We start from the raw sequence: 72,089 nt of genomic DNA, 5'->3' as shown, positions 1-72,089 counted from the left end.
CAGGACCACCTTATGCAGGTACCTGTCATTGGTCCCGGTATATTTGTGTATTTACCTAATTGTAGTATACAGGAAAGGAGCAATGCTCGTTTGGTCCTGTCTCCTATTCTCTAATTTTCTAGCATACTTAGACTCAAATGTGTATGTGTGTGTATATATACATATACATATATATATGTATATATATATATGTGATATATGTGTATATTTGAACATGTCACCTAGCTTTTATCTTGTACGGAGCAATAAAGTATTTGCAAATTACAGGTAGTTTATGCCTCAATCCATTATCATTAATAGATTAGTGTAATCAAGTAATTGTTCATGTATATAGAAATTAAATAAATTTAAAGTTTATTATTGTTTCACAGTATCATGCTATCGCAAACAGTACAAACTAATATTTTTTTGTATGAGAAATTATTGAAACCAAAACTAGAAATATGGGTCATTCTTTCATAAAATGTATCTGCAGTGAAGCTGTGTTTTGAAATAGATTTTTTTTTTTTTTTTTAAAGAAGTATGGAAAATAAAACACTTTTCATACTAAACTACATGAATCCCATCACCCAGCTTCTTCATGACTCACTGTATGGAGACAGAGTATAAAAACATTTGTTTTGGCATGGGATTTAAAATTTTAGATAATCATTCACTAAATGTTATAGCTCATACCTGTATTTATGAATAAATAAATCACAGTTAAGAAAAAAAAATTGAGCAACATTATTTAGTGTCGGTGTTGTCATACAGTTAGAACTGAATACTGCTTCATATAATCATTGGCTTGTACTTGTATCCTCAGTCTTTCAGTAAATAGTGCTTTAAGTAAAAAATAATCTATTGTACTATATAATATCCTGTCATCTATACAAGGTACAACTCCTGTCTTCATGTCTCATGGATAACAATGGTTTTCAACCATAGTATCAATACATTTTGTGAAATCTAATTAATGATAAATGGTTGATTTCTATAACAATGGACAACTTCAAGATGAATTGAAAATATACTGCCATGAGATCCATGTGATATACAGTAGGTGAAATTGTCCATAGCTGAGGCAAGTATCTAAACAAATTTATTCAGTTCAGTAAGAAATTACAGTTTTCAACTACAGACATTTTAGAATAAGTTCTTTTATCTTAGATTTTGTGGGGGGAATTTTCTATCCTTTTTTGTGTAATGAAAAAATACAAGGAAAAATTTTACTTATTTTCTTAGTGGTGGGGAAAGTGCAAAAATTAGTTTTGAACCTAATTCATGTCTTTTTATTGCAGGTTTTGGTGGAGAGTATTCTGTTACAAAAGAATGGCATCACTGTCACACATGAGTGAAATCTTGAGAACTGGAAGTATGGAGGACAACTTCAAACAAAGCATCAGCACAACCAGGGAGGCTAGTGAGCAAACTGAAACTATAACTCAGATTGGAGAACAATTTGGATGTCGTCCTTCTGAGTCTCCTTTTCTTGACCACAATCAACATGTGCTGCACTTATTGACTCATGAGGCAACAAATTATTTCAAATGTTTAATTTGTAATATTGTATGTTCCTCAAAAACAAACCTGAGTCAGCACCTCTTAACACACTCAAGGGACAAACCTTACAAGTGTACATACTGCGAGAGTGCATTTACAAAGAATGATCACCTGAAACGACATATTCGGACACACACAGGAGAAAGGCCCTATGGATGTACATACTGTAAGTCGGCATTTAACAACAGTGACCACTTGAAGCGGCACATTCGAACACACACAGGAGAAAGGCCATACAAGTGCACATATTGTGAGTCTGCTTTTAACAACAGTGACCATTTAAGGCGACACATAAGATCACACACAGGGGAAAAGCCCTACAGGTGTATGTACTGTGAGTCTGCATTTTCAAAGAGTGATCGATTAAAGGAGCATACCAGGAAACACACAGGGGAGAAGCCGTACAAGTGTACATTCTGTGAAAGTGCATTTTCTAGGAATGATTACCTCAAACGACATATATTAAGACATGCAATCAAAGAAGCCAGCAAATGAACTCACAGTGTAATGTACTTGCACACATTATATGACGTAAAACTGTTGACATGATAGAAAGTACTGGTACACAAGTACAGTTTACTTAATTAAATGCTGCAGATACAGATAATTATTACTGATACATAACAATAACTATTCTCACAAATTTTACTGATTGGAAAAATGGACTGAAAATCTGTAGCACCACAATTGCTGGCAATAGTACTTGGGTCCTCCCATAGGTCGCTTGAGGAAGAAAGTTTGGACTGCTGTCTGTATTCTGTAGGTGTGGGACAGTTTCGGTGTCAACAGCTTAGAGAGGAGCAGTCACTACTCATCAGCTCTCCTTATCTGAAAAAGTGGAGGAAATACTGGTCTCATTTATCAATCAAGGGTTCTTGGGCCTAGTCCAAAGACTATGTGTCAGCCCCATAGGGTTGAGCCTCCAGATTGAGGTGAAGGTGTTGACAGGTTTTGAAAAAGGACAGCAAGATCATTCTTTCTGGCATCCATCTTACAGACACTTGTGCATAATTAGTTCTGAGTTATGCATAATTAAGTACAATGTGAAAATAAGGATGTAATATGAGTTCTTAACATTGATTCTTAGGAAAACTGTTCACTGTATGAGTAAACATTCTAACCCTGACCTGCAGAAACATTGATAAAAGAAACTTATAGGATAAAATATTAAAATTGAAATGATAGTACTAAACAATATTACACTGTTTTTCTATGTTTCTACTGCAGGAGGTTCAATTTTCATATATTCTAAAGGAAAAGTTCTTTAATAACTGGGAAGAATCATGTGTAATGCTTCATAAGCAATGTAAAATATACTACAAGTGGTTTAGAGTGTATGAACATAGGCATATGATTCAGAATTGTCTTTATATACAAGTATGTTGGAATGTTGTTCTGTATATTATTCTGAAAATTCTAAAAATATGAACTGTGGTGACAAGGAGTTGAAATTAGATCAGTTTTAGTAAATGTTAAGTTTTCATAATTTCAATGAAACCTTACTAGAATTTAGCACAATATTAGAAAATCATGTATATTTACATATTATAAGAAATTTGTCAGATGACTGCTGTCATATTTTGAGTACTGTAGAATGTAAATATATTGTATTTCATAGGACTCCCTTCTGATAAGTCAGTAATTAAAATTTGTTCCTTACTGAAAACCTGAGTTTTCATTTATGGAGGTAAAGTGAGACCACAAAAACCAATCTCACAAAAGCAGGTACCGGTAGTCTGACCTAGCTGATCCATGATCCATTTGGTGAAGTAACACTTAGATTATGAAAGTATGGATACATATACATACATACATACATACATACATATATATATACATATGCACATAAGCTGGAACAATACATAAATTAAAATCTAAATATGATAATTGAAAAACAAGGATATAGATTAAGTTGGAACTATACATGAATTCGAGACTAGGTATAATAGGACCCAACGAGTGTTGCCTCTTTTCAGTATACTACAATTAGTTCTATCTATATACTGTACCAAGGGAGATAGCCAAAGTCAAAAGGCATATACCACCACCCATTCCACTCCCATCTACCACCATTTCCTCCCTCTCCTCTTAGCTCTTCATGGATGAAGGGTCATCCCTTTATTCAGCCCACTGTCCTGGGTCAAAAGCAATGCAGTGAGACACACCACATCCACAGCAAGGCTGCTTCACTTAATCAGTGGCACCCTCCCTTAGGATGAAAAATAACAGACAGGGAGAAATCTCTTTGGGTCCGTGTCAAAATATCATTTACACCCAACCACTCCCTAACTCAGAGTTGAACTAGGTTAGTTATGAATAAAAAATTATAAAACAAACCAGTTTAAAATATGTCAAAAAGTATAGCTTTCCATATACAAGTGCAGACTTATAGAATAAGTTATATGAAAATATAACACATGCTAATACTATAAAAGAATCTAAGGCAAAGTTTGATAAAAGTATAAAAAAAGATGAGGCCCCATCAGCATTGCTCCAATCCCATACACAACTAGGTAAATAGATACAAACACACCTATAATGAACTCATTACAAAAGCAAAGGAGGAGAAAGATTTAGGAGTGTTGATAAAAAAAACAATCAGTCACCTAACAGACACATCTGCAGGATTCAAGGAGAGATGTACTGACTGCTGCAAAAGAGTATAGTGGTTTATATGGATGAAGAGATGATGAAAAAACTCATCAAAATCCTGATCTATTTGAGAGTGCAATATACATCAGTAGTATGATCCCCACACAGTGTGAGGGATATATGCAAGATTGAGAGAATACAAAGGACAGCAACCAAACTGGTCCCCAGCCAGCCTGGCAGATAAAACATATGAGGAGAGACTAAAAGCAGTGGGTCTACCAACCTTGAAAGATCAAAGAGAAAGAGGTGATATGATTACAGTATTCAGGTCCCTTAAGGGGATGGGTTGCATGGACTAAAAATATATCATGATTAAGGATTGGAGGGCTTCAAGAGGTCATGGGAACAAATTAAGAAAGAGCATATTTCCAAAGGATGTGTAGAAATACAATTTTCCATATAGATGCTTGGCCACTTGGAATAGCTTACAAGCTCAAACAATACATGAATTCAAATCTAAATATGATAACTGAATATCAAGGATATAGATTAAGCTGGAACTGTACATAAATTTGAGGCTAATTATGACAAAATTGGAGTAGGTGAGTGTTGCTGCTTTCCTGTAAACTAGTTAGGTAAATACACACACATACACATGTATATATGTATACATATATATATTCATATGTCCATTTTTACTCTAAATCTCGTACAAATTCCTTAATGGATCTATGATCTACTAGTATGGATTATAAGATGACTATGCATTTTTTTCTTTTTTAATTTAAGTGAATTTGACATCCATGCATATAATGCTTAAACTTATTGTATATAAGCATTTCTGATGATGCCTGGTATCAGGGCATTGAAGATGTAAATATATTTTACTCTCACCTAGTATTTTGGTATGCTTTTGAATTCAATATCCCAAAATGTTTCATGAAACTTTATCATCATGTCATCATTGTTATTGTCATTCTCTATTCTGACATTATATACCTTTCAGTCATAGCTTCTCATGGTCAATTGCGATAAACTTGTTTGTTGTAAAGGGTGGATCCTACCCAAATTCGTCCTTTTAAGTATACATAATAGCAACTTGAGATATTTTATGATGATGATGATAATAATTTGGTTTAACTTCGCAAAATTACCCCCTAACAGAGGGCTAGGATGCCCCTTCCAGAGGACTTTGTAGCATGACAAGGTTCGAACTGCTGTCACCTCGACCTCTGTTGCAAGTAGCAATGCCCTAACCTGCTCAGCCAACGACATGGTACACATGGATTCTAATTTACACTTTTATATTTGTCAAACAGACAAAGCAATCGTAAGTGCAACATTTTAGTTCACTTCTAGCTATAAGAATGGCAATAGGCATACAGCATGAACCTGTTTCCCATGCCGCAAGAAGCGGTGACGTGAAAAATATGGGAACATAACTTTTATCCTGATCTACCAATTTACAACAGCAGTGAATCAAATCCCTTGCAGAAGACCTGCCGCTTCAAGCTAGGGCCATTGGTTTGGGCAAGTCACTCAGAGAAGATATTTTGTATTGTTTAACTAGGGTAGCGTGAGTGGGGCACTGGGGCAGTATAGAATGATGAGTTTGTAGTGACGCAGCCACAGGCGGTCACACACTTCCCATAGTTGGCAAGAGGTGAATATGAGGTAGCCAATCAGGAGCCAGCAAATGGTTCTCGAGCGGCTAGCGACCTCTCTTGCCAACTACGCTGAGCCGCGAGCGACCCTTAAATAGGGCAGCGGCGGCCAGTCAGGGCAGAATAGTAATAGCCACGGCAGCAGCAACAACATCTCGTCCAGTCTTGTAGCAGTCCCATCGAGCCTCGCCGTCATCAGCCGCCACCGCCTCTGACGTTAGGCTCACCGTCCAGCTACGACTGATCAGATCCACTAACCAGTGGCTATTACTTGTGGTTTTACCAAAGAGATTAGAATAAGAGACCAAAGTGAATTTCATTTTTCCTGGCTTGTTCGAACCAAACCACTACAAATTGGTGACCCCGGTGAAAGACAACCAGGATTATGGAAAATTCACAAGTGAAACTTCCCAGTTTCTCCCGTGACTTGGAGAGCTGGCTACTTCACACAGAAGCCTATTTAGCCACTCAAGGTGACGTTCCGGACCACCAAGCCTTCGGCGCGTACATCGCCGCTCTACCAACGGACGTCATCGCCCTTGTCCGTAACGCCGTCTCTTCTCCTCCGGAAGAAGGCAAGTGTGCCGCCCTCAAGACTGCCTTACGGAAGCTATGCGCCAGGCCTGACGACCAGCTCTACCGAGATATCCAGCAGAGCGAACTCGGCGACACCACCCCCTCACAGCTATACACCCGTATGGCCAACCTCAACACCCGGGCAAAGGTGTCATTGCCCAAGGAACTCCTCCGCTCCATTCACCTCTCCAAGATGCCGGACGCCCTCCACTTACACCTGGAAGCTTTAGCCGGCGATAAGGACGACGAACAATACTGCGAAATAGCAGATAGGTTGTTCCAGCGACATACCTCGGTACACAAACCAGTGCATAGTGTTCGCGCAAAGTGTAGTGACAACCCAGGTGTTACCGACCATAGTGCTGTGAGTGAAAACATTCCCATGTCATATAGTGCCAGTGACCAAAGTATGCAGCAACTACGGCAGGAAGTCGCCGACATGAAGACCTTGCTCAACCAGTTGCTTGCCGAGAGGGGAACCCCCCCTCAACCACCACCTAGCCCCGCTCCACGACAGGATACTGCCTCCTGTTGGTACCATACCCGCTTCGGAGCCAAGGCGCTCAGATGCACACAACCATGCAGCTGGTCGCAGGGAAACGCCAAACGCGGGGGTCGGTAAGCACTCCTACCCCCGCTAACCATACTCACACCCTCCTCTCAGTGCGTGATCGCCACTCTGGCCTCTCTTTCCTGGTAGACACGGGCTCAGCCGTCAGCATCATACCCCCGACGGAAGAACCCAACCACGGTACACGGTGGCCATCCTACGACCTGCTTGCAGCCAACGGTACGCCCATTGCAACGTACGGCAGCCACCACAGCGTCCTGGACCTCCACGATGTCAAGTTCCCTTGGACATTCGTCATAGCAGCGGTCCAGCACCCCATTCTTGGCTACGACTTCCTCCAGCATTACAATATGGTAGTAAACGCCAAGGATAACTGCTTGTACCACGGCACGACAAGCATACCGGGAACCACCACTAACGCCAAATCCCACCAGATATCGTCCCTCCAGTCCGCTGGCGATTATGTACGCATCCTGCAGGAGTTTCCCCAGCTAACATCGCCAGACAAGACCAACACCACCACCACCCCTCACAACATCATGCACCACAATCAGACATCTGGACCGCCAGTACACAGCAAGCCTCGACGACTTTCCCCACAGAAGTTGGCCGCTGCCAAACAGGAGTTCCAAGAACTCCTAGACCAGGACATCATCCAACCATCGGAGAGTGCTTGGGCATCACCACTCCACATGGTTCCCAAGCCACCCCCACCGCCCAACCAATGGCGGGCTTGCGGTGACTACCGTCAACTTAACCGCATCACGAAGCCCGACCGCTACCCCATCCCTCACGCTCAAGACTTCCACTTCAAGCTTCACGGGAAGCAGGTCTTCTCCAAAATTGACCTGGTCAGGGCGTTTCATCAAATCCCTGTAGCGCCGGAAGACGTCCAGAAGACAGCCATAGCCACTCCGTTCGGCCTCTTCGAGTGGAAGATGATGGCCTTTGGCCTCCGGAATGCCGCCCAGACGTTCCAGAGGTTCATAGACCATGCCCTCAGAGACTTCGACTTCATCACCGTTTACATCGACGACATCCTCGTAGCCTCCGATACCCACGACCAACACCGCCAACACCTCCGCCTCCTCTTCCGCCGCCTCCAAGATTATGGCCTCCGGGTACATCCGTCCAAGTGTCTCCTCGGAGTTTCATCTCTCGACTTCCTCGGACACCGCATCTCAACAGCAGGTCTGTATCCTCTCCCTCAGAAAGTAGACACAATCCAAGATTTCCCACAGCCAACAACCATCAAGATGCTCCGACGATTCCTAGGAATCGTCAATTATTACCACAGATTCATCCCCAACGCAGCTGCAAAACTCGCTCCCTTGAACGACCTCACCAAGAACCATTCCAAGCGGTCGGTCAAACCTGTGAGATGGTCTTCCGAAGCGACCCAGGCATTCGGGCAAGCCAAGGCGGCAATCGCTGAAGCCGCCCGCTTGTCCTACCCAGTAGCTCACGCACCCACATTCCTTACCACTGATGCCTCCTCCACAGCAATTGGCGCCGTCCTCCAACAGAAGATCAACGGCCAGCTCCAGCCTATCGCCTTTTTCTCCAAACGTCTGGACCCTCCTCAAATTCGCTACAGCGCCTTTGACAGGGAACTGCTAGCCATAGTCTCGGCTGTCAAGCACTTCCTTTACTTCCTGGAAGGCCGGCCTTTCGTTATCCTTACAGACCACAAGCCACTCGCCCATGCCCTAGACAGAGTCTCCGACCATCACTCCCCAAGAGTCTCCCGGCAGCTGTCCTTCCTCTCCCAATTTGATACTCGCATTGAATACATCAAGGGAGAGGATAACCAGGTAGCCGACGCCTTGTCTAGAATCACCTCCAGCATCCTCCCTAACCACAACATAGACTACGCACGCATCGCCGCATCTCAGAACAACGACGGTGAACTCCGCCTCCTACGTATGCACGACACCTCGTCCCTACAGCTAAGACAGCTTCCCAACAACCCCGTACCATTGTGGTGTGACATCTCCACAGGCAAACCCCGTCCGTACATCCCCGCCTGTCACCGTAAGGACGTCTTCTCCTCCTTCCATGACCACAGTCATCCGGGCATCCGCGCGACACAACGCCTTATCACGGATCGAGTCGTCTGGCCAGGCATCAACAAGGATGTCAGACAATGGACCCGGACCTGCCTCCCCTGCCAGACGGCCAAGGTTACGCGCCACGTCCACGCACCACTCCAGCGTTTTCCTGCACCAACGGCACGTTTCCAGTCAGTTCATGTGGACATTGTGGGCCCCCTTCCGCCTTCTCGCGGCATGCGTTACCTCCTTACGTGTATCGACAGGTACACCAGGTGGCCAGAAGCGATCCCCCTTCCGGATATATCCGCCGAGACGACCGCCCGTGCTTTCCTCTCTGGATGGGTATCCAGATTCGGCGCACCTCACATCATTGTCACCGATAGGGGCCCCCAGTTCGAATCTGACCTATGGTCCAGCCTCCTCAAGTTCCTTGGCACCAAACGTAACCGGACCACCGCTTACCACCCCCAAGCCAATGGACTCGTGGAACGGTTCCACCGCCAACTGAAGGAGTCGCTGAAGGCACAACCCTCATGCGACTGGGTCGACGCCCTTTCCCCTGGTGCTTCTCACGATCCGCGTCACACCTAAGGTCGACAATGACATTTCCCCATCGCAGCTACTTTACGCTGAGAACCTTCGCCTCCCTGGGGAAATTGCCACGCCTGCCGTCGGCGATCCGGGTCGTCACGCCCTCCTCCAACTCATCAAGGACACATTCTCCAACACCCGTCCAACACCCCCTCGTCCACCACAACAACAGCCGGAGCACCTTCCCCCGGCCCTGTCTACAAGTGACTACGTCTTCGTCAGGAAAGACTCCACACGAGCTCCTCTTCAGCGCCCATACGACGGCCCCTTCCGAGTCCTCAGCAGATCACCAAAGTACTTCGTGATCAACCGAGGTGCCAAACCGGATAGCGTCTCCATCGACAGGCTCAAGCCGGCCCATCTCCCCATCAATCCCCCTACCAAACCTCCAGAGCCACTACAATACCTCTTACAACATGGTCCTAACCCCATCCTCACCACCGAACCAAGTCATTCCTCACCCCCCGAAACACTCTCCCTTCCAAACCAACACTCCCCTCCTGCCCCTGACTCTTCACCATACACAGATCACACGCACACGACAGCGAACCCTTCTCCTTCTCCCACCCCGCAACCACATCCTTCTACAACTGTTCCCGGCACCCCGCAAGATCCTCCCCACCCTACGCCCCCACTCTACCATGCAATGCAACAATTCTCACCCAACCTTATGTCTCCACAGCTCCATACTCAACCGACCCCACCTCGCCAGGCATCTGACTTCGACCACACCACCCTGCATTCGAGCCCCCCTCCATCAAGGCCCTCCTCGCCAGACATGCCCCCTGATGGAATGACCACACGTTTTGGGCGAGTGATACGAAGGCCACACCGATTCAACCACGTCGCGCGCGTCGCTCCCTATCTTCCTCGACGCCCGCTCTCGAAGAGAGGGGGAGTGGTGTAGTGACGCAGCCACAGGCGGTCACACACTTCCCATAGTTGGCAAGAGGTGAATATGAGCTAGCCAATCAGGAGCCAGCAAATGGTTCTCGAGCGGCTAGCGACCTCTCTTGCCAACTACGCTGAGCCGCGAGCGACCCTTAAATAGGGCAGCGGCGGCCAGTCAGGGCAGAATAGTAATAGCCACGGCAGCAGCAACAACATCTCGTCCAGTCTTGTAGCAGTCCCATCGAGCCTCGCCGTCATCAGCCGCCACCGCCTCTGACGTTAGGCTCACCGTCCAGCTACGACTGATCAGATCCACTAACCAGTGGCTATTACTTGTGGTTTTACCAAAGAGATTAGAATAAGAGACCAAAGTGAATTTCATTTTCCCTGGCTTGTTCGAACCAAACCACTACAACGTCACGGCGCATGCGCAAAAAACAACAAACTCGAAGACGACAAACGATTCATTCTTTCAAAATTAATTCTTTTTTTTCTTTTCTCTCTTATTTTTCTTTGTTATTTAATTTTATCAATCAATTTTATCAATCTATTCGTTATTTAATTTTCTTGGTTATCTTTTTTTATCTACCAGCCTCTGCCTATGACGTCACGACGCATGCGCAAAAGACAACATATCTGAAATCGACTAATGATCCTAAAATTCAAAATTAATTCTTTCTGCTTCTTTTCTTTCTCTCTCTCTCTTTTTCTCTCTCTATTTTTTTTTTATTTAATTTTATGTTTTATAATTTTTTATCTATCAATCGCCGTCCATGACGTCACGTCGCATGCACAAAGGAAAACAACAACAAACCCGAAGACGGACGACAAACGATTAACCTAAAAATAAAAATTAACTCATTCTATCTCCTTTTTCTCGTTCTCTCTTTTCTTCGTTTTTTCTTTTTTTCTTTTTTCTTTCTTTTGTTATCTACCGGTCTCTGTCCATGACGTCACGGCGCATGCGCAAAAAACAACAAACTCGAAGACGACAAACGATTCATTCTTTCAAAATTCTTTTGTTTTCTTTTCTCTCTCTCTTTTCTTTGTTATTTAATTCTATCAATCAATTTTATCGATCTATTCTTTATTTAATTTTCTTGTTTATCTATTTTTATCTACCAGCCTCTGCCTATGACGTCACGACGCATGCGCAAAAGACAGCAAATCTGAAATCGACTAATGATCCTAAAATTCAAAATTAATTGTTTCTACTTCTTTTCTTTCTCTCTCTCTCTCTCTCTTTCTCTCTCTCTCTCTTTCCCTCTCTATTTTTTTTTTTAAATTTATGTTTTATAATTTTTTTATCTATCAATCGCTGTCCATGACGTCATATTGCATGCGCTAAAGAAAACAACAAACCCGAAGACGGACGACAAACGATTAACCCAAAAATCAAAATTAACTCATTCTTTCTCATTCTTTTTCTCTTTCTCTTTTTTCTTCATTTTCTCTTCTTTTCTTTTCTTTTCTTTTGTTATCTACCAGTCTCTGCCCATGACATCACGACGCATGCGCAAAAAACAACAAACTCGAAGACGACAAACGATTCATTCTTTCAAAATTAATTCTTTGTTTTCTTTTCTCGCTCTCTTTTCTTTGTTGTTTAATTTTATCAATCAATTTTATCAATCTATTCGTTATTTAATTTTCTTGTTTATCTTTTTTATCTACCAGCCTCTGCCTATGACGTCACGACGCATGCACAAAAGACAACAAATCTGAAGATGACTAATGATCCTAAAATATAAAACTAATTCTTTCTGCTTCTTTTCTTTCTCTCTCTCTCTCTTTTTCTCTGTCTCTATTTTTTCTTATTTAATTTTATGTTTTATAAAAAAAATTATCTATCAATCGCCGTCCATGACGTCACGTCGCATGTGCAAAAGAAAACAACAACAAACCCGAAGACGGACGACAAACGATTAACCTAAAAATCAAAATTAACTCATTCTTTCTCATTCTTTTTCTCCTTCTCTCTTTTCTTCGTTTTTTCTTCTTTTCTTTTTTTCTTTCTTTTGTTATCTACCAGTCTCTGCCCATGACGTCACGGCGCATGCGCAAAAAACAACAAACTCGAAGACGACAAACGATTCATTCTTTCAAAATTATTTCTTTATTTTCTTTTCTCTCTCTCTTTTCTTTGTTATTTAATTTTATCAATCAATTTTATCGACCTATTCGTTATTTAATGTTCTTGTTTATCTTTTTTATCTACCAGCCTCTGCCTATGACGTCACGAGGCATGCACAAAAGACAACAAATCTGAAATCGACTAATGATCCTAAAATTCAAAATTAATTCTTTCTGCTTCTTTTCTTTCTATCTCTCTCTTTTTCTCTCTCTCTCTATTTTTTCTTATTTAATTTTATGTTTTATATATTTTTTATCTATCAATCGCCGTCCATGACGTCACGTCGCATGCGCAAAAAAGAAAGAAAAAAAAAAAAAAAAAACCGAAGACGGACGACAAACGATTAACCTAAAATTCAAAATTAACTTATTCCTTCTCATTCTTTTTCTCCTCTCTTTTCTTCATTTTTTTCTTTTCTTTTCTCTTTCTTTTGTTATCTACCAGTCTCTGTCCATGACGTCACGGCGCATGCGCAAAAAACAACAAACTCGAAGACGACAAACGATTCATTCTTTCAAAATTAATTCTTTGTTTTCTTTTCTCTCTCTCTTTTCTTTATTATTTAATTTAATCAATTTTATCAACCTATTCGTTATTTAATTTTCTTGGTTATTTTTTTTTTATCTACCAGCCTCTGCCTATGACGTCACGACGCATGCACAAAAGACAACAAATCTGAAGTCGACTAATGATCCTAAAATTCAAAATTAATTCTTTCTGCTTTTTTTCCTTCTCTCTCTCTCTCTTTCTCTCCCGCTCTATTTTTTTTTTATTTAATTTTATGTTTTATATATTTTTTATCTATCAATCGCCGTCCATGACGTCACGTCGCATGCGCAAAAGAAAACAACAACAAACCCGAAGACGGACGACAAACGATTAACCTAAAAATCAAAATTAACTCATTCTTTCTCCTTCTTTTTCTCTTTCTCTATTTTCTTCGTTTTCTCTTCTTTTCTTTTTTTTCTTTTTCTTTTGTTATCTACCAGTCTCTGCCCATGACGTCACGGCGCATGCGCAAAAAACAACAAACTCGAAGACGACAAACGATTCATTCTTTCAAAATTAATTCCTTGTTTTCTTTTCTTTCTCTCTTTTCTTTGTTATTTAATTTTATCAATAAATTTTATCGATCTATTCGTTATTTAATTTTCTTGTTTATCTATTTTTATCTACCAGCCTCTGCCTATGACGTCACGACGCATGCGCAAAAGACAACAAATCTGAAGACGACTAATGGTCCTAAAATTCAAAATTAATTGTTTCTGCTTCTTTTCTTTCTCTCTCTCTTTTTCTCTGTCTCTATTTTTTCTTATTTGATTTTATGTTTCATAATTTTTTTATCTATCAATCGCCGTCCATGACGTCACGTCGCATGCACAAAAGAAAACAACAACAAACCCGAAGACGGACGGCAAACCATTAACCTAAAAATCAAAATTAACTCATTCTTTCTCCTTCTTTCTCTCTTTCTCTCTTTTCTTCGTTTTTTTTTCTTCTTTTCTTTTTTTCTTTCCTTTGTTATCTACCAGTCTCTGTCCATGACGTCACAGCGCATGCGCAAAAAACAACAAACTCGAAGACGACAAACGATTCATTCTTTCAAAATTAATTCTTTTGTTTTATTTTCTCTCTCTCTTTTCTTTGTTATTTAATTCTATCAATCAATTTTATCGATCTATTCGTTATTTAATTTTCTTGTTTATCTTTTTTATCTACCAGCCTCTGCCTATGACGTCACAACGCATGCGCAAAAGACAACAAATCTGAAGTCGACTAATGATCCTAAAATTCAAAATTAATTCTTTCTGCTTCTTTTTTTCTATCTCTCTCTGTCCTTCTCTCTCTATTTTTTCTTATCTAATAAGATATAATATAAGATCTAATATAATTTTTTTTTATCTATCAATCGCTGTCCATGACGTCACGTCGCATGCGCAAAAGAAAACAAACCCGAAGACGGACGACAAACGATTAACCTAAAAATCAAAATTAACTCATTCTTTCTCATTCTTTTTCTCTTTTTCTCTTTTCTTCATTTTCTCTTCTTTTCTTCTTTTCTTTCTTTTGTTATCTACCAGTCTCTGCCCATGACGTCACGGCGCATGCGCAAAAAACCACAAACTCGAAGACGACAAACGATTCATTCTTTCAAAATTAATTCTTTCATTTCTTTTCTTTCTCTCTTTTCTTTGTTATTTAATTTTATCAATCAATTTTATCGATCTATTCGTTATTTAATTTTCTTGTTTATCTTTTTTATCCACCAGCCTCTGCCTATGACGTCACAACGCATGCGCAAAAGACAACAAATCTGAAGTCGACTAATGATCCTAAAATTCAAAATTAATTCTTTCTGCTTCTTTTCTTTCTATCTCTCTCTGTCTTTCTTTCTATCTCTATTTTTTTAAATTTAATTTTATGTTTTATAATTTTTTTATCTATCAATCGCCGTCCATGACGTCACGTTGCATGCGCAAAAGAAAAACAACAACAAACCCGAAGACGAACGACAAACGATTAACCTAAAATTCACAATTAACTCATTCTTTCTCCTTCTTTTTCTCTTTCTCTATTTTCTTCATTTTCTCTTCTTTTCTTTTTTTTTCTTTTGTTATATACCAGTCTCTGCCCATGACGTCACGGTGCATGCGCAAAAAACAACAAACTCGAAGACGACAAACGATTCATTCTTTCAAAATTAATTCCTTGTTTTCTTTTCTCTCTCTCTTTTCTTTGTTATTTAATTTTATCAATCAATTTTATCAATCTATTTGTTATTTAATTTTCTTATTTATCTTTGTTTATCTACCAGCCTCTGCCTATGACGTCACAACGCATGCGCAAAAGACAACAAATCTGAAATCGACTAATGATCCTAAAATTCAAAATTAATTGTTTCTGCTTCTTTTCTTTCTCTCTCTCTCTTTTTTTTTCTCTCTCTCTATTTGTTCTTGTTTAATTTTATGTTTTATAATTTTTTTATCTATCAATCGCCGTCCATGACGTCACGTCGCCTTCGCAAAAGAAAACAACAACAAACCTGAAGACGGACGACAAACGATTAACCTAAAATTCACAATTAACTCATTCTTTCTCATTCTTTTTCTCTTTCTCTCTTTTCCTCGTTTTCTCTTCTTTTCTTTTTTCTTTCTTTTTTATCTACCAGTCTCTGCCCATGACGTTACGACGCATGCGCAAAAGACAACAAACTTGAAGACGACAAATGATTCATTCTTTCAAAATTAATTCTTTGATTTCTTTTATTTCTCTCTTTTCTTTATTATTTAATTTTATCAATCAATTTTATCGATCTATTCAATATTTAATTTTCTTATTTATCTTTTTTATCTACCAGCCTCTGCCCATGACGTCACGACGCATGCGCAAAAGACGACAAACCCGAAGAAGACTAATGATCCTACAATTCAAAATTTGTTCTTTCTGCTTCTTTTCTTTCTCTCTCTCTCTCTCTTTCTCTCTCTATATATTTTTTCTTATTTAATTTTATGTTTTATATATTTTTTATCTACCAATCGCCGTCCATGACGTCACGTTGCATGCTCAAAAGAAAACAACAACAAACCTGAAGACGAACGACAAACGATTAACCTAAAATTCAAAATTAACTCATTCTTTCTCATTCTTTTTTCTCTTTCTTTCTTTACTTCGTTTTCTCTTTTCTTTCTTTTTATCTACCAATCTCTGCCCATGACGTCACGACACATGTGCAAAAGACAATAAACTCGAAGACGACAAACGATTCATTCTTTCAAAATTATTTTTTTTTCTTTCTCTCTTTTCTTTGTTACTTAATTTTATCAATCAATTTTATCGATCTATTCGTTATTTAATTTTCTTATTTATCTTTTTCTATCTACCAGCCTCTGCCTATGACGTCACGACGCATGCGCAAAAGACGACAAACCTGAAGACGACTAATGATCCTAAAATTCAAAATTCATTCTTTCTGCTTCTTTTCTTTCTGTCTCTCTCTCTTTCTCTCTCTCTCTCTATTTTCTTATTTAATTTTATGTTTTATAATTTTTTTATCTATCAATCGCCGTCCATGACGTCACGTCGCATGCGCAAAAGAAAACAACTCGAAGACGACAAACGATTCATTCTTTCAAAATTAATTCATTGTTTTCTTTTCCTTCTCTCTTTTCTTTGTTATTTAATTTTATCAATCAATTTTATCAATCTATTTGTTATTTAGTTTGCTTGTTTATCTTTTTTTTATCTACCAGCCTCTGCTCATGACGTCACGACGCATGCGCAAAAGACGACAAAACCGAAAACGAGTTATGACCCTAAAATTCAAAATTAATTCTTTCTGCTTCTTTTCTTTCTCTCTCTCTCTTTCTCTCTCTCTCTATTTTTTCTTATTTAATTTTATGTTTTATAATTTTTTTATCTATCAATCGCTGTCCGTGACGTCATGTTGCATGCGCAAAAGAAAACAACAAACCCGAAGACGGACGACAGACGATTAACCTAAAATTCAAAAATAACTCAATCTTTCTCCTTCTTTTTTCTCTTTCTCTCTTTTGTTCGTTTTCTTTTTTTTTTTCTTTTTTTTATCTACCAATGTCTACCCATGACGTCACGGCGCATGCGCAAAAGACAACAGACTCGAAGACGACCAACGATTCATTCTTTCAAAATTAATTCTTTGTTTTCTTTTCTTTCTCTCTTTTCTTTGTTATTTTTGTTTTTTATCTATCAATCTACTCGTTATTTAGCTTTCTTGTTTATCTTTTTTTTTATCTACCAGCCTCTGCCTATGACGTCAAGACGCATGCGCAAAAGACAACAAATTTGAAGAGGACTAATGATCTTAAAATTCAAAAATAATTCTTTCTGCTTCTTTTCTTTCTCTCTCTCTCTCTCTCTCTATTTTTTCTTATTTAATTTTATGTTTTATAATTTTTTTATCTATCAATCGCTGTCCATGACGTCACATCGCATGCGCAAAAGAAAACAACAACAAACCCGAAGACGGACGACAAACGATTAACCTAAAATTCACAATTAACTCATTCTTTCTCCTTCTTTTTTCTCTTTCTCTCTTTTCTTCTTTTTCTCTTCTTTTCTTTTTTGCTTCTTTTTTTTATCTACCAATGTCTGCCCATGACGTCACGGCGCATGCGCAAAAGACAAGAAACCCGATGACGACCAACGATTAACCTAAAATTCAAAATTAATTCTTTCACCTTTTTTTTTCTTTATCTCTTTTCTTTGTTATTCAATTTTATTCATTATAATTTTTCTTTTCTTATCTCTTTTTTTAACTATCAATCTCTGCCCATGACGTCACGACGCATGCGCAGACAACAAAACCAAACCTTTTTTTTCGCTCTCTCTTTTTTTCGTTATTTAATTTTATTTTTTTATCTATCAATCTCTGCCCATGACGTCACACTGTATGTAACCTTACAAAATACATATATTCTAATTTGGTGCTTTTATGGCGAACTAACAAATGAAGAACTCATCGAATTGGAAGAGGAACAAGTGGCTGAAGAGGAGAGAAGACAGGCAGAGGAAGAAGAATAGTTGCCAGTAAGGAAATTCTCCACTATGGGAGTATCAGAAAGCTTCGCTACAATAAATCAATTCCTTGAACAGTTGGAAGAAATTGACCCCAACTTCGAACGCTTTACAAGGATTGAAAGGCTGGTAAACGATGCAGTGTATCCATATTGTGAAATCTATGATGAGAAAAAAAAAGGCAATCAATCCAAACGAAGTTTACAATGTTCATGAAACGCACAACTCTACCAGTCACTCCAACCATTGCCCCAGCTGCCACCTTACCAACCCCCTACAAAACCGACTGTTAGCCCTCCTCCCACCACACCAACAGCCGACCCAGATGATCCACAGCCCAGCACCAGCTATCCAAGCAGTGACTAAGTTTTGTTTGTGTCTTTGTTTTAATACTGTAGTCTTATTGTATTTCCATATTTTTCTATTTTTATCAACATCATCTGTACATAATTGTATTTTTCAGTATTACTGTATTATTTTTGTTTTCAATATTAAACAAATTGCAGTAATTTCAATATTCTGTGTGTGAATTAATCCTAACTTAGCAATATGAAACAGTATGATTAGAGAAACGTATAGAGACATGTGTTCAGAGTACTTAATATGACGATAAAAAAAGATATATATATATATACATATATATATATATATATATATACATATATATATATATATATATATACACTGAATTGAGCACCACAGCATTTTCACAGTTATTAATTTTCTTCTTAATATTTTCAAGTTTCCTCACTAAAGTTCTAATATTGGGAGGATGAGCGGAAACGAATTTTCCAAAGTTTTCCATTTTAATTATTCGACGTTTCGACTGCAAGGAGTCATTTTTAAGATACAAGAACAGTTATGACAACACAATTTACATATACGTTACATGGTCACAGGAAAAATTAGAATGCTACACCCTTAGGTCAAGCGCGATCTTTGAACCTCCGATGACCTGACCCTGGAAGACTTTCTCAGAGCTTGAGGAGGGGGAGAGTAGGAGTCGGAGTAAGGTGAGGTGAAGTAGCGTGCCTAGCATGCATAGGGAGGTTATGTACAACATGTCGCGTGGACGTATTAAATAAGGAAATGGCAGACAACAAATTAGCCTGTGCATTGATCACAGAAGACAATTCTCTTAAATACACAGCCTCTAACATTCTCAGTTCCTTAATGTTATTGCACTATGCTAGCACTTCAGTGTTATGAACAACGGTTGCTCTATCCAACACAGACTTGTGATACTGTTCAAAATTATTCTTAATGGCTCCCTGTTGGAATGAGTGGTGGGGATGTAAGGGGTGATGATCTGATTTAAGCGTTTAGCTAGGGAATAAGTGGGGGTAGGGATTTGAGAGATGATGGTTCTAGGCATGTTGTGTATAACACTCATAATTTGTGTCATTTAACAGATGATGTAAATAGACATGGATCAATTGATAAATTCAGTGCATTTCCTTTTGAGAATTATTCTGGATACCTAAAAAAAATTGCTTAGAAAACCTGTCATCTCATGCAAATAGTTAATAGAATTTATGAATTGAAGGCATATGAACCTGAAGAGTATAATTCTAAATATTCAGTTGCAAAGGTGGTCCACAGTAATGGGCCAGTGCTAAGTGATTTTCCTTGTGTACAGTTTAAAGTTTTATACCTAAAGAACTTTGTATCAAAGTGAACCCAGCTAACCATGGCATAATTATCAATAGTAAGGTTGGGAAAGTAGTGAATATATTGAAGTATGAAGGAGACCCAGACATTTATTTGTTATATCATATCTACAAAGTTTATGAAGATTTTTACACATATCCTGTGCAGTCAAGTTCTCTGGGTATATATGCTGTTAGTAATGAAAGTAAGAACCTAAGAACATGCTCATATAAAGATATAGAATGTAATTATATTCTTTTCCCCCCTTCAGTCTCGTTTGCCAAAGTTTGCATCTTTTCCCTGATTTCACACAGTCCACCAACAGTGAGCTGCGGCTTCTCTTGAAAAATGGTTGTCTGATGAAAAATGTTACCATATTCTTGATTTAATTTGATAGTAGACATATTGAGGTTATTATATAGGCTAGTGTTCCACAGTTTTGACCCAGCCCAATCTTACCCTAGCTCAATGGATACAGTAACCCTGGCTTTATGTACTGAAGGGGGATTCCTGCCCAGACTTATCCTGCATTGCCAACTTAGAGTGTACCTCATTACTCATCAGGTGCCAAGGAAGGAGGGCAATCAAATCTTCTTAGAGGAGTCATAGTTCAATATAGAGTGAGGGCTACCAGCACAGTGTACTGTTCATAGAGCAGTGAGGACTGTGTTGCACAGTTACTGTACAGTACAGTACATGTTTATCCTTCATGTAGCTTTTACAAGCCAATTGTACTTAAAAGCAGGAAGGTATGGCAGAATTTGCTGTTATTGTCTTTGAGGAAGGAAATGAAATTGCTGTGGTTCCTGATACCTGGCTGCTGGATGGGAAATGTTATTGGCCACGATACCGTAACACTTCAAAGCTCAACAGAGCTATCAAGGAGAAAGTCACCCCAGAAGGAAGCTGGACACAGTATGATGCAAGAGTACTTGGTAAATGTGCTAAGTAACTTCAATTTCTAAATATCCTATATATGAATAATTTGGAATAGTTCAGTTGGCTTAATGTGTATGAATGTATGCTGTAGAACTGTGCTAATACTAATGTACAAATTAGGTGGTATGTTCATAGTACAGTATATCTGATATATGTTATTATTAGTAAAGTTAACAGATATTTTAGCTTACACATAGTGTTATTTTTTGCAAAAATGTCTCATTACTAAAACTTTCCTCTTTGCATTTCAGCTGAGTATGGTCAAGCTTGAGCAATGGCAAAGAAGGCAGAATATTCCTCAGATATTCAAAGTGAAGCAGAACTTGGAAGAGGAAACAGAAGGTATAACTTTCATGTAGTCTTTCTTACCAGTATTTACTTGCACCATTTTTATGTAACTTCACCACAAAAAGTTTTTGGAGCTTAACTGCTGAGCAAAAAAGGAATGGTTGGAAACAAATTTTAAGCTTAACTTTTCATTGCTGATTTTATTGTATAACTTGTTAATTTCTGAATACCATGATCAAGTATCTTTAAAGGTGAAATCACCACACCCATCCATCGAAGTCAACAGTAGTCTAACAAACCCTAATAATTGAACAATCTTTTGTCCTTATGGAATGTGTGTGTGTGTATTTACCTATTTGTATTATATGGGAAGGGAGCTATGCTCATGGTGACCCATCTTTGTATCTTTCAGCATCAAGTTTATTCTTAAAATTGTGAATAGTATTTACACACACTGTTTTTTTCATCCAAGTTATTCCATATATCCATCACTCTGTGTGGGAAGCTGTTCTTTTTCCTATCTCTTCTATAGTTGTCTTTTTTGAGTTTCTTTCCATGACCTCTTGTTTTTCCATTCTCAATCAAGATCCTCCCATAAACCTTCCCTCTTGACTACACTTAACAATCTAATCCCTCTGAAACTACAACTCACACTTGTCCCCTTTTCCCTTGTAAAGTGGAACTATAAAATAACACAAGATTTAACAATAAGGATGTGTAATGCTGTTAATAAAGACCATTAACATAAAGTTTTCCTCTATGTATTTGCAGGGGTTTTGCTTGATAACAGAAACTTATAAACCACAGAGGATGAAATTGGAAAAACCATCATGAAGTATTTAAGGAATGCATCAGACAGATGTGGTGGTCGCCAGAGGCGTTCAGATATCAATGCTTCCACCAGTAGTGACACATCATAGGCCTCCTTTATGTAAACATTTGTCCAGGTGGTACATATACACTAATTGTTGCTGCCCAATGCAGAACAGCTGGACCACTGCATACCATGATTAACTTATTTTCATAAGGAATATCTGGCCTTTCATACCAAATGATAATATACTTTTGTTCATACCAAAGAGTATGGATTTGTTTAATTATACTTTTGTTCACACCAAAACAATATGGATTTGTTTAATTTAGGAATAATTGTGCCATGTACCTTTACCTAGTTGTATTTTGCGGGAAGGGGAGCTATGCTCGTGGTGTCCCGCCTTTGTATCTTGCAGTGTCTAGTTTGTTTTTAAACTCATGAATGGTTTTTGCGCATACTATTTCATTGTCCAGTTTGTTCCAAGTGTCCAAAACTCTATGAGGAAAACTGTTTTTCTTCAGTTCTCTTCTATAGCTATGTTTTTTTATTTTCTTTCCATGTCCTCTTGTGTTTCTTTTGTCCCAGTTAAGTAAGTTCTCTCTATCGAGTACCTCTGTGCCTCTCATGATTCTGTAGATGGTCAATAGGTCACCTCTCTCTCTTCTTTGCTCCAGTGTCGGTAACTCCAGTTTAGCCAATCTCTCCTCGTATGATAGGTTTGCAAGTGCAGGTGCCATTTTTGTAGCTGCTCTTTGGATTCTTTCTATTTTCTTTATATTCTTTTTGGTACTGGGTGACCACAATGTCGCTGCATACTCTAATCTAGGCCTTATCAATGTAACCAATATTTTTTTTATCATGTCTTCGTCCAAGTATGTAAATGCCACTTTTATTGATCTTAGCAAGTTGTAAGTCTCCCCGACAATTTTGTTAATCTGTATATCATAGGACAAGTCGTTCGTGATAATTACTCCCAAATCTTTTTCGGATCCTACTTTCTTTACTTCTTTGGTTCCAATTGTATATTTTCCTGATATTCTGTTTTTGCTTTTTCCAAACTCCATTATGCTACACTTCTTAGTATTAAAGTCCACAATTGTACTCAGGTGTTTCTGTGTCCATGACCCCAATTCCAGCTAACATCAACATTTGGCATCCTTGCAGTCATGGATACAAAATGGAAATAAATATGTTGTTTTCAGCTTTACATCTTATATCCATGACTGAAGGTGCCACATGTTCAAATTGACTGGGAATCGATAGAAACACCTGTAGATGTAGTCATTTTCTGTAGTTATATTGCAATGTCTACCTTGGTCTGTTATAGCACTATCAAAGCATTCAATACTTCTGTGGTAGAGGGGCAGTATAACTAATGTTTTTTACTTAATATTTGTTTCCTTTTAAAACTGCACATTGTACACTGTACTTTCACAATTGTTCAATGGCTTAAATACTATATTTTGTTCAACATTTTGTGATATTCATTTGATATTTTCATATTTGAGAATATGAAATGAGAATATCTTATATTTTGGATACTGAAAGAGTACATTAGCATATCATGTTATATATATATATATGTATATATATATGTATGTATATATATATATATATATATGTTTCCTATAAAAGCTGCACATACACTGCACTTTCACAATTGTTTAATGGCTTAAATACTATGATTTGTTCAACACTGTTATATTCAAGTGATATTTTCATATTTGAGAATATGAAATGAGAATATTTTATATTTTTATACTGAAAAAGTACATTAGCATATGTTTTATATATATATATATGTGTGTGTGTGTGTGTATATAGTTCCTACTAGAAACTAGTCTATGTAAGGACATAAGAATGAAAGAGACTGCAAGAAACCATAAGGTCTACACTAGATTTTCATTTTTTACTGCAGTATGCATTGTAATATATTTTTTTTCTCTTAATAAAGTCTACTTGTATATAATCAGGTGTGTTTCAGTTTGTGAGCTTCATCAGTATTGCATGATATTCACTTTCACATTTGACTGTATTGGTTAGATATTTATCTGTATACTATACTGGACTAAGTCAACTGGATGCTGGTAAGTGCATTGGACAAGTTGATATAGTTATTCATTTTCACATTTGACTGCATCTGTTAGACATCACAGCCTTTGATGGAGAACTACTTTTCTGCCTACATGTCATGTGTATGATTCAGGACCAGACTAGGTGCCATGCACACTCGCCCATCACCCCTACTCCATTAACCTTTTACCATCCCTGCTATACTTCTTGGTGCATTTAACAGATCCTGGAATGCATCCAAAAATATGCATCAGGTGTGGTAATAGGTTAAAGTGGGAGGGGGAAGGGTGAGTGAGGTGGCATGATACTGAGCTCTGCACATGAAGCGTAGGCATAAAATTAGTGTTCCATCAATGGCATTGATGTCTAACCAATGCAGTCAAATGTGAAAATGAATAACTACATCAAATGGTCCAATGCACTTACCACCATCTAGTCGAATTAGTCCAGTGTGTATTCGGATAACTTTATTAGTCAGACCAATTCTGGGAATAAGAATTAACGGATGTGGCCAATGTAGTGTAGGCCCAATTTAGGGTACTCATTCATTGCCCCTGCATTGGCCCAGCTTCTAGCCGACACAGTCCAGTGTACATGCGGATAACTTTATTAATCGGACCAACTCAGGACACCTGAGTTTACGTAATTGGCCCAGTTTAGTATAGGCCTGATTTAGGTTACCCGTTAATTGTCTCTGCTTTGGGGCAACATCCAGCCGACATAGTCCAGTGTACATGCAGATAACTTTATAAGTCAGACCAACACTGGAAATCTGAGTTTACATAACTGGCCCAACATTTCTTAATCGGCAGTGCCTGAATAGATATGATGTTGATCCAGTTATTTCATGTTTGTTGGGAAATAAAATACATAAACAAATGCATAGGTATAGTGAAATGATAAACAAACAGGTAAATAGTAAATAATAAATTGACATATAACTAATAATATATGAGAATCAAACAGACAAATGGTAACAAAACAAATAATATAAAATAAATTATAATCATTACAACATCTTGCTTGGGTGTTTATCTAAGTGATTCTTAAAGCTTCGAACTGAACTACATTGCACTACCTGTGCAGGAAGTTTATTCCATTCATTAACTACACGGTTGGCAAAGTTGTTTCTACCCACTTCCAAATTGAATCTATTTCCAGACAGTTTGAGACCATTGTTTCTTGTCTGATTCTCATTCAATGTGAACATTTTGTCATGTTTGATGTTGTCAATTCCCTTTAGAATTTGATTATCTTAACTATACACATGTAGCAAGAGATCAATTCCTTCAGCGATATTGAGTTTTTTTTTTTTTTTAGTCGTCTCGACTCCCTTATTATCTAACAACAGCCAAAATGCATTAATAGACGTAATTATAGGCCATTAATTTGAACCGGAATTGTTCTGCATATGCTTTAAAATATACCTGTGTATGTTCTGCACATTAATAATATTGTTGCTGGGGGATTGTCGATACTTTCCTCTGTTGCCTTTCTGAGTTTTATGTTAATATTATTATTTTCAGACTCAAATTCTTTTCATCAGTAGTTCTTTCTTAATTTTCACAATTCCTAAATTTGATGCCAAATAGCCTGCCTTTTAGCTATTACTTTTCCTTCACTCTGTGAAAGCGTTGGAAGTCTTAAAGCATCCAGTGATTACTCATTTGTATCTTTGTTCCCTTTTTAAAGCAAGTTAAAGTTTTAAGAGTCCCTCTTCTCCACAACTTTTTGTTGTGAGATTTTAACACTAATTGATTGACAGTGCTTTATCGAGTCTAAGTATACTCGATTTTAGTTGGGATTCATTCCATCTCATCGTACAAAGTTTGTCCTCACGAGTCTCATGCTTCAGTGGTTCCTATTATTTTGAAATTCCTCAAATCATTGACTTCAGATATTTACTATGTCATTATTATTACTTTACACTTGTGTTACACTTAACACTTTTTGCCTGTCTATCATAATTTGTTCTTATCTTTATTTTGTTGGAGAGCCCACTGCTTTCCATACCCCCTCCTGCGCACGTGCCACTTTAAATTGATTAATTAGGATTATATGTTCCTTTCCTTCTAACTAGTAATTATTTCACATGACTACTAGAATTACCTCATCTTCTGCACCGACATCACACCACAATATTTGCGTAAAATAGCGATTAGAAAAACGCCCGCCGAAAACAGCGCATCATCCCTTACCTACACAGCTTCGGGGGTCACGCCGGGTAGTACCCACTCTGCTGGCAAAGAAAACACATCCTCAGAGGATGTACTCGTTGAGACTATAACATGGGAAACTGTTGGAAAACTGAATCGAAGACCCAACTGTCGACTATCATAATTCATTTTGACGAGTTGGCGTGACGAAGTTTGTGTTTGGAGTGCTTGGGACATCGACGCAGTGTTAATTCAGTGAACGGCAAAGTATGAAATTGCGAGGATCCAGCCGCCGACCATTGCCAACCACGTGTTAATGATTCAGCGTGGTCGGGCTCTCATGCAATCCTGTGTAAAGGATTGTCTGTCATCGTGTATCTTCAACATCCCATTCGCCTGAGAGTGTTTCCCTGTCAAAGGACGTTACAAAATTAGTACAGCACTGCTGGGATGAACGGAAATGTGTTACTATTAGTATTGATATGATTCTAACTTTAGGTATTAGAGTGCGCAGGGTTAGTTAGGAAGGTCGTCTCCAACCATGTACATTATCTTGAATAATTACGAATTTTCTATGAAAAAGTGTTTGTGGAATTTTTTTTTTATTTGATTATGTTGTTTCTGTGTTCGAATTGTGGAGACTCCTTAAAATACAATGTCAAGTAATAGATTAGGCCTTTGATTGACACCTCATGTCTGTCACCCCTCTCCTTTTCTGAGAAACATATTCCTCTAGTCTTTCGAAACTGCGTGCTTTCAGTGGAAGGGGCAAGCATGGTCACAACTTGTTCCCAAAGTTCCTGGATCCCAACTGCAGCTATACACTTTTCCCAATTTCCCAATGTGCGAGAAATTCTCATGCCATTCAACCTCTTCCCTTCTACTGTCCAGGGATTTCGGGACACATCAAACACCATGCCAATGCATGAAGAATAAACACAATTCATAACGGAGTAGGTGATTCCACGAATAGGTTTTAGAGGAGAATGGCAGAAGCAGACGTTTTGAGATCATGATCATGGACTTTAAATTGCAATAAGAAATAAAATGTTGTGTAATTTATTTAGCTCTCATTTGCTCTGGGGAGTACTAAAAAATAATTCCAGTAAAATGAGTCTTTTATTTACAGTAGTTATATACCTTTTATTTACAGTAGTTACTCTCTATTTAGCCCCAGTCTGGGGTATTGTCTGCATGTTATTGTGGTTAAAAGATGCTCAGTAGCATGCAGCTGATACTTTATATATATATACATACACATATGGGACGTCTCTACGGACCAGTCACATATATGCCTTATATAGAGGAAATTCATAGAGAAATATGTAATTATACCGAGACTGTCCCCCACTCTTGTTACTGTCCTGTACCAGTTCTCTAAATATTAAATTCTTTGTTTTGCCGAACCCTGTGGTGGGGGAAAGAATACTGCCAAGTCTTTCCGCTCGAACGGCAAGGGGATAGGACAAAGCATCTTCTCCCTGTAGCCCCCCCCCCCAAAAAAAAAAGGGGTCTAGGAGTTTTTCCAACCAGAGCCCAAGGTTGGGTGTTTTAATGTGTGTGGATGTGGTCAAGATGAGAGTGAAAGGGAACAGATAGGCAGTATGTGAGAAGATGGATGTGTTGGCACTGTGTGAAACTAAGTTGAAAAGGGTGGGTCTCAGGAGTGAGGACAGAATGAGTGAAAGAGGTTTCTTCAAGATCAATGTGGATGAAAGTGAAAATGGGGAGATGTAGGTCTTTGTAAGTGCACACGGGCCTAACAATGAGAAGAGTGTAGAGGAAAGGGAGGATTTCTGGATTGCTTTAAATGAAAGCAATAGAGGGTTTAGGAAGAAATGTCAATATAGTGGTACTAAGAGACCTTAATGCTGGGGTAGGAAATGAACCAAAAGAAAAAAGAGAAGTAAAGCATAAGATAAAGGAGGCAAAGGGGAGAGCAGATGTGAAATGGGGTAAGAGTATGACAGAAAATTTTGAAAGTAATAAGATATTTTGGAAAGAAATTAAGAGAGGAAGAGGAGGCGAATCATGTAGAGAAGAAAAGGTAAAAGGTGCAGATGGATAGATGATAATGGAAGAGACATAAGAGGAAGATGGGAAGATTATTTTACGGAGTTGCTAAATGTGAAGGAGGATAGGGAGGGAAAGGTAGTTACTGTGGGAAGCACTAAGAAAATGACAGTGATGAGTGAAGAAAATAGAGGAGAAATAAGGAAAGATGAGGTGAAGGCAGTTGTTAAAATGATGAGAGCAGGTAAGGGTTGGATGGGTGTCATGCAGAATGTCTAAAAAAAAATAAATGCAGTGGTGGTGGACTGGCTGGTGAGGTTATTCAATGTTTAAGAGAGAGTAAAGTACTGGAGTGCCTCTACATTTACACTTTACAAAGGAAAAGGGGACACGTGTGAGTGTAGTAGTTTCAGAGGGATCAGCTTCTTAAGTGTACCTGAGAAGGCTTATGGGAGGGTTTTGATTGAGAGGATTAGGAAGGGAATAGAGGGAGTAATTGGTGAGGAGCTGTGTGGGTTTAGGACAGGTAGGGGTTGTGTAGATCAGATTTTTTGGTAAGACAGATATGTGAGAAAGGTATAGGAAAAGGTAAGGATGCTTTTTGGGCTTTTATGGATTTGGAAAAGCTTACGACAGAGTAGACAGGAAGGCACTGTGAGAGGTATTGCAGATACATGGGATGGGAAGAAAGCTGTTAAGCTGTCAAGAGTTTTTATGAGAGTAGTAGAGCTTGTGATAGGATTAGAAATGGAGAGAGTGAGTGGTTTGAAGTAAAGGTGGGACTTTGCCATGGATGTGTTATTTTGCCTTGACTGTTCAATTTATACATGGATGGGGTGGTGCAAGAGGTAAATGCAAGGGTAATGGATCGGGGATTGGAGATGGTTAAAGAAAATGGAGAAAAGTGGGAGGTGAGCCAGCTGTTGTTTGCGGACGACACTGCGCTTGTGGCAGGATCGGAGGAGGGATTGAGGAAGTTCGTGACAGAGGTGGGAGGGTGTGCAAATGAAGGAAGTTGAAGATAAATGTGGGTAAAAGTAAGATGGTGAGATGCACAAGGGGAGAAAGTGGCAGCAGACTGGAAGTGAGTATTAATTAAGGGAGAGAGACTGGAGGAAGTGGATAGTTTTCGATACTTGGGTGCAAATGTGGCAGGAAAGGGAGGAATGGAGGTAGAATGTAGATTAAGAGAAGTAAATGCCTTGGGGGGTTAAAAAGTGTAATGAGGAATAGACATTTGGGAATGGATGCTAAGAGGAGATTGTATGAAGGAGTGATTGTGCTGACATCACTATATGGGGCAGAAACATGGAACATAAGAAAGAGAGGAGTTTGAATGTGTTTGAGATGAGGTACCTGAGAAGTATGATAAGGGTTACTAGGCTGGATAGAGTGAGAAATGAGGTGAGGAGAATAGGGGTGGAAAGGGAGTTGGGAGATAGGGTTGATGAAAAAGTATTGGGATGATTTGGGCGCATGGAAAGAATGAGTGAAGAAAGATCAGTAGAAGAGGCTTGGAAGGCAGAGGTGTGGGGATTGAACATGAGGGGGCAATCAAGGATGAAATGAATGGATGGGGTAAAGGGGCATTGGGAAAGAGAGGAATGTCTGTTGAGGAAGGATGGGAGAAGACAAAAGATAGGGGTGAATGATTGTGTATGGATGATGCATGAAATGGAGTGGGTGGGGGATGGGAGTACGTATGGAAAATAATTCGACACAGCCCAAAGGGATTTCTGTCTTCTCTTTTCCTGCATGAGGGGACGGAGAGGGGTAGAGGGGTTGCCAATTTAATGAAGTGGTCTTGCTCTGGATGTGCTGCTTGTGACACTGCTTCCCATGGCAGCAGACAAGATGCAGGGATGACCTGTCATCCAGGAGGAGCCAAGATGAGGGAGGGAGGTGAATAGGAGTGGAGTATGTGGGAATGGAATGGGTGGGGGTGGATTTTATGCATTTGTTTTTTGGCTATCTCCCTTGAAAGGGGGAAAAAGCCTTTGTATATGCATGGACACTTTAATATGGGACATTGTCTGTGCTGATACTGTCTTTGAGCTGGGTGGTGTCTTTGTGCACGGCAGTTGGTTCTTGATTCTCTTGACGGGGCTGTTCTGCAAGTCTAATGTCTGGGAGGTTGTTGAAGTACTGAGTTTGATGTTCTGTCTTGTAGAGCTTGTTTGGTGAATGTATGTTTTAGATGTGGATGTATTGTGTGGTGCAGAAGGTTGGTTATTTATGTTTGAGTATATTTTTTAACTTTCAGCTGGTAGTGTTATGTGTTACAAGATGGGGTTTAGGGTTATAATAATGAAATGTGTATCCATCACTTTCATGTAATCCATATGGATAATTTTTGTTACTGTATGTAGGAGTCCTATTGGGGGTGATTTCAGCACATGTTATTACTCTTGGGGCTTTTTGTATAGTTTGTAAAATTCCCATATGTGGCTGACATTGGGAACTGTACTGTGGATGCATAGTCAAAAGTGGTTCTCATTATTTGCTTGAATACAGTAAGGAATTTCTTTGTTGTCTGAATCCTGTGCTGATGATGGATTTTAGTAGATCAGTTTTCTCATTGTCAAATCTGTGATGTGTAGGCTGAAGGACAAAGGAGTACCAAAAGTTAAATGCCTCAAACATAGGCCCCCTTAATTTTAGTTAATTAAATTATCAAAAGTAAGGGGACCTTATTTGAGGCACCTTTTCTAATTTCTGCTCCACATGGGGTAGACAGAAAAGATCCTAAAGAACGCTACTCAACTACACAGGCTGATGCCAGATAGAAGTGCCCCTTGTCCCATTACAGAATGACCTCCAGGCCTGCAACACCACTTGCGTGGGTTGTGACTAGAGCTTTCAGAGATCACCTAATGCTTTCACCATTGCCAGAGGACTTTTGAATGTTAAGAATAAAACTTTTGTTAAATACTGGGAAAGGAGTTCATTACAGACTAAGTCACTGCCCTCCCTGATGGATTAGCTTCCAGGTAATACAAATTTGAGCCTGTGGGTCAGGAGTTGGTCTTCCTCTTCCAGATGTCCTGATTCTGAGTCCCACCCCAAGAACCTGCTATCCTCTCTCTGAGTAGGGAGATGAGGTGAAGAGAGTTGCAGGATCTCAAAACAGGATTCATGACAGGTGCAGGATACCTGGGGAAGTTAACCTTTGCTTTCCTGCACATCAAAAGGATTAAGCCCATCTTGATTGATCCTTTTGCTGTTGTTTATGGCTTATAACCCAAACACTTTTATTCAGCTGAAGTAAATTCCCTAAACAAAATACATTATACCTCAGTACACCAACATTCTCCAAGGCTTCAAGAGACTACAAGATTAGCTCTTCAGATGCAGCTAATGAGGAGTTTCAAATGGAATTGCACTTTGGAATAAACAGACGACTATCAAAGATAAGCATAACATGCTATCAAGCATGTTAAGCAGAACTATATGGTATGAGAACTATATCATATTCAATTACCAGTGAAAAAATGGAAAAAAAAAGAAGGCAGTGTACAAAAGGTGAACCTAAATAATGTCATTATGAATCATGGTGTGAACATACATCCTCAGTCTGATTAGTAATCCTAGAGTATACAGTATCATACCCTTAGCTAACTTGAGTCAACTTTGAAATAAATACAGCAGATAAACCTTTAATCCATCTTTCCAATGTCTTAGAATACATTACTACACCTTTTAATCCAGCTCACACCACCCCAACCATGTATAATCTGAACAGCAACTTAACATTGAACAAACACATAGCACAGAATTGAACAAACACAACATAAAAAAATGACATCAGAATCCTCAAATTGTTGACTTTGCTACAAATATGATGGCAGATTACTGGTAGTATTTCACTGCTCACATGAAACACACATGGTATAATATACATTTTACATTAAAAAAATATCCAATACATAAAAAGAAAAAAAAAAAAAAATCAAAGTCCTCAAATTGTCAATTTTGATACAAAGACATTCACATAGAGCACCAAGGTTATAATTTTTCATTCAGCAAAACAGCAGCGAAATGTAATGATACATTATAATATAAGGCTGTATATATGGTAAGACAGCTTGTAAAAAAGTAAGGGTGACTATGGATTAAGAGCGGGATTACTGCACCATTGTGGTTCCATTACTGAAAGTCTGAAAAATTTGGGGCCAACTTTAAACACAATGGGTGTGAAAAATTCCAGCTTTCTTGGCCACAAACAAGGGGTCAACTACTACTCGAGGATATATGGTAGGTACTGAAACTTATTTTGAGGGGTGGGAAAATGCTGATGCATTATTTCCATAAAGACAATGACGAAAATCCACCAAATTATTCCAACAGACAATTTGCAACTTCACAAGATAATCTGTGAGTGTGTTTCCATGTGTCTCTTTAAAGCGTCAGCGTGGGAGAAAGCAGCAGCACAGGCAGTACACTTGTGAGCCTTTTCTCCCGTGTGGGTGCGAAAGTGATCTTCCAACTGACCTGCTCTGGAAAAGGCGGCAATACAAACGGTACATTTATGGGGCTTGTCGCCAGTGTGGGTCTGAATGTGGCTCTTCAAGCTACTTGTTCGACTAAACGCAGCCCTGCACTGGCTACACTTGTACGGTCTCTCCCCTGTATGTATTCGAACATGGACATTGAGGTTACATATGCGGGAAAAAGCAGCATCGCAGTATAAGCATTTATGCGGCCTCTCGCCCGTGTGGACCATCGTATGCCTACGTAGAATGCCTGCTTTGGAGAAGGCAGCACCACACTGTTCACATTGATATGGATTCTCCCCTGGATGGGTTGTCTTTATGTGAATGTTCAATTTGCGTATATGTGAGAAAGCAGCCCCACAAAGCCTACACTTGTGTGGTTTCTCAACTGTGTGAGTTTGCATGTGTGACTTCAAGTGAACTGATTGTGAGAAAGTAGAATCACATTGCTCACATTTGTAGGGCTTCTCACTTGTGTGCTTTCGCATGTGGGTTACCAAGTTATTTGTTCGAGAGAAAGCAGCATCACATAAGCTGCACTTGTGCGGTTTCTCGCCTGTGTGAAATTGCACGTGTGACTTCAAGGTATCTGCTTCTGAGAAAGCAGCACCACACTGCTCACATTTATACGGCCTCTCGCCTGTGTGCTTCCGCATGTGTACGGCCAAACCACTCGTATTTGAGAACGCAGCACCACAACGCCCACACTTGTGCGGTTTCTCGCCTGTATGAGTTCGGATGTGTAACTTCAAATGTCCCGACTGTTTGAAAGAAGCGACGCACAAGGAACACTTGAAGGGCTTCTCCCCTGTGTGAATACGTATGTGTTCCTTGAGGTCCCCAGGCCGGGTAAAGGCTGTGTCACAGACTGTGCATTTGTGGGGTTTGTATGGGCCCTCACCTGTATGTATTCGAACATGGTCATTCAGGTTACTAATCCTGGAGAAAGTAGCATCACAGTATTTGCACTTGTGGGGAGTTTCTCCAGTGTGTACCCTCAAGTGCCTGCGTAGACTGCCTGCTTCTGAGAAAGCAGTACCACACTGTTCACATTCATACGGCTTCTCACCTGTGTGTGTCCGTATGTGGCTGTTCAACTTGCCCGTATTCGAGAAACCAGCACCACAAAGGCTGCACTTGTGTGGCTTCTCACCTGCATGAGCTTGCATGTGTAACTTCAAGGCACCTGATTGTGAGAAAGTAGACTCGCATTGCTCACATTTGTAGGGCTTCTCGCCTGTGTGGTTCCGTATGTGGTTTTTCAAGCCCGTTCTTTGAGAGAAAGCAGCGCCACAAAAGCTGCACTCGTATGGCTTCTCGCCTGTGTGAGTTTGCATGTGTGACCTCAAGGTAGCTAATTGTGAGAAGGCAGAATCGCATTCCTCGCATTTGTAGGGCCTCTCGCCTGTGTGCTTCCGTATGTGGTTTTTCAAGCTATTTGTTTGAGAGAAAGCAGCACCACAATAGCCGCACTTGTGCGGCTTCTCGCCCGTGTGAGTTCGGATGTGTAACTTCAACTGTCCTGATGCTTTGAAAGAAGCGACACACAAGGAACACTTGTACGGCTTCTCCCCCGTATGAACACGTACGTGCACCTTGAGGCGTCCAGGCCGGGAAAAGGCTGCATGACAGTATGAGCATTTGTGGGGTTTGTCTTCCGTGTGTGTCTTCCTAACGTGGTCTTGGAGATCTTCTTTTTTATAAAAGGCCATATTACACTGAGGACATTTATATTTCATTTCCCCTTCTTTACAGCAATGGTCATCCAATACAGCAGTACTGCCTGAAAGGGTGGAGTTAAAAGACTGATCTTTTTGGGAACTTTTCTGAACACAGACCTTACCGTGACACTCAAGCTCATCTATTGTAGCAAACGTCAAATAGCAAACATCACAATTTAATATTTTTTCCTCTGTGAAAGTCATATCAGTGTTCTCTAGAGTGGGACAGTCCTGCTGAGAGGCAAAATAATCTTTGCAGTTATCAAACTGAAATTGTTCTAATTTGATGTGAGCCTTGGGAGGGGCATCTGTATCTCCTTTCCAATGATTCAGGTCCTCACTCGATAACTTGGGCATTGTACCATCCATTTCACCTCTTGTCAGTCTGAAAGGAAGAGATAAATGTAAAGACATGTAATGGCTTGCATTATATACTACATGTCTATATCTGTTTATATTCATAACAACCTCACGGCCAAACAGTAGTGTGAGTACAAACACACCTTAACTCTACCAAAAGCTCTTAATAAAGTATCACAAAGTTAACTTGTGTGGAAATTGGAACACACTGGAGGATTGAGAGGCAAACTACTCAGACAGATGAAAAAAAAAAACAAAAAAACTGAAGGGATGAGATGTCAAGATGGAAAGCAGAAATGAGTGGAGTTCCACAAGGTTCAAAGCTTGCACAAATAATGTTTCATGTCTATGTCAATGACGACATGATAGAAAGTACAACAAGCTATGCCAACATGTTTGTAGATGATGCAGAAATCATGAGAAAAGTGAAAAATGAGGAATGTTGACCAATGGAAAACTCATCAAAATCTTTATCCATCCATGACTGGAAGATGCATCAGTGGTAAGAGGTCATGGGAGGAACATATTAAGAAAGATTACATGTCTAAAGGGTGTGAAGAAATACAGTTTTTCCATGTAGTAGGTGCACAAATACTTGGAACAGCTTAGAAGATGATATAGCCCAATTTGGAACAACACAAGAATTCATATCTAAGTATGACAATTGGAAATCAAGGCTATTAAATAACCTGGAACTGTACAAGAATTTGAGGTTAGGTATGATAAATTGGAGAGTAAGAAATGGGACCCAACGCATGTCGTTCCTTTCCTGTGTACAACAATTATGTAAATACCACCCCTATCCTCTCAATGAGAGGAGGGGGTTAGTAAACATCCATATTATTTTCCTTCTTGGGAGGAGGAGGAGGATGGTGTCAAGTCGCTGTCAAAGGTCCAAGTCATTTTCAACAAAGCAATCAACAAGAGCAACGGCAACTAGGATGTGTGTTATCGTGGCAAAGTCATCTTGGAATATCCCCATGCTGGTACAAAATTGAGTAAAGTGGTGAGAAAGACATACAGACAGCTAACAATCTTTAAAATAGCTTTCTATTACATGGAAAAGGAGATGATGGACTAAAATCAGTGCCTACTCTGCCTCCTAGATTGGAATATGCAGCAATGGCCTGCTCCCCCCACAGAGTGAAGGACAATACCTACTGAGAGATGAAGCATTGGCCAGCAACTTTAATTGTTCCTAACCTTGTAGATATGCCGTACAACGACTTTAAGCACTGAACCTGCCATTGTTAAAGGAACAGAGAAACAAGTGACCTGGTTGCATTTCTCAGGTCTCTGATGGGGGTGGACAAAACTGACCTAGAAGATCTCTTGGTTTAGGATGGGAAAGTATTAAGAGGTCATGAGAACAACTTGTGTGTATGTGTGTGTGTGTGTGTGTATTGTAGGGCATCTTTGTAGTGACATTGTAGGGAACCATGTGGTGGAGATGCAGTTGACTGTGGTTCTGAGATGTTTGTATAATGATATTAGTGTTTCTTCTGAGGAAAACCTGTGATTGCTACTTATCTTAGTATGATGAATGCTTAATTTTCACCGTTAAGGTCTTAATATGTGGGAGGAAAGACATGTGTATCAAAGTGGGGTCTACGATTTTTGGGCTCTTGTCCAGTAGAAGTTGTACACTCATTTTTACTACTGTGTTTCTTTGACTCCTGTCTTGGGTTACGTGTCATTGATGGATAGAGGGAAAAAATTAGATGCCTAACCCCATCCTTTGGAAAAGAACCCAAGATTCTATGCCTCATGTTTGATACTCACATGACCTTCAGCCCACACATCAAAGATTTGACAGAGAGAACCAACAAAAATACAGCCACTAAAATCCACCACAGGTGCAGTCTTTGGACAAGAGAAGGACACTCTACTGTTTACAAACAATTCATAAGAACCATTCTTGACTATGCTTCTGCAGTGGGGTTCCAAACAATCAGGTGGTGTCCGAGGAAAGTTATTGGATTAGATGGAAGATTTCTTGAGCAAAAGAAAAATGAGGGTACATACATACATATACCAAGGCTTTCTCCCCCTTACAAGGGAGGTAGCCAAAAAGGGAAAAGCATAAAATAATTTTCACCCATTCCATCCCTGAATACACTCCACACCCCTCCACCCTCCCTCCCATCTGAGCACCTCCTGGATGATGGGTCATCCCTGCACCTTGTCCACTGCCCTGGGTCAGAAGCAGTGTCGCAAGACACAGCACATCCACAGCAAGGCCGCTTCGCCAAATCGACGTCCCCCCCGCTCTCCGTCCCCCCATTGCATAAAAGGAGAGGACGGGGAGAAATCCCTTTGGGCTGCGTCAAATTTTGCTCACACGCACTACCTCACCCCCCATCCCCCCGCCCACTCCACCTCATGCAATCACAACATCATCCATATACAACCATTCTCCATTCACCCGTCTTCTGTCCTCTCCCGTCCTTCCTCAACAGACATTCCCCTCCTCCTCAAAGCCCCCTTCACCCCATCTATCCTCCTCACCCCAGGATGTCCCCTCATGTTCACTCCCTCCACATCTGCCTTCCACACCTCTTTTACTAGTCTCTCTTCACTCATTCTTTCCATGTGTCCAAACCATCCCAATATTCCCTCATCAACCCTATCTCCCAGCTCCTTTTCCACCCCTGTTCTCCTCACCTCCTCATTTCTCACTCTATCTAGCCTAGTAACCCCCATCATACTTCTCAGACACCTCATCTCAAACACATTCAAACTCTTTCTCTCTTCTTCTCTTATGTTCCATGTTTCTGCCCCATACAGTGCTGTTGGCACAATCACTCCTTCATACAGTCTCCTCTTAGCATCCATTCCCAAATGTCTATTCCTCATTACACTTTTTAATCCACCAAGGCATTTACTCGCTTTTCTCAATCTACATTCTACCTCCACCTTCACTCCACCTTTTCCTGCCACATTTGCACCCAAGTATCTAAAACTATCCACTTCCTCCAGTCGCTCTCCCTTAATGCTCACTTCCAGTCTACTGCCATTTTCACCCCTTGTACATCAAGGGGTGAAAATGGCAGTAGACTGGAAGTGAGGGTGGTACTTAACCCATTAAACTCCGATGACAAGATGTCTTGTCATTTGGTCAAATAAAACAAAAAATCATATAACACCAAAACGTTTGATCAAACACCAGAAAAATATGACGTCAGTCCTCGCTTCGCTTGCGAGCGAAGCGAGGACTGACGTCATATTTTTCTGGTGTTTGATCAAACGTTTTGGTGTTATATGATTTTTTGTTTTATTTGACCAAATGACAAGACATCTTGTCATCGGAGTTTAATGGGTTAAAAACAAAAATTCGACCTGGGAAGAAATGATAATTGGAGTCCAACAAGGTTCTGTATTGGCTCCAATAATATTTGCCATATGACATGGATGAAGGTGTGGAATGTTATATGAACTTCTTTGCAGATGATGCAAAACTACTACAGAATGTACAGAAAACTGTGAATCACTACAGAAAAACCTGGATAAAATCTGGGAACGGAGTCAAAAGTGGGAAGTGAACTTCAACATCAAGAAGTGTAGTATAATAAAATTTGGAAAAAGTAAAAATAGAATATCAGGGCAATACAAAATTGGTACAAAGGAAGTTGAAAAAGCTGGCTCAGAAAGGGACCTAGGAGTAATCATCAGCAAAGACATGCTACCAGATAAGCATATCAACAAAATAGTCGGAGAAACCTTCAATTTTTTAAGATCAATGAAAGTGGCCTTTGACTACTTGGATGAGGAAATGGTACATACATACATATACCAAAGGCTTTTTCACCCTACATGGGGGGTAACCAAAAAGAAAAAGTCATAGAAACCACTCCCACCCATTCCATTTCCTATATATTCCACTCCCCTCCACCCTCCCTCTTATCAGAAAAGAAAAGGTTTGAGGAAATGGTAAAGAAAATATCAGTTACATTGATAAAACCAAGATTTGAGTATGCTATGACACTATGGACACCCAGTACTATAAAGAATATAAAGAAATTAGAAAGAATTAAAAGAGCAACAACATAGTTGGCACCATCTCTCTCTAAATTGACATATGAACAAAGATTGTCCAAACTGGAACTATCAACCCTGGAACAAAGAAGAGAAAAGGGAGATCTACTGACAGAGAAGATTTATTAAAGTGGGATAAGAGAAAAACAAGAGGACATGAAAATAAACTAAAAAATGATAGTTTTAGAAGAGATCTGAAAAAGAATAGTTTCCAACACAGAGTGGTGGATATTTGGAACAAATGGATGAGGCAACAGTGTGTGCAAAAACTATACAAGAATTTAAGAATGAACTTGGTGCTGAAAGATACAAAAATGGGTCACTATGAGCATAGCTCCCCATATAATACAACTAGGTAAATATATAAAGCATCGAGAGTGATAATAGGATACACCAAAACCACTCCAATAGGACACCTGCACACATAAACTAAAATCCTCCTCATAACATATAATAGAAATATGTACACAGTTCTACATTAGAGCCCTCAACTCCACTTACCCATCTCATTTTATCACACAAGCAGTGCCACCAGTTGAAGGAAAAAAGCGGCTTACTATTCAAACATATACAATAACCTACCACCAGTACCACACAATACATCTACATGAAACCACATTCACATCATACTAAATAGGCTCCTCAAGACTTACCACCAAATCCTCTTCAGACATCAGCATCACAAAAATTCCTCTCAAGAGAAGAACCACAATAGCTCATAAGTGTTCAGTATACTACTGAGCTCTAGACAGTATCATCACAGAATAAGCCTGGCCTCAGAATCAAACTGCCCTAGATGTAACCACCACATGGAAAACACTGAACACTAACACCTCCTAGACAACGACACAGTATATCTTCCCCCGAGTGACCTATGGGCCTGCCTGTTGGCCACTGCTGGTTGTTACCTGGGAGTCATGGATCTCCTGCAGGAGAGACCATCTAGGATAACGGATTGACCAATCTATCTAGGGTTGTATTTCTTCCTTTAGCCCCAAATAATATATTTTCCACTGGCTTTCAGCATGGTCTTTGTGAATTCTTCTGATGCCTTGTCTATGGATGAATACTGGGTCTTCCAATTTTTTTTTCCTATTTCTTGTGTGTGTAATCTCACCATATTGCTTTCTTATAGTTTGTGTATTTCTATATGTAGGCTTTATAATTTCTGCAAGTAATATGAAGGGACCATGGATGTGATTAGAACGAAGGGGAGCTCACATTGTTATGTCTGGGGATGTTACTTGTTGGTTGTGTTCTACAAGCTGTCTAGTGGGTGTTTGCTGGAGTTCAGTAAATCTAGACTTGGAAGTTGTTCTCACATTTTTCCTCTCTAATTTATTGTTTGTATGTGCAGCCATACTGGATGGTGTGGACACATTACCTCACAGTATGTAGGTTGTTAATACATTTAAGGATTGGAGGTGGGGAGAGTAGCCTTGGGGGCTGATGTGGAAGATGGTGTGTAGATGTTTGTGATGCTATATGTTTTCTTTATTTGTGTTTGGATTGTAATCAATTCTGGTGTGGTGTCTCTAGAAAAGTATGCTGTTATGTATCACTGTTCTAAGTCCACCTATCAGATGGGTTTTTTCTACCCTGACTGTGGTGCAGATGGTGAATATGTGTAGTGTGGTTTCCTTTATGGAATAAACTGATGATTATTATAAGTATGTGTAGCAGGATAGCAATCTCCCTTCACTTGACATCCTGTGAGCCATGCTCGAAACCTGCACGAAAGAAGAGCCATTTCTCTCACACAGGGGGAAAATTTTCAGATAAGTAGACAGAGTGGCGATGGGTTCCCTGCTTGGAGTCCTTTTTGCCAATATATATAGCTAAAGTAGAAGAAAGGACCTTTCAAAACCACCATCATCCAGACATATATGCTAGATATATTGATGATACTTTTATCACCACTTCTACTGACGACGAGGTTCCCAACTCCTAGCAGCATTTGAAAGCAATTCCTGCTTAACTTTCACCTGTGAGCGCAGCACAGATGGACACCTCCCTTACCTCAACGTTGACATCTTCAAATACGACCAAGGCTTTAAGACTAAGGTCTATACCAATACCATTAATGTGGGGTGCTGCCTTAATGCAAGAGGAGAGTCCCCTGCTGCATACAAGAGGACCATCATGGCCTCTTATGTGAGCAGAGCTTTAACTCACTACAGTACCTAGATGGAGATGCACAGAGAGCTTGATAGCATCTGCCAGCTTCTAAAAGATAACAGCTATGTAGATCACTTGATAGAGGACGTTATCAAGAAAAAGATGGACCAACATGCAACACCCACCCGACAACTTAACCCACCAAAGGAGAAAATTATTATATATCCCCAGAAATCATTTCCACAATAAATACAAGGGAGAGTTCAATACTTTCTGGAGCATAATTAAGACAGGAGTCACCCCATCTGATCTAAATGCCATGATTGACATTAATATCTGCAAGCGTACGTTAACAAAATCAATTATATTGCGGAATATTATGGCACCCTCTACCCCTTGGGAGGCCACCACCAATGTATTATAAACTTACTTGCCAGGAGAGCTGCTGTGATGGCTCCAACAGCTACATTGGTAGGACCTCTGCGCTGTGGCACCATCTACAATATCACAGAAGTCAAGGTTCTATTTTCCAACATTATACAAAAGAACACAACATGAAAACTACAAAAACTGAAATCACATACCAAGACAACTTCAGAACACCAAATTGCCAAAGCCATTTCCATCGCCTGTCAACATCCTTCCATCAATGTTCAACAAAGTGTAGGTTTCATTTTGCCATCTATACGGCCATATGAGAAACATAGCCCACAACACAACCAAAACACTATTATCCCAGCCAATCAATGTTCAGGAGCGGTCGTTAGGTCTGCCACCAGAGTGCTTTGAGATCCAAACCAGCTACTGGGTTCACCTACCAGCTAATCAGCTTTGAGCTTTACTAGCGCCCGGGTGGGGCATTCCTTGCGAGATTAAAAAAAAAAAAAAAAAAAAAAAAAAAAAAAAAAAAAAATAAAAAAAAAAGGTCGATCTGAACAACTATTCAGGAGATATGACCAGATATTTTGAAGTCATATGAGAGGTCAACATTTGGTTACCAATAACTACATACATACACCAAAGGATTTTCCCCCTAACAAGGGAGGTAGCCCCCCCCCCCAAAAAAAAGGCATAAAGACCATTCCCACCCATTCCATCCCTAATACTCCCCTCCCCTCCCCTCCACCCTGTACCCTCCCTCTTATCTTGGCACCTCCTGGATGATGGGTCTTCCCTGCATCTTGTCCACTGCCCTGGGTCAGAAGCAGCGTTGCAAGACAGAGCACATCCACAGCAAGACCGCTTCATAAAATTGGCGACCCCACCTCTGTCTCTCCATGCAAAAAATGAGAAGACAGGGAGAAATCCCTTCAGGCTGCGTCAAATTTTTCTCACACATACTACCTCACCCCCCATTCTACTTCATGCATCACAACATCGTCCATATACAACCATTCTCCATTCACCCGTCTTCTGTCCTTCCTCCACAGAGATTCCCCTCTTCCCTAAAGCCCATTTTACCCCATCCATCCATCTCATCCTAGGTCGCCCCCTCATGTTCACTCCCTCCACTTCTGCCTTCCACACCTCTTTTACTAGTTTTTCTTCACTCATTCTTTCCATGTGTCCAAACCATCCCAATACACTTTCATCCACCCTATCTCCCAGCTCCCTTTCCACCCCTGTTCTCCTCCTCACCTCCTCATTTCTCACTCTATCCAGCCTAATAACCCCCATCATACTTCTCAGACACCTCATCTCAAGCACATTCAAACTCCTTCTCTCTTCCTCTCTTATGTTCCATATTTCTTCCCCATACAGTGCTGTTGGCATAATCACTCCTTCATAGTCTCCTCTTAGCATCCATTCCCAAATGTTTATTTCTCATTACACTTTTTAATCCATCAAGGCATTTACTTGCTTTTCTCAATCTACATTCTACCTCCACCACCACTCCTCTTTTTCCTGCCACATTCACACTCAAGTACCTAAAGCTATCCACTTCCTCCAGTCTCTCTCCCTTAATGCTCACTTCCAGTCTGCTGCCACTTTCATCCATTGTACATCTCATCACCTTACTTTTATCCACATTTATCTTCAACTTCCTTCTTTCACACACTCTCCCAAACTCTGTCACCAACTTCCTTCTTTCACACACTCTCCCAAACTCTGTCACCAACTTCCTAAAAAAAAAAAAAAAAAAAAAAAAAAAAAAAAAAAAAAAAAAAAAAAAAAAAAAAAAACATACACACACACACACATATATATATATATATATATTTTTTTTTAATCTCGTCCAAATTTGTTCAGATATTAAATATTTAGTGTATAAAAACAGGTGCAAGTATGTTATTCATCCCTCCACACATGTGCATCTATCTTATTCAAAGAGGCATTCAACAGAGTATAAAAATAAACAAGTAACTGACCATTTTAGTCACTGTCAGATGCTGCAAGCCTGCAACATGTGTAGATACTGTATATGGACCAGTATGGCTACTGGCTGGCTACCTTATAAAATTTACCTTTTATCTTAGCATGCTCTTCATAGATTAAACACTCCAATTTCCCATAGTGACCCTGGACGTTGCCTAAACACAGATCCGCCACTTGGATAGTGGAAAAGGGGTTAACATAGTAATGGGGGGAAACTGTTGTACTCCCCGCCACCCATCAAGGCTCAGAGCTTACTTTCTACCTGACTTTTTGCTCGCTATCCCTTAACTTTAACCTACAATCATACATAACATAATTGGATCACAAGCCCTCTGCTGAATAAATGAAAATAATTGATTTAATAATAGGGTTATAACATAACTTATAAGTATACGAGTTAGTTTTGGTTAGTTTGTCACTGCACTCAACACCACTCACAGTTTGAAGCTGGTTGTTAGTCTACCATCGACCACTGCGTGAACGGATTCCTGCGTTCTCTCTCTCCTCTGCAAAATATATTCATTGTATTACTTGTCAAAGAAGAGTGATAGATGTCATTAGTAAGTCAAGAAAAATGTGTCATCTGCTACACCATTTTGAGTATTTCACTGTTTGTCACATTTTTTAAGGTAGTTACTATTTGGCAAAGAAAAAAGAAAGAAAACAAAAAACATGTAAATGAACAGACACGAAAATGTAATAAAAAAGAATACCGGGCGAGTTGCTATTCTTGTCCGAAACATTTTTAAAACTGTGCCAAAACTAAGTGGGGCAACTGTTCACTGTTAAATAAAACAAATCAAAACATGAAACCACAGAAAATGGAAGTGCCCTAACACCATAGAAAACCTTGAGTGAGAGGTATACTGATTTATTTGATATTTTAACATAGAAAAATTATTGTAATATGGTTCTTTTCCTTACTGCATTGTTTTAAAACAAAATATATAAAAAAAGAAAATATTCATGTTTTTTTGTCAAGGTTAAAATAAAAAAGTAAAAAAAAAAAAAATATATATATATATATATATATATATTATATATATACTTTTTTTTGAGTTGCATCTAAGTCATATAACACATCCCTGATGAAGTCCCACCTTTACCTCGAACCACTCACTCTCTCCATTTCTGATCCTGACACACGCTCTACTACCCTCGTAAAAACTCTTTACTGCTCTTAACAGCTTTCCTCCTATCCCGTATACCTGGAAAACCTCCCACAGTGCCTTCCTGTCTACCCTGTCATAAGCCTTTTCCAGATACATGAAAGCCCAAAACACATCCTTACCTTTTCCTATAGCTTTCTCACATATTTGTCTTACCACAAAAATCTGATCTACGCAACCTATACCTTTCCTAAATCCACACTGTTCCTCACCAATTACTCCCTCTGTTCCTCTCCTAATACTCTCAATCAAAATCCTCCCATAAGCCTTCCCAACTACACTTAACAAGCTGATCCCTCTGAAACTACTGCACTCACACTTGTCCCCCTTTCCCTTGTAAAGCGGAACTATACAGGCACTCCTCTAGTCCTCCAGCACTCTACCTTGTCTCAAACAAACATTAAACAACCTCACCAGCCAGTCCAACATAACTGTACCTCCTTTTTTCCGACATTCTGCATGGCATCCATCCAGACCAGGTGCCTTACCTGCTCTCATCATCTTAACAACTGCCTTCACTTCATCCTTCCTTATTTCTCCTCCATTTTCCTCACTCATCATGGTCATTTTCTTAGAGCTTCCCAATGCAACTACCTTTCCCTCCCTATCCTCCTTCACATTTAGCAACTCCCTAAAATACTCTGCCCATCTTCACCCTTACTGCCTTCTCTTCCATTCTCATCTCTCCATCTGCATCTTTTACCTTTTCTTCTCTACTTGATTTGCCTCCTCTTCCTCTTTTAATTTCTTTCCAAAACATCTTTTTATTACTTTCAAAATATTCTGTCATACTCTTACCCCTTTTCACATCTGCTCTCCTCTTTGCCTCCTTTATCTCATGCTTTACTTCTCTTTTCTTTGTACCTCTCATATGACTCCCTCGTCCTATTTTGTAACCAATCTGTGAAAGCTCACTTCTTCTCTTCTACAACTTTCTTTGTTTCCTCATCCCACCATTCACTACCCTTCCTTCTATTTCCTCTTGTCCTTCTTGTTCCACACACCATCTTTGCAAACTTTGTGACTCCCTCCTTGAACCATCCCCATTCCTCCTCCACACCTAGCTCTACTCTATCCTTTACTCCCTCCCACCCCTCTCTCAGCTTCTTCTTGTACTCCTTCTCCTTCTCATTTAAGCAGTTCACTCTAACTTCCTACCTTGTATCCTTTTCCTCTTTCTCCATCTATCCTCCACTCTCAGCTTACCTTCCACCAAAAAATTATCCGATATCCCCCACTCTCTCCCCTTAGAACATGTACATCCTTAACTCTTCCTATTATACTCCTATCTACCACTACATAGTCCATTAATGCTCTATCCACCACCCTCTCCCATGTGTACTTTTACTTGACTTTCTTCCGAAACACTGTATTTGCTATCACCAACTCTCTTTCTAGACACATCTCCACCATCAACTCTCCACTACCATTCTTTCCTGGAACTCCACATTTCCCAACCACTCCATCAATTGGACCATTTCCTACCCTAGCATTAACCTCTTCCCTCCAGGGCACATCGCACGTCTGGCAGCATTAGCTGCCCGACGTATGATGTTTCGAAATAATAATCGCATTATAAAAAATAAAGTCAGTGCTAAATTGTCCGTTCTCTTTCACCCGTGTATTTTGATAACCATAGAAAACTGATGAAGCCAGTTTAGAGAGAATGAAAATTACGTAGGTACAACTACAATAAATATAATCAAGATGGCGACTTCGGCATCAGCGAGTACCTACTTGCTCCTCATGCCGCCTACGTAGGCGGCACCGTATGGAAGTGGTTAAGGTCTCCTAATACTACTACATTGATGTTCCTCCCTAATCCCTCTATGCACTCATTTAAATCTATCCAAAAAGCCTCCCTTTCTTCTACACTCTTCTCACTACACGGCCCATATCCACTTACAAAAACTGGAATATGCAGCAACACTATGGACACCCAGTACATACATACATACATATACCAAGGCTTTTTCCCCCTTCCAAGGGAGGTAGCCAAAAAGGGAAAGGCATAAAAACACTCCCACCCATTTCATCCCTAAATACACTCCACACCCCTCCCACCCTTCCTCTCATCTGAGCACCTCCTGGATGACGGGTCATCCCTGCACCCTGCCCACCGCCCTGGGTCAGAAGCAGTGTCGCAGGACACAGCACATCCACAGCAAGGCCGCTTCATTTAATCGGCGATCCCCCCTCTCCGTCCCCCCTTGCATATAAGGAGAGGACGGGGAGAAATCCCTTCGGGCTGTGTCAAAACTCACTCACACACACTACCCCACCCCCCACCCCCCCGCCCATTTCTCCTCATGCAGTCACAACATCATCCATATACAACCATTCTCCACTCACCTCTGTCTTCCGTCCTCTCCCTTCCTTCCTCAACAGACATTCCCCTCTTCCTCAAAGCCCCCTTCACCCCATCCATCCACCTCATCCTAGGACGTCCCCTCATGTTCACTTCCTCCACATCTGCCTTCCATACCTCTTTTACTAGTCTTTCTTCACTCATTCTTTCCATGTGTCCAAACCATCCTAATATTCTTTCATCAACCCTCTCTCCCAAATCCTTTTTCACCCCTGTTCTCCTCCTCACCTCCTCATTTCTCACTCTATCTAGCCTAGTAACCCCCACCATACTTCTCAGACACCTCATCTCAAACACATTCAAACTCCTTCTCTCTTCTTCTCTTATGTTCCACGTTTCTGCCCCATACAGTGCTGTTGGCACAATCACTCCTTCATACAGTCTCCTCTTCGCATCCATTCCCAAATGTCTATTTCTCATTACACTCTTTAAACCACCAAGGCATTTACTCGCTTCTCTCAATCTACATTCTACCTCCACCTTCACTCCACCTTTTCCTGCTACACTTGCACCCAAGTATCTAAAACTATCCACTTCCTCCAGTCGCTCTCCCTTAATGTTCACTTCCAGTCTACTGCCACTTTCACCCCTTGTACATCTCATCACCTTACTTTTACCCACATTTATCTTTAGCTTTCTTCTATCACATACTCTCCCAAACTCTGCCACCAGCTTCCTCAATCCCTCCTCTGACACTGCCACAAGCGCAGTGTCGTCTGCAAACAACAGCTGGCTCACCACCCACTTTTCTCCATTTTCTTTAACCATCTCCAATCCCTGACTCACTACCCTAGCATTCACCTCTCGCACCACCCCATCCATGCTGTCCCCCAACCCCTTGTTGCTGTCCTGTACCATTTCTCTGAGTATTCTCTTTCTGATTGGGGGAATTCCCTGTGGTGGGGGAAAAGAATACTGCCACCAAGTTTTCCCACTTGGATCGTAAGAGGCGAGAAGAAAGGGACGGGGAGAGGGACTAGGCATCCTTCTCCCTGTAGCCCCAAGGGGCAAATTCCTAAATCAAAAAGAAAAGGCATAAGGGGTGCTGGCGGGCCTCGGGCCAGCACCCTAAGGTTTGGGTCTTTTAATGTGCGTGGATGTGGTACAGATGAGAGTAAAAGGGAAGAGATAGGTAGTATGTTTGTGAGAAGAAAGTTGGATGTGTTGGCTTTGAGTGAAACTAAGTTGAAAGGGAAGGGTGAGTGTATGTTTGGGAGTGTAAGTGGGAGGTTATCAGGAGTGAAGAGAGGGCGAGGGAGGGAAGGGGTGGCTATTCTAGTAAGTGAGGAGATAGGTAAAGGGATAGTGGAGTGGAAGGAGGTTTCCTCAAGGATAATGTGGATGAAGGTGAAACTGGGAAAGGAGATGTGGGTCTTTGTAAGTGCATATGGGCCGGGCAGTGAGAAGAGCATGGAAGAAAGGGAGGCCTTTTGGATAGATTTAAATGAGTGCATTGAGGGTTTAGGAAGAAATGTCAATGTAATAGTACTAGGAGACCTTAATGCTAGAGTGGGAAATGGTCCAATCGATGGAGTGGTTGGGAAGTGTGGAGTTCCAGGAAAGAATCGTAGTGGAGAGTTGATGGTGGAAATGTGTCTAGAAAGAGAGTTGATGATAGCAAATACAGTGTTTCGGAAGAAAGTCAAGCATAAGTACACATGGGAGAGGGTGGTGGAGGGAAGGGTGGTAGATAGAGCGCTAATGGATTATGTAGTGGTAAATAGGATTATGATAGGAAGAGTTAAGGATGTACATGTGCTAAGGGGAGAGGGTGGGGGAATATCAGATCATTTTTTGGTGGAAGGTAAGTTGAGAGTGGAGGATAGATGGAGAAGGAGGAAAGGGACAAAAGGTAGGGAGGTTCTTAGAGTGAACTCCTTGAATGAAAAGGAAAAGGAGAAGGAGTACGAAAAGAAGCTGAAGGAGGAGTGGGAGGGAGTAAAGGATAGAGCAGAGATGGGTGTGGAGGAGGAATGGGGATGGTTCAAGGAGGGAGTCTTAAAGTGTGCAAGGATGGTGTGTAGAACAAGAAGGACAGGGGGAAATAGAAGAAAGGGTAGTGAATGGTGGGATGAGGAAACAAAGAAGGTTGTAGAAGAGAAGAAGCGAGCATTCACAGATTGGTTACAAAAGAGGACAGGGGAGTCATATGAGACGTACAAAGAAAAGAAAAGAGAAGTAAAGCAAAAGGTAAAGGAGGCAAAGAGGAGAGCAGATGTGAAATGGGGTAGGAGTATGACAGAAAATTTTGAAAGTAATAAAAAGATGTTTTGGAAAGAAATTAAGAGAGGAAGAGGAGGCGAATCAAGTAGGGAAGAAAAGGTAAAAGGTACAGATGGAGAGTTGACACCCAGTACTAAAAAGAATATAAGGTAACTAGAAAGAATACAGAGAGCAACAACAAAGTTGGCACCAGCTCTTTCCAAATTAACATACGAACAAAGATTATCGAAACTAGAACTACCGACAATAGAGCAAAGAAGAGAAAGAGGTGATCTACTGACTATATATAGAATTATGAAAGGAATGGAAATCCTTGACAGAAAAGATTTACTAAAAAATGACAATGGAAAAACAAGAGGTCATGAAAAGAAACTCAAAAAGGACAACTATAGAAGAGATAGAAAAAAGAATAGTTTCCCACACAGAATGATATATGGGATAACTTGGATGAAAAAACAGTGTGTGCAAATACTATTCACGGTTTTAAGAATAAACTTGATGCTGAAAGATACAAAGACGGGTCACCGCGAACATAGCTCCCTTCCCGTATAATACAACTAGGTAAATACATCTTCTTTCCTTGTTTCACCCTCATCCACATTAACCTTGCAGAAACCTCCTTCCACTCCACTACACATTTAACAATCTCTTCACTTGCTAGTATAGCCACCCCTTCTCTCCCTTGCCCACTCTTCACTCCTGAAAACCTCCCAACTACACTCCCAAACTCACACTCGCTCCTCCCTCTCAATTTAGTTTCACTCAAAGCTAACACATCCATCTTTCTTCTCATAAACATACTATTTCTTCCCTTTTACTCTCATCTGTACCACATCCACACACATTAAAAGACCCAAACCTTAGGGTACTGGTTGGAAAACTCCTAGACCCTCTTATGCCTTTACTTTTTTTAGGAATGTCCCATGTGGGGCTACAGGGAGAAGGATGCTTTGTCCCAATCCCCGTCCCGTTTTTATTGCCTCTTACAATCCAAGTGGGAATACTTGGTGGCAGCATTCTTTTCCTCCACCATAATAAAAGTCAGTTCTATAAGTGCATATACATTTAGAATCAGAAAAACACAAGGAATCCAAATATCAGAGCTTTAGAACCCTGTTGAAAAATAAAAAAATCCCACTATAGCAAATATTTTAGGTGAAGATTTGACCCCTGGGGTATCAAAATTGGAAAAAGAAAAAACATATATATATATATATATATATACAGTCAAACCTCGGTTTTCGAACATAATCCGTTCGAGAAGGCTGTTCGAAAAGCGATTTGTTCGAAAACCGAAACAATTTTTCCCATTATAATCAATGTAAATAATTTTAATCCGTTCCAAGTCTAAAAAACAACTTTTTCTATTTTTCTTTTTTTTTACACCATAAACTGCACTGTATACTGTTTACCATAAATAAGTGTATCCCACTTCTTTTCTTAAACTTTTCTAACCACCCTCTGCTTGCTTTAAAATCAAACCCTTCCAGAATAATGCTAGGATCTTTTTTTTTATCAAATCTTCATACAATTGTCTTGCTTTGGCACAAATTGCATCTTCACTAAGAGTATCACCTGCTAACTGTTTCTCATTTAAGAAAATCAGCAAAAGTTTCTCCACTTCCTCCAATACCTGTGGCCTTTGTTTGCTAAAAACACTTGATCCTTTAGCCACATCACTTGCTTTAACCTGGTCTTTATTTTTTAGGATGGTGCTTATCGTCGATTTCGCCATCCCAAACTCCTTAGCCAACGCAGACACACGAACGCCAGATTCATATTTCGCTATTAATTCTTTTTTAAATTCAATAGTTTTGCGCACTACTTTCCTCTTTTCTTCACCACTTGAACTTGCTTTCTTTGGACCCATGATTAGGGGCTAATACACGATGCAAAGATGAAAAAAGTCAGATTTACGTAAATAAGAACGAACACGTCTGCTCGGAATGAACTTTGATCGCAAATGCGCTACGGAGGAAGCGTCCTTGGCGTTCGAGTTCTCTCGGCTCGCGAGTGAGCCGCGTTCGGGTACGCTCGGCTTCTTTCGGTTTGTTCGAGAGCCGAAATTTGGTCGAGTTCTGAGACGTAAAATTCTCGAACTTTTTGGTCGAAAACCGATTTGGTCGAGAACAGAAGCGTTCGATAACCGAGGTTTGACTGTATATATAAGAGAAAAATGAAGGCATAAGCTTTGGCTATTAGAATCAGTAAAAAAAGTTTATTTATTCTAGTATTTTTCATATAATTAACACATAAGCGAGTGCCATATTTATACATTGTCAGTCAACTGTATCTATTTTTCACACTTAAGCTCATAATCTAATTACCTTTATTTTAATACAAAAATAAAAGCACATCTCTAGGCTATTACAAATGGTCATATAAAGGTTGTTTATTTTAGTAATTTTCATGTAATTAACTTATAAGTGAACACCATGTATTAAAATATTTACAAACTGTTTGTCAATTCATAAGAGTGCCGAATGATTTGGCAATTTTTGCAACATTTTACTACTTGTACAGAATCAGCACAAACACTTGTAGTTTAGATCTACAAGTTAGTACAAGTTCAGCCAGAAGTGTGTGGTTAGTTGTTATGGTTTTCTAATGAGCCTCATAGAATATCAAGAATTAAGATATAGTCCATAACTGTATTGTAAAATGCGTCATCAAATTGTATATTCTTTTATTTACAGATTTATAGAAATTACTCATAGTGATATCTACATCTTGGCTATTAGGCCTTTTCACCAAAATACAGTGGTTTGGCACTTGAAATACTGCCAAGACCCTATGAAAAACCATAAGGAGTGCATAACAATCAATCTTAGAAAAGTGACCAATGTGTTTATTGAAAAGTGTGATGGAAGATTGAAAAAAAAAAAAAAAAAAAAAAAAAAAAACCCACTGTTGTGTGTGAACTGTTGGACACTAACAATAACCCCACAATACTTAGAACTATTGAAAATAATATGACTGAGCAACACTTGTTTGAATCATCTTCAAGCAGTGATTTGAGTGGTATATCTTTAAATCAAGATCTGTACAGTGAATACTCAGTTAAAGAAAATCCTTCAACTTCAGTTGAACCGGTTCTAGTACTTCTGGACCAAACACCAGTCAAAAAATTTGTAATAAGATATTTAGGTTTATTTGATCTATATGGTATATAATTTTTCTTTATATAAGCAAAATTTCAAATCACTTCACTTTCTTAATTATGAGAATGAGACTACAAGAGACCATAAGTCCTACACTAGACAGTTCCATGTCCATTACCACCCATCATCCCTATCCATTAAGTTGCCTAACCATTCCTTAAAACAACCGAGTTAGTTTCAGCACTCACTACATGGTTACTAAGTCTATTCCATTCATTGACCCCCCTACTAGTAAACCAATTCTTGCCTATTTCCTTCTTAAATCTAAATTTGTCTAGTTTAAATCCATTGCTGTGAGTCCTGCCCTGTTGTCTTACTATGATGACCTTGTTAAATTCTTTGATCCAGTTATACACCTCTATTAGATCACCTCACACTCTGTGTCTTTCCAGAGAAAGTTAAGGTGCCTAAGCTTCTCTTCGTAAGGTAAATTTCTGAGCCCATGTAACATTTTGATCATTCTTCTCTGTACTGATTCTAGTGAATTGATGTCCATTCTATAAGATGGAAACCAAAACTGTACTGCATGGTCAAGGATGGCTAGAGTTTTATTTCCTCTGCACTTCTATTCGTAACTGTCCTAGCAATGAAACCTAATGCTCTGTTAGCTTTATTCCTGGTGCTAATGTACTGTTTCCTGGATTTAAGGTCAGGACTCACTAGAACTCCCAAGTCTCTCTTACACTTAGTTTTCTCTAAAATTGTGTTATCTAAGCTATATCTATTTTTGAGGCTGTGTAGCCCTACATTTAACATGCTGGACTTTGAGATATTAACCACTTCCGTATGGTGACGTCTACGTAGGCGTCATGAGGACCAAGTGGGTAGGCGATGATGCCAACGTCGGCATCTTGATTATATTTATTGTAGTCATACCTACGTAACCTCCATTCTCTCTAAACTGGCTTCATCATATTTTCTATGGTTATCAAAATTCACGTGTGAAAGAGAACGAACGATTGAGCACTGACTTTATTTTTTATAATGTGCCCCAGAGTGAAGAGGTTAAAGTTCATTTGCCATTTCACCAACCATGTAAACAATTTGTTAAGATCATTCTGCAGAATCTTGGCGTCATCTCCTGACCTAATTAGGCATCCTATTTTAGTGTCTTCCACAAACTTACTAATATCACTATTAATCCCATTGTCCAAGTTGTTTATGTATATAATGAACAACAAGGGACCCAAAACTAAGCCCTGGGGGGCCCCCCACTAGAAACACTCCCCCACCTGGATCTTACACCATTTATGGTGACCCACTGTTTTCTGTCACTGACCTAGGCTTTGATCCATTCTAACACTTTTCCTCGTATGCCATGGGCTTTGATTTTATTTAGTAGTCTGGTGTGGCACCTCATCAAACGCTTTGCTAAAGTCAAGGCAAATAACACTGTAACTATCATTGTTATCTGATGCCTTATATACTCTAGTGTAAGAGGATAGAATAGAGCTAATCACTAGATATTTTTTTCAATGCCATTTTTGTTTAATTAGTAATTTTTTCCATTGTAATGTATGCATTTAATTGTTTAGCATTTCTAAAAATAAATGTATAACTCACAAGGTATAATCATTTCCCCCTCTACTACCTAGCATGACCTCTCTCCGAAACCCCCCCCTCCACCTCCTCCTACCCACTCCTTCCATCCTCCCCCCAACCGACCCCGCAACCCCCTAACCCCCCAACCCTCTTCTTCTCGTATTAATGAGATACCACCCCCGCCCCCTCTCCCGCCCTCCACCACCACCCAAGCCGGCTAGGGGCGTATATATGTCACCGAGCGAAGGGTTTTCTTCGTCATTTCATCGGACCTTTTAACTATTGTAAGTAACGGTCCCCATCAGCCCATGTATAGTGTTTATTTTGTGTGAATTTGCGCATTTATTGATATTTGCTTCTATATTTGTATAATTGGTTAGATTTACAAGTTGTTTTCTATATTTCTGTACGTCATTATTATCTATGTTACAGAATTTCCTGAAGATGTCTCTTTGTTAGACGAAACGTTGAAATAAATGAATCATTTTGGCAACTTGGTATATGCCCACCCTCTAAATGGCAGAATATTGGTTAGAAAACTGGAGAATACTCACAAGAAGATCAACAACCTCACTAACGCTGTCGATTTTAACAATGCATGCATATATATATATGTATATATATACACATATATATATACATACATATATATATATATATATATATATATATATATATATATATATATATAGAGAGAGAGAGAGAGAGGAAATAAATGTTCCTTAAGAGTTATCCATTTTTTGGAAAAGCTTAACAATTAAATCATATATTGTAATGACAACTATGACATTATTTCTTTATGAATTTTGGTCTATGTTAAGGGAACGTCGCCAGTGATCATTCAAAAAATTCTGGAACATGAGCGAATTTTAGGTAAACATTTCAAAAGAATCTCTATGATGGTGGCAACACTCATACAAAGTTATACAGCTGTATTTTGTTTCTATTTTTTATACAGCATAAAACAGATAAAATATTGGCACCCTCTGGCAACCCCATTGCATAAAAAATATTCTGTATATTGAAAGAGCGTCAACATTTCTATGGCTATTTCATTTTTTGCTACAGAATTGTGTTTAAGGAGATATTTGGCAACTCCTCCCACCAGCATACCCCACAAAGACAGTGGACAGGGCACCAGTACTCTTGAAAAGGTCAAAGCAAGGTGATGTCACTCCTGGTGCTTTCACCATACACAACAATTTTGTTTCCTCACCCTGTATTGTTGCTGTGATCATGGAAAAATTAACAAGAAACAAGAGAACGAAGCTGCAGAATATAGAGAGGGCCTGTGAGTGCCTGAAATAGAAACAAGAAGGAAAAAGAGGAGAAAAGCACCCAACACTCCGCAACCATTTACTAGCCATGCCCACCTTACACCTCCACCCATGCCACACCACCCTCACCTCACACCATATCAGCAAAGAGGAAATTGGAGAGTTGCTATACATTGCAACCATCAAACAAATGGTCACAAAAAATGGTCGCGAAAATGTACCGTATTTGACAGCATATAGGACACACTTTTTCCCCCCAAAAAAATCAACCTGCATCTTATACATTGTAGGTAAAGTTTGAGACCTCCCATGGGCCTAGGCTAATCTTCTCTCTGACGCTCACTAACCCAGCTTACATTTAGTACTTTTACCTACCCTAAACACCATGCATCTTTATTTTATTGCTGGTATTATTGTATTATTACTGGTGCTTTAAAATGAATTCGTAAAAATGGAAGCAATCAAATCTGAAATGCTGTAACTTGCGTTTATAAACATCAGTTGATCGGCACTCTGACTTACCAGTAATGCCATCTGTTGGTGAGGAATAAAACTACAGTATGATCGTTGCCAGTACTGCCAGATGTATGACCTAAGGCATTTTGATTTCATTAGCAAATTTGTAAGACTTTAGTCCATATGTATGACATTTTCAATGAATTGTTGATTTTCTAATAATTGTACATTTTGAAGCCTTATTGTACAACAATTGATTACAAAGTATGGTATCTGGTAACACTTTATGTACTACTGGCTTTATTTTCATGTCCAATGTTTTATTACTGTGATTGCTTTCATGCCTATACTAATACTTGCTTAATTCTTGCTATTGAGATGTCTTGTGTATGCTTATTGCTTGTCTGTACTGCTCAATTGCTTTTATTATTATTATTATAATCATTATTATCATTATTATTTCCTTCAATTGTGCTGTCTTGTGTATGCTTATTGCTTGCCTGTACAGCCAAATTCCTTTTATACAGCTATGTTTCTGCTTGTGTAATGTACAGCTAGATGGTTTTCAACAATATATGCTTAAATACACTAAAGACTTTTCTTCTAGAATCTGACCTGCTGAGATGGGGGTGCATCTTATATGCCGTCAAATACAGTAAATCCCCCGTCCCGTAAAGTTTATGTTTTTTTCTGTTGTAACATCTTTGGTTATTCTGTATGTATTTTTGTAATTTTTGTTTCATTTGAAGGAAAACATCATGCTCTTTATTTTCTACAGTAAAAAAAAAAAATACAAGAAATTTGAATTAATTTTCTATTTTTGGAGCCTGAATTTTGCAGCATTTTTTAATTCACAGAAACAAATTAATAAAAAAAATCAGAGGTATTAGTTTGAAAAAAAAAAAAAAAAACGCATTCCATAAGATTTGTTCCCCAGACTCTAAGCTTTCATTTCATACCAAGCTGAATGATGTGGAAGGATTTTCCATTAAATAATTAGAGCTTCACTATATCTTCATTAAATATTCACTATGCCTTATATATACATGGAACACAACACCTTGAGGAATTACACACTAATGTAAGGGGTATTTATACCTATATTCATTAAGCACATATGTGAAAAAAAAATCACCTACTCTATACAGCGATGTGACACTCCCTTAATGTAAATGAATTTTTCATTTCTTTTCAGAAGGGTTGTCACTGAACTAGAAGTACAAAGCTCATGGTAAGTTATCAGATGCCAAAAAACACTCAAAGGGAGAGCCTAGAGGTCAGTTATGGTGTTGATATTAATAGCAAGCAAGGCAGAAAGTGAAACACAATCTGAGAAGCATCTACTAAGATTAATGAATGAATTGAAAGTCAAATTAAATATCTTACAAGCAATGGGTGACCACTGACTGTTGTACAATGGTAGACAAAGTGGAGCCACTTCATGAATATTTATCATCACTAAGCAAGAAAATATCCTGCATGGTTCGTCATCATTTTGTTGCATAGCAGCAATCACAGTACCTAAAGCAATGGAAACACTACCACCTCAGAACAAGGTAGTTATAGTAGGTGATTTCTCAGAATTATTCTTTCATTGTCCAAGATGCTGCTCAGGAATTTCACTGGGACAACTCACAATGTACAGTTCACCCTTTTGTCATCTATTATAGATCATCTGAAGACCAAGAACTTAACCATTTCAGTGTCTGTTTCTTATCTCCATCACTAAAACACAACACTATAATGGTTTACTCATTTATAAAACAGCTTATGAACTATGTCAAATTTAGATGACCACAACTGAAGAAGGTTTACTATATTTTGGACGGATGTGCTGACCAATATAAGAACAGATACAACTTCGCAAATCTCTGTTACCACAAAGAGGATTTCCATTTGTCTTGTGAAGAGAGCTACTGCTTGTGCCAATTTGCAGAGCTATACATACATATACCAAGGCCTTTTCCCTCTTTCAAGGGAGGTAGCCAAAATGAAAAAGGCGTAAAATCATTCCCACCATTCCATCCCTAAATACACTCCATTCCCCTCCTATCCCGTATATCTGCAAAACCTCCCACAGTGCCTTCCTGTCTACCCTGTTGTTAGCTTTTTCCAGATCCATAAAAGCCAAAAAACATCCTTCCCCTTTCCTATACCTTTCTCACATATCTGTCTTACCACAAATATCTGATCTACACAACCTCTACCCGTCCTAAATCCACACTGTTCCTCACCAATTACTCCCTCTGTTCCTCTCCTAATCCTCTCAATCAAGATCCTCCCATAAGCCTTCCCAACTACACTTAACAAGCTAATCCCTCTGAAACTACTACACTCACGCTTGTCCCCTTTTCCCTTGTAAAGCGGAACTATACAGGCACTCCTCCAGTCCTCCGGCACTCTACCCTCTCTCCAACAAACATTAGATAACCTCACCAGCCAGTCCACCATCACTGTACCTCCTTTTTTTTTTTTAAACATTCTGCATGGCATCCATCCAGACCAGGTGCCTTACCTGCTTTCATCATCTTAATGACTGCCTTCACTTCATCCTTCCTTATTTCTCCTCCATTTTCCTCACTCATCACGGTCATTTTCTTAGCATTTCCCACTGCAACTATCATTCCTTCACTATCCTCCTTCACATTTAGTAACTCCCTAAAATATTCTGCCCATCTTCCCCTTACTGCCTTCTCTTCCATTATCATCTCTCCATCTGCACCTTTTACCTTTTCTTCTCTATTTGATTCGCCTCCTCTTCCTCTCTTAATTTCTTTCCAAAACATCTTTTTATTACTTTCAAAATTTTCTGTCATACTCTTACACCATTTCACATCTGCTCTCCTCTTTGCCTCCTTTACCTTTTGCTTTACTTCTCTTTTCTTTTCTTTGTACCTCTCATATGACTCCCTCGTCCTATTTTGTAACCAATCTGTGAAAGCTCGCTTCTTCTCTTCTACAACCTTCTTTGTTTCCTCATCCCACCATTCACTACCCTTCCTTCTATTTTCTCCTGTCCTTTTTGTTCCACACACCATCTATGCACACTTTGTGACTCCCTCCTTGAACCATCCCCATTCCTCCTCCACACCTAGCTCTACTCTATCCTTTACTCCCTCCCACTCCTCTCTCAGCTTCTTCTTGTGCTCCTTCTCCTTTTCTTTTTCATTTAAAGAGTTCACTCTAAGCACCTCCCTACCTTTTGTCTTTTCCTCTTTCTCCATCTATCCTCCACTCTCAACTTACCTTCCACCAAAAAATGATCTGATATTCCCCCACCCTCTCCCCTTAGCACATGTACATCCTTAACTCTTCCTATTATACTCCTATCTACCACTACATATTCCATTAATGCTCTATCCACCACCCTTCCATCCACCACCCTCTCCCATGTGTACTTATGCTTGACTTTCTTCCGAAACACTGTATTTGCTATCTTCAACTCTCTTTCTAGACACATCTCCACCATCAACTCTCCACTACGATTCTTTCCTGGAACTCCACATTTCCCAACCACTCCATCAATTGGATCATTTCCTATCCTAGCATTAAGGTCTCCCAGTACTATTACATTGACATTTCTCCCTAATCCCTCTATGTACTCATTTAAATCTATCCAAAAAGCCTCCCTTTCTTTTACTCTTCTCACTATCAGGCCCATACGCACTTACAAAGACCCACATCTCCTTTCCCAGTTTCACCTTCATCCACATTATCCTTGAGGAAACCTCCTTCCACTCCACTACACGTTTACCTATCTCTTCACTTACTAGTATAGCCACTCCTTCTCTCCCTCACCCTCTCTTCACTCCTGATAACCTCCCACTTACACTCCCAAACTTACACTCACCCTCCCCTCTCAACTTAGTTTCACTCAAAGCCAACACATCTATTTTTCTTCTAACAAACATACTACCTATCTTTTTCCTTTTACTCTCATCTGTACCACATCCACGCACATTAAAAGACCCAAACCTTAGGGTGCTGGTTGGAAAACTCCTAGCCCCTCTTATGCCTTTACTTTTTTTAGGAATGTCCCCTGTGGGGCTCCAGGGAAAAGGGTGCATGGTCCCAATCTGGCAAATTCTTATACCAGAAAAAAATGTTTCAATTCTGTGAAGAACAACTGAGCAAGACAATAACATTTTTTCTTTGTATCCACATCTAATATGAAAGATGCAGAACAATGATTGGAACATTGATTCCATGACAACATGGCTATTCAGGGGGCTCAGAAATATCATAGATTTGTTCCCATAAACAAGGAAGAACTGATGGTGTATCCCATTTCAAGTGGCATTGGAGAAGAAATGAATGAAAGTCATATTACTAATGAACCTGCAATGGTTAATAATGTAAAATGTGTCAAACCAAGAGAGTATGTTAATTATATTTATGATGGTCAACTCTAGATTGGAATTGTGGAGGAATATTGTGAGGAATTTGATGATTATACAGTGAACTCTTCACATCTATCTGGGTTTTCTGGAGCAAGTGCATATCATTATCCATAAAATAAAGATCCATATTCAGTGCCAGGACATCATATATTATCTGTCATAAGTTGTCATAGACTAAGAGGAGGCAGCCAAATTAACTATATTTTTCTTCAGAAAGAAATTCATTAAAGTACTGAATATGCCAAAATTGTATCCAATACAACTTTATGCTAACCTAATTTCTGTTTGATGTAATTATGCCAATCCCTGTGCAATATATAATGCTTGTGCTTATATGCAATTTATATATACATGGTCACTTATAACTTTTTTGTTATTAAAATAGAGGTAATTAATTAGATCAGGAATTTGTGTGAAAAATATGTACAGTTGATTGACAACATATATGGTGCTCACTTTTGTTAATTATATGAAAAATACTAGCTTAAACAAACACTTTTTTACCAATTCTAATAGCCAAAGCTTATGCCTTCATTTTTCTCATCTATATATATATATTTATATATATATATATATATATATATTTTTTTTTTTTTTTTTTCAATTTTGATACCCCTGGGGTCAAATCTTGAACTAAATTTTTTCCCAACCTAGAGTTTTAAAATCCTGATACTGTATTTGGATTCCTTGTCTTTTTCTAATTCTAAATATATATATACATTTATATAACTATGACTTTTATTACCCTAGTTATTAGTCGCCAAATGTTAGTGACCTCTCATATGACCTCAAAATATCTGAAGTCATATCTCCTGAATGGTTGTTCAGATTGATCTTAAAATTCCAGAAATGTGTTTAGACTCCTAAAACTACCTACAAACCAAATTTCAGCAAAACTCTGACTTTCTGTGAAAGATAGTCAACAGTCCCCCCTGTTACTAGAAAGATATTCTACCAAGCTAGCATACAACAGCACCTTAAAGCGGCCCATACACGATCAATTATATTGCACAATTTCATTGTCAATACTCTGAATTGACAATTAAATTGACCATGTATGGGCAATTAAATTGACCGTGTATGGGCGATATATCGACCATACACGGTCAATTTAATTGTCAATTCAGAGTATTGACGATGAAATTGCGCAATATAATTGATCGTGTATGGGCCGCTTAAGTAACCTATGCTACTCAAGATATTAATAATTTCATCCAGTCCCTCTCTACAAACAATAAGGTTTTCTAAAACATAAATACCTACATTAAAATCATCGAAGCATCCAATGCAGTTGATTTCATTCAGAGTTGCAGAAGAGAAAACCTGTGCTCAAGAAATATTTGTGTGTGTGTGTGTGTGTGTGTGTGTGTATGTATATATATATATAATATATATATATACAGAGAGAGAGAGAGAGAGAAAGCTTTCTAGTGTTTAGTACACATTCTATCACAAAAAAATCTAACGTACACAGACTTTTGGGACACCCTGTGTATACATATGTATGTATGTATATATATATATATATTTTACGCACACACAATATATATATATATATATATATATATAACTACAAAGTAATGTCGTAACACATTCGTAAAATTCAACAAGAACCCACTGATATATTTTGATCACAGACTGTAATCCACTGAAGAGGATCACCGTCCGTGATCGAAATATATGGATATCATCTATTTCATTTCTTCTTATCCAACACAGTGGGTTATTGTTGAATATATATATATATATATACATATATATATATATATATATATATATATATATACATATATATATATATATATATATATATATATATATATATATATATATATATACATATATATATATATATATATACACATTACCATATTTGTTCCTCTCCCCCACTCATATATACATCCTTCTCAACCTCCCACAAAATATCCCTGTCATTATCTGTCCTTCACCATGCCATCTCTCCATATTTCTCTCTCTCCCTCTCTCCTACTTTTTCATTCATTAATTGTGTATGCCCATCTAAAAGCATTGTTTTAATGAGTGCTTCTTCAGCTACCAAATATTAAAATGAATAAACAAAAGTTGCTTTAGGCTTGGCAAGGTTACTCCTTAGACATGAGGTGATAGCATTCATTATATACAGACACACAGTATATCAGATACCTTAATATCACAATAGTGACTCAGTCAAATGCTTTCAAACATGCAGATGCAATATAACATGGTACAATAAATTTTTACTTATAGTAATATTACCCAAAAATTAGTGAATTTGCAGGGAGTTGACTGTAGTTATTGATAAATATGTAGTTATTGGTAAATAGTATGACCAAATATGCATTACTTCCTGGAACAATCTCTGGGAAGTTGTAAGAGAGGCTGGTCCTCAATATGACTTTATAGCGAGGTTTGACAATTAGAGAGTAACTCGTAAACTGAGACATGCATCACATGATAAACAGTGTGTAACTGCAACATACATCATATAATGTGAAGGATTTTCTTAAATGCAGCCGTCTATATTTCATTCCCATTCATTTTAAAATGAAGTCTGGCAACTCAGGGTGGACAAGTCCACACACTACACCTACCCACCCATGCATACTTTGTTTTCCTCAGACATCATGGAAGGGGCAGGTCAGTTACTTCTGCATATCCTACAATGCTACTTCTAGTGGTGTAAAATATAAGATAACTTACATAAAAATATTCATATTAAAAAGAAAGAAACATTGGACAACTGAAGCAGCAGTGGTGAAGAACAGAGTGTGAAAAAGTAGTAGAAATATTACGTCACTCACTCATGCATGAAAACCACTCACCACTCACTACCTCGAAGTGATAAAATATACAAATTCACAACACCACAATGCCCAAACCAAGGCAAATAAATATAACTGACCAATATTTGGTTTTCCTATAGTTTTTCATGCAATCTTTCATTTTACAACAAAATTTCCTTCTGGGATTTTTTTTTAACTCCAAACAATTGCACACCACTTGTATGACTAACTAAACCCTATTGTGCAGTTATCAGGTGTACAGTGGCTCCTTTCCTATATGTATAAAAATCTAAGTAATAATTTTCTCAGGAACTATGGTCAGCAGTCTTCCCCTTACTACAATGCCATGAATTGTCAATAGAAGGCAGAATCAGTCCAAAAGAAATGGTAGTTAAGTACATCTGGTTTATATATGTTCATAGATGACATTCTACATATATAATAAAATATAGCAATATTTTATCTATTGTAGTAAATAAAATTGATAAAGTACTATAATCATGCCAACATAAATATTTAACATAAAACATGTGTAGTCCAATAGTTCCAAACCTAACCATTCCATAAGATGAAACATCATTAAATTTTAAGAAGTGCACACTTATGTGATATAGCAACTGAAAATCAAATAATAATTTTGTAAATCATAATATATCAATATAATAAAATTAATATACATTCTTGGCAGATATCAATAAAAGAAAAAGTTGCAAGAAGCTACGTACATAGTTACTTCAATTGCTTGAGACACCATCTTTGCCTTGACAGATACGGTGGTCAAAGAAATTAAAGTTTGATAAATTTGTCTATTCTAACCTAACATGCACTTTGTAACGCAGTACCTATAATTCTCGAGGTCATCCTTGTCGACCTCTGAATCTATCAAAACAAAAGACGACGGCACTTCATTAGTTTGTGCATAGCTTGTAGCAATGTTAAATGTTTTCTGTTATTGATTACCGCAAAAAAAAAGGAAAAAAAAATTATATTGACGTATTATATTTAACAAAATTAATATTTAATTTTCTAATGCTATATCATGTAGGTGTGGACTTCTAAAGTAATACCAACAGATCTTTCAAATGCACAACAAGAATGGTGAAAAATGTGTTTCCACTTACATGCATTAATGATATCAATATCATCCATAGGAATGTTGCTCACTTCGAACCCACTATGGAACAGATAACATGATACATTTGTGGTAATTACAGAGGGATTTACGCCAGACACCTCCAGTCATGCATAAAACCGCAGCAACATATCAACAATCATACATTGCTTCAATCCAACTTCGGTCTGCAATGGATTTTTATCATTAATATTTTTACAATAGGCGAATTTACAGGGAGAGTGTTTACGATACAATAACAATTTGTGTTTCTGTTGAGGATGCTCAATTCGAAATTGTTACTTACTTCGAAAAATTGTGTTCAAATACAGGACGATAGTTTTGTTGTGTTTCCTTGAAGATCAGTATTTCGCATTTGTTTAAATAACAATGTTGATATTGAGCACAAAACAAATAAAATTAAGAATTGCTGTTTAGTGACAACACTTAAGAACAAGAACAGATTCTCGTGAATTACAAAAAATATTTCGTTTTCCTAAAGTATGTCTTGGTTTTTGAAAAATTGAATCCTACGTTTATTACTTCATTTTTCTCGTATTCACACGACCAATGTTACCAGATTTTTCAAGCGAGAATATGCTAGACTTTAGTTGAAGTTATGCTCGATTGGCAAAAATAATTCTAAATCAGGTCCTCGAGGGCTATTGGGCTATTAATCCTCTAATCTCCGATTAATCGGCAGTACTGCCCACTTCCAGAACTTTTGCTGCTGTAATATCAGTATGGCAAAATTTTGTTTTCTTAACAAGAATATATGATAGAGGATATTAACTTATTTAGGGTCTGCGTGGATCTGGAAAAGGCTTATGACAGGGTAGACAGAAAGGCACTGTGGGAGGTTTTGCGGATTTACGGGATAGGAGGAAAGCTTCTAGGAGCTGTCAAGAGTTTTTATGAGGGTAGTAGAGCTTGTGTCAGGATTAGAAATGGAGAGAGTGAGTGGTTCGAGGTAAAGGTGGGACTTCGTCAAGGATGCGTTATGTCGCCCTGGCTGTTCAACTTATACATGGATGGGGTAGTGCGAGAGGTAAATGCAAGGGTAGTGGGTCAGGGATTGGAGTTGGTTAAAGAAAATGGAGAAAAGTGGGAGGTGAGCCAGCTGTTGTTTGCGGATGACACTGCGCTTGTGGCAGGATCGGAGGAGGGATTGAGGAAGTTGGTGACAGAGTTTGGAAGAGTGTGTGGTAGAAGAAAGCTGAAGATAAATGTGGGTAAAAGTAAGGTGATGAGATGTACAAGGGGTGAAAGTGGCAGTAGACTGGAAGTGAGCATTAAGGGAGAGCGACTGGAGGAAGTGGATAGTTTTAGATACTTGGGTGCAAATGTGGCAGGAAAAGGTGGAGTGAAGGAGGAGGTAGAATGTAGATTGAGAGAAGTGAGTAAATGCCTTGGTGGATTAAAAAGTGTAATGAGGAATAGAAATTTGGGAATGGATGCTAAGAGGAGACTGTATGAAGGAGTGATTGTGCCAACAGCACTGTATGGGGCAGAAACATGGAACATAAGAGAGGAAGAGAGAAGGAGTTTGAATGTGTTTGAGATGAGGTGTCTGAGAAGTATGATGGGGGTTACTAGGCTAGATAGAGTGAGAAATGAGGAGGTGAGGAGGAGAACAGGGGTGGAAAGAGAGTTGGGAGATAGGGTTGACGAAAGAGTATTAGGATGGTTTGGACACATGGAAAGAATGAGTGAAGAAAGACTAGTAAAAGAGGCATGGAAGGCAGATGTGGAGGGAGTGAACATGAGGGGACGTCCTAGGATGAGGTGAGTGGGGCTTTGGGGAAGAGGGGTATGTCTGTTGAGGAAGGACGGGAGAGGACAGAAGACAGGGGTGAATGGGGAGTGGTTGTATATGGATGATGTTGTGATTGCATGAGGTGGAATGGGCGGGGGGATGGGGGGTGAGGTAGTATATGTGAGCAAAATTTGACGCAGCCCGAAGGGATTTCTCCCCGTCTTCTCCTTTTATGCGATGGGGGGACGGAGAGGGGGGGGGTCGCCGATTTAATGAAGCGGCCTTGCTGTGGATGTGCTGTGTCTTGCGACACTGCTTCTGACCCAGGGCAGTGGACAAGGTGCAGGGATGACCCGTCATCCAGGAAGTGCTAAGAGGGAGGGTGGAGGGGTGTGGAGTGTATTCAGGGATGGAATGGGTGGGAATGATTTTATGCCTTTTCCTTTTTGGCTACCTCCCTTGTAAGAGGGAAAAGGCCTTGGTATATGTATGTATGTATATGTATGCGTGGAGCAGTGGGTAACGTTCCTGCCTCGGAACACGGAAGGCCCGAGTTCGATCTCCGGTAAGTGTAGATGTACTTTCATGGCTTCCCTCTCCACACCGGTGGACATCAGAGGTGCAATATGATTCCACTAGTGTTGCGCATATATATCTTAGCACCTAATCAGTATAATCGAGCTGATTACACTGATCATTCACATCCACAGCCATTCCAACATACCAGAAAATACTTCACATGACCTTCTCACCTCTGTACCTCGTAGTATTAGGAATAAATTTCAAGAAATACAGGCATATGTCAAAAGTGAAAATCTCGATATGATAGGAATAACCGAGACATGGTTAAATGGTAAAGAGTTTGAAGCTGAATTTAATATTGCGGGATTGAAACACTTTCATCAGGATAGAACCCCAAGAAAAGAAAGGTGGGAGTGTTCTGTTATACGTTAAAAGCAATGCCCATGCCTGTGTTTTAGAGAAAGTAAAACAGGATGCATATGATAGTTTCTGGGTAGAATTAACCCAAACAAATGGACAAAAAAATGATATAGGTTTAATAAAGCCAAAAACATTATCATTAGCAGACGATAAACTGTTGTTTCAAGAACTGTCTAGTTTCTGCAACCGGGACTTATTGATAATGGGTGATTTCTATTTTACTGACATTGATTGGTTGACTCTTGAACATGGCCATATAGGTAGTCGCTTCATAGATTTTCTCGGTGACAATTACTTAGTTCAGCACGTAACCCACAAGACATGGAAACTTACTCGATCTTAGAATCAAACTGCTAAATTTTTTTAGAATAGATACATGTGCATCTCCCCTCTTGAAGATGCGACACTGCTTCTGACCCAGGGCAGTGGGCAAGGTGCAGGGATGACCCGTCATCCAGGAGGTGCTAAGATAAGAGGGAGGCAAGAGGGTGGAGGGGAGTGGAGTGTTTTTCAGGGATGGAATGGGTGGGAATGATTTATGCCTTTTTCTTTTTGGCTACCTCCCTTGTAAGGGTGAAAAAGTCTTGGTATATGTATGTATATATGTACATGCGCATCTAAAATACCTGATTTTAGTAAAGCTCAGTTCATAGGACTACGTCAGGAGTTTCAGCTTACAGACTGGGAGGCAATTTTAAGCGAAAGACCTGTAGATCAGATGTGGGGAATGTTTCAAAATACGCTTACTAAGATGATTCATACTTACATCCCGTTTAAGGACAGACGCCCCCCAAATTGGGCTCGCCCAAAATGGCTCGACAAAGAAACTGAAAAAGTATTGTTAAAAAGAGACAGGCTTATAAGAAATACAAGTGTTCGGGTGCACCTAACGACTATCAAAGTTAGATTTAAAAAAGACAATAAAAAAACGAAAACGACAATACGAAATTAATATCGCTGATAAATCCAAAGAGAATCCCAAAGAATTCTACAGTTGCATTGGAGATAAAATGGTTATTAAGAATCACATTGACCCACTATTATCTGCTGACGGTCAACTTGAGTATTCAAACGAAGGAATGTGTAATATTTTAAACAAATATTTTAGCTCAGTATTCGTAAACGAAACACCTCAAAGTGAACTCCAAACTACAACCTGTGAAAAATCTAGGGTAAACTTATTACGGTAAATACAACAAAAGATTTAATTAAAATGTGTATAGAGAAACTCAAAACTAAAAAAAAAAAAAAAAAAAAAAAACAGGGCCTGACGGTTGGCATCCAAGAATCTGAAATGAAATGAAAAATGAGATTGTTGTTCCATTAGAAATTATATAAAAAAATCCATCACATCCGGAGATGTCCCAAGAGAATGGAAGCTAGCTAACGTCACTCCAATATTCAAAAAAGGTGACAAAAAGAAACCAAATAACTACAGGCCTGTAAGCTTGACTTCAATCGTAGGAAAAATAATGGAAACTATCATCAGAGATGCTATCGAACATCATTTAGAAAGTAACTGTTTGATAAATGATAGCCAGCATGGATTCAGACGGAAACGTTCTTGCGTGACTAACTTACTTGAATTCTACACCACAGTTATCTCGAATTATGATAAGAGAAACAATATAGATTTAATATATCTAGACTTTGCAAAAGCTTTCGATACCGTCCCCCACGAAAGACTACTTACTAAATTAGCTTCACACGGAATAAGTGGCAGCCTATTAAGCTTGACTAGAAATTGGTTGAATGATCGAAAACAGAGAGTTGTTTTAAATGGCAAAACTTCTAGATGGAAATTTTTTACGAGTGGAGTTCCTCAGGGCTTCGTTCTTGGGCCCCTTCTGTTCATAGTATATATATCAATGATATAAACCATGGACTAAAATCTATTGTCTCCAAATTTGCTGATAATACAAAATTGTGCGGGATGGCAAATGACCACTTCAATAAATTAGATATTCAAGAAGATTTAGACAAATTACAGCAATGGTCTGTAAAGTGGCTAATGAAATTTAACACAAGTAAATGCAAGGTTATGCACATAGGTAAAAATAACAGTAAGTGCGATTACAAGTTATTTGGAAATTCGTTAACAAAAGTGGATAGTGAAAAAGATCTCGGCGTAATTATCAGTAACGATCTCAAATCATCCAAGCTGTGTATCTAAGTCTCTGAGAAAGCAAATGAGAACCTAGGATTAATTGCGTGATCTTTTGAGTTCAAAAGTTCATCTCTCATTAACAAGCTGTATAAATCTTTAGTCTGTCCACATTTGGAATATGCTGTTTCCGTATGGTCATAGAATCTCATTAAAGACATTGACAGATTGGAAAAAGTACAAAGGAGAGCCACAAAACTGATTACAAATACAAAAATAAATCAAACGAAAATCGACAAAAACATATGAATCTGTTTTCCTTAAAAAAGCGTAGACTCAGAGGTGACTTGATACAAGTCTTTAAGATTCTAAAGGAAATTGACAACATCAAAAGTGACAAAATTCTTACACCGAATGAGAATCCGACAAGAAATAATGGTCTCAAACTACCAGGAAATAGATTTAATTTGGAGGTGGGTAGAAACAATTTCGCCAACCGTGTAGTTAATGAATGGAATAAATTTCCTACAGAGGCAGTGCAATGTAGTTCAATTCGAAGCTTTAAGATTCGTTTAGATAAACATTTAAGCAAGATGCTGTAATGAGTGCCATTTAATTTATATTATTTGATTATTTGTTTATTATTTGTCTGTTTATTTATTATTTGCGTGATTTCCATTATCATTTGTCAGTTTATTATTATTTACTATTTACTTTTTTGTTTATCATTTAACTATACCTATGTATCGTTTTCTTTATTATTGTTTATATTATTATAATTTCAATTTTATCTTATCTACTTTTAATCATTTACATATTTTTTTCGCATCCGACCTAGTTATGGACCAAAAGGTCTCCTGTCGGCATGCTCCGCCTATGTAATCCTTTATAATCCGCCAGTTCAACAACTTGGAGACGCCCTCCAGACGATATATAAACTTGTAATCCCATGTACCAAATCGTAGTCTCTCTGAAGGTGTAAAGTCGAAACGTTAGAGGAATAAACTCAGCTCTGACTTGTGTTTTTCTTTACCCCCCCCCACACACATATATATATATATATGAGTGTGTGTGTGTGTGTAGGAAAAGAAGTTTTTCTTTATTTCTGTGAGGAAATTGTCGGTCACCTGAGTTCCGTAGAAATCCCGCCCTTGCTTCGAGCTTCACTCCCTCGTTGGTTTCGCATCGTTGATGTTAATCACTCTCTAGCGTAACTATTCCTATTCTCTAAAGACTAGCCCAGTCGCGCTTGCTTCCCGCCCATTTCCCCGTCTGTGTCATATTCATCTTATTCACTCCACACCACATTTTCATTACACACATATATAAAGACACTAGTTCTTAGGCGTTCAGGGACAACGGTTTTCCGAAATTGTCGACTCGTTGAAATGTCGACATTTATCTCTCCAACTATTTAATGTTTTTCTCCCACCCTCGCTTTATTTCTAAAATTTACTATTATTATTTCATTACTATGTCTTATTATTTCTTATTAAGAAATGATTTCTTATTAATTTTATCCTCTCCCTCTTCCTTCCTCTTCTCAACTATCGGCCAGTATCACTGACGAGTGTGGTGTTTAATAGGCTCATCACATTAGGTGATTGTTCCCTCCACATCCTACCTCCAACCTTTATTTGAATAACTAGAGTATGACTTCGTTTACAGAAAGTTTGCCTTCTTTTAGGTCATTTCAACAGTATGTCTAAGATTTGTACAGGTTCACATTCTCTTAGTTCATCATTCGGCTTTGCTATACATGACGGATAGATAATTCAATATTTAGAGATTTGAAAAATAGGCTATTGTAACCGAGTTAATTTTTACTCAAATGAACTCTCAACTGTCGGCACTGGTGAAGCCCGTGGAAGCTCGGTGTGGTAACCCCGATATGGGCTATGTAGCACAGTCTGGTGTCCATAATCGGTGAAGGATAATGGTGTCGTCACACTGGGCCGAATCTCGTTAGCATGCTACTTGCTTTTGCCAATTCGTTTGAGTAGAAACGACATCGGTTACGATTTTTTGTTTTTTAAATTTATGTAAGATGTTCGTAGATAAAGGTAGAAAGAGGGGTAGATTGGCGAGGGTTACATTCGGCTGTTTTGTGAACATTTGTTCGAAGGCAAGAAGGCGAGGAATTTTATTACCTCACTCTCAGCGTTATTTTTATAAACAAGGGCTTGGGGACTCGATTTTATTGCTTTATGTAAGTTTTACTTTTGTTGATGTAAACTAAGTCAGTGTGCAGTGAATTCGAGATTGCGGAGTTTTATCGGCGGATCTGATTGGTGAAAGGGTGGAGGAGAAAATTCAATTGGTTCATGATTGTAAGATCACGGCCTTAAGGGAGGTTCTTAGATATAAAGTTAAAGATCATTGGACTAAAGAAATCATGACGTCACTGCAGAACTGATCTAGGACCGAAATTAAGTGTACTTGAGGGGATTCCTTACAAGAACTTTGTAGAGTGTAGTGTATAAAAGTCAACAAAAGATAGATATATAAGAAAAGAGAGAATTTTATCACCTCGATTGAAGACTCTTGAAATGCCCTTGTAACATTACGTGAATGTTACTTGTGCTTAGGTGCCGAAGGAGTGAAGGAGACTCCGGTGAGTTTGGTGGTTTTATTCTGGTTAGCGCGAGTGTCGACGTAGGCTGGGTCGGCGCGGGCAGGGCGCGGAGCCCTGCCCTAAACCACAAAAGTGACCGCGAGCCTCGGGTCGGGCACTGCTGGGTACAAGTACAGAAAGGAACTGGCTGGGGACACCAAACCTGGCATCTTTATATAGGCCTCATGCGTACGTTAAAGTAGCACACGACCCATCCTGATCGAAACATGGCTCGGCAGGGCTTAGGTTGTGCTTTCAAGAGGATACAAATGCATGTAGTACAGGCGTACTATAGACTTAACCTACATACAATTAATATAAGGCCGAAGGCCAGCTACTTCTACACACTCTATCCATTCCTGGTCCATCCCATTTCTGCGGCGGCGATGCCATAAGCCAAAATACCGCGTCGAAGCACATGTGGGGGGGCTTGTCCACCACACCCTCCACCAGTTCTTTCTACTTCTCTTAATGACCTCAATACTCTTCACTTTCCCCCAATGAACATGCATGTAAAAAGGGCCAATCAACCAGCAATCTACTCAAAATCCTCATTCAGCAAGTACCAGAGTGATTTAGTAAGAAAGTACCACAAGAAAGAACAGTGTAGTAGTAGAAATAAATAAGGCATATGATATAGATCCCAGGGCTGTGGAGTCGGAGTCGGAGTTGTGGAGTCGGAGTCGGAGTCGGAAGCAATTACGGTGTCACTGGAGTCGGAGTCGGTATATTTTTACCGACTCCGACTCCAGTTAAATTTACACTTTATAATGCCTTCGTTTAGTCTATAGAGTTACGCAGTGCACACTCCTTATAAGTAGATTATATAAAAAAATATATATAATTTCATCAAATGTAATAAATCGTATCGTCTTATCTTCGTGGTCATTCCACTAAACCCCCAAAACGTCCTAGTGCAACGCTTGCTTTCAAATTTATACATAGACCGATAAACATCCAGAGTATTACTTGAATATAT

General features: G+C 39.1%; 1 protein-coding gene across 5 annotated transcripts; it reads right to left on the bottom strand.

Moving 5' to 3' along the window:
• Positions 1 to 24,344: 24,344 nt before the first annotated feature.
• LOC143031440 (uncharacterized) lies at positions 24,345 to 64,232 on the bottom strand. 5 transcript variants are annotated; one of them, XM_076195251.1, is made up of 4 exons: positions 64,002 to 64,232; positions 43,643 to 43,710; positions 41,259 to 41,325; positions 24,345 to 34,700 (listed from the first exon to the last, which is right to left on the bottom strand). In XM_076195251.1, the coding sequence occupies exon 4, from the start codon at positions 34,682 to 34,684 to the stop codon at positions 32,462 to 32,464; it is 2,223 nt and encodes a 740-aa protein (XP_076051366.1). In that variant the 5' UTR covers positions 34,685 to 34,700; positions 41,259 to 41,325; positions 43,643 to 43,710; positions 64,002 to 64,232; the 3' UTR covers positions 24,345 to 32,461. The 5 variants fall into 5 exon arrangements, with proteins under 5 accessions (XP_076051366.1, XP_076051367.1, XP_076051369.1 ...); XM_076195252.1 differs by lacking the exon at positions 64,002 to 64,232 and adding an exon at positions 63,705 to 63,946; XM_076195254.1 differs by lacking the exon at positions 41,259 to 41,325.
• Between the last annotated feature and the right edge of the window lie 7,857 nt (positions 64,233 to 72,089).

Source organism: Oratosquilla oratoria, chromosome 12, assembly GCF_046742065.1.
Source record: "Oratosquilla oratoria isolate Oo_2021 chromosome 12, ASM4674206v1, whole genome shotgun sequence".
In the NCBI taxonomy this organism is placed as follows: Eukaryota; Metazoa; Arthropoda; class Malacostraca; order Stomatopoda; family Squillidae; genus Oratosquilla; species Oratosquilla oratoria.
The sequence above is the reverse complement of the archived record's forward strand: the minus strand, read 5'-3'. Positions and strand labels throughout refer to the sequence as shown.

What these genes read in the sequence shown, in the direction of transcription:
- LOC143031440 (XM_076195250.1), bottom strand. Translation starts at nt 63,728, where the DNA reads ATGATATTGATATCATTAATGCAT. An exon ending in TATTGATATCATTAATGCAT is followed by an intron (nt 43,711 to 63,704) that starts GTAAGTGGAAAC and finishes TATATTTTGCAG; the next exon opens with AGGAGAGAGAGAACGCAGGA. An exon ending in CTAACAACCAGCTTCAAACT is followed by an intron (nt 34,701 to 43,642) that starts GTGAGTGGTGTT and finishes TCTTCCTTTCAG; the next exon opens with ACTGACAAGAGGTGAAATGG.